Source organism: Carex rostrata, chromosome 10 (assembly GCF_964058835.1).
Source record: "Carex rostrata chromosome 10, lpCarRost1.2, whole genome shotgun sequence".
Taxonomy (NCBI): Eukaryota; Viridiplantae; Streptophyta; class Magnoliopsida; order Poales; family Cyperaceae; genus Carex; species Carex rostrata.
The window spans coordinates 3,993,114-4,065,202 of NC_135927.1; the positions used below are offsets into that span (position 1 = coordinate 3,993,114).

Sequence of the window (72,089 nt, forward strand, 5' to 3'; positions counted from 1 at the left end):
AAACGTTTGAATCTCGGTTTTACGGGGAGGTACCACAATGCTTTTGCAGGAGGTCCTTTATTCGGTTTACAATCATCACTTTTATCACTGGCAATCTGCTTTGGTTTGTAACGTGATGCACCACATTTTGGACACTCGTGAAGGTCTTCATACTCATTTCGATATAATATACAATCATTTGGGCACGCGTGTATTCTTTGAACTCCCAAATCAACTGGGCACAATATTTTCTTCGCTTCGTAAATATTGGGTGGTATCTCGTTTCCTTCCGGAAGCATTTCTTTTAAAGTTTGTAATAGCTCAGTAAAACTTCTATCACTCCAACCGTTAGATGCTTTAAGGTTATACAATTTTAATACACCTTTCAATTTTGAAAATTTAGAACAACCAGGATACAATTCCTTATTAGAATCTTCGTACAAATTCTCAAACAAACAATACTGCTTATCATTATCAAAATCCTCTTCTATATCACGTAACATTTGATCAAAATTATCACATTTATCTACCACTATATCATCATTTTCTTCGGTATGATACTCCTGTTGCTCAGTACGAGTACCTACGTCGGTTTCCAATCCCCGTAAGTCATTCCCCTCATCCCCAACGGTATGGTATTCCTGATGCTCAGTACCAGTACCTATGTCGGTTGGAAAACTCTCACCATGCCATATCCAACACTTATATCCTTGCTTGAATCCACGACGGATTAAATGGCTCCTCACTTGGTTCGAGTTGGAAAATTTTTTACCATTGTTACAATCACGACAAGGACACGACATCATTGTACTCCCCTTATTCGCCATATCTTCCATAGCAACTCTGATAAATTCCTCGACACTTGTCGTATATTCATCCGATAGACGTGATGCTTCGTACATCCAACTGCGGTCCATCTGCAATTATAGTAGAACACAATTAATTTAGAACAAGCTTGGGGTACTAAATTATATTCACAGTAAGGCTTACATGGGGCCTGGTTACCATCCTATCCCACTCTTTGAATACTTCGTCTCAGTAGTGACCACTTGGTAGTCGTGTTTTAGTATTTAAGAAAATTTCGGCAGCATTTCCCCTTAGTTCCCCGAGTATTCGGGGAACTAATAAGGAGAAATGCTGCCGAAATTTTCTTAAATACTAAAACACGACTAACAAGTGGTCACATCCTAATTGAGACAAAGTATTCAAAGAGCAGTCCCAAAACGGGGACTATTCAAAATTAATCCCTAATGGATTAATTTTGAACGGGTATCATGACTTAAAGGCATTAATCATGCGGTTTTGGCTCTCAAGACAATACTGTAGCTACATACTTACTACAAATCTATTTAGTCTAGCTATCGAAATACACATTTATGCACAAAACTAATTAAACATGAGTTTTATGTGGTACTTACAACTTTTTTAGATGCCGTACCGAGTGAGATGAAGATCGCTGCACCAAATCTCTCAATAATAGCCAAACTACAAAATTAAACCATCGGAACCTAAATAAGAGATGTATATATATATAACATGGACTTAACTACGATGCTATATATGGGTTGCATAGAGGCCTCCCGTGCTACGGCTCAATATATGAGTTTTCAAAATACTCACGGTCGATCCGAACCGTTTATCTTGTTCTCCGTATTAATATGTGTTTGGAGACCAAATTTTACATTTTTTGGAAATTTTTAACTATTTTTTTAGATTTATTGAAAATCGTTGTTTTTCATACAAATCTGGACCATAAAAAAATAGTAAACAATTTCCAAAAAATGTCAAATTTGGTCTCCAAACACATATTAATACGGAGAACAAGATAAACGGTTCGGATCGACCGTGAGTATTTTGAAAACTCAAATATTGAGCCGTAGCACGGGAGGCCTCTATGCAACCCATAGCATATTAGCCAAATACTATATAACATATATATGATGCATGCTAGGGTATATATTGGTATATATCAAAAGCTCAAATATAGCATGCATGTGCAAATATAGTTATATCAAAAATTCATATATATCATGAATTTGCTCATCTTCACATATAAAGAAAAGCTTAAAATATAAAAATGTATTAAAACCTAAAAGATAGATTAGGGTTTATAAAATGGGCCGAATTAGAACCTAAATTGTGCTAGATCTAACATCAAACTTGAGAAAAGAGATGATTAATCAATTAATGAACCTGAGAACGAAGAGTGAGATAGCTGATCAATGCCCAGTAAGATAGCTGCTGCGCCAAGCAATGGAGGAAGAAGAAAGAAAAATGATTCTGTGAAGAATCAGACTTCGGGATAAAGCTAAATATGAACTATCAGCATCGGTTCTAAGCTTAGAACCGATGCTGATACTTTACAATCAGAATCGGTTCTAATATTAAAACCGATGCTGATACTTTATAATCAGAATCGGTTCTAAACTTAGAACCGATGCTGATAGTATCAGCATCGGTTTTAATATTAGAACCGATGCTGATAGTGCATGTGCTGTGCTTTTATTAGCTTTTAGTATCGGTTTTAGTGATAGAACCGATTCAGGTAAGTATTAGTATCGGTTGGTTAGTACACCCGATCCAGATAAGCCGATCCTGATTCCTGTTTTTCCACTAGTGGCTGGTTATAAAATTAGATAGTTGGATTGGAAATCAAGACTAAAGATTCTCATCAAAGATTCTATGAGAGTTCCTTCATCCGATTTTACAAATATTAATTTTGCTGAGAGACAGATAAGCACGAGGGAGGGAGAATGGGCGGGGCTGAGAGAGACACAGGAAGGGAGGAAGAAACAATTAAAATGGACACCTCCATTTACAGTTCAAGGGCATATTGGTCAGTTTAGAATTAAAAATATTCAAATAAAAAGCTTAATAATTAGAAGGGGATAGAAATAAGAATGTTAAATTTTAATGGGGATATTGCACTAGTACAAAAAACCTCTTTACTGACTGTTAAAAAAACCCTTTACTGACTGTTATTGAGGCGTCAGTGATGGCGCCACCAGTATAGATACTCAACACTGACGGGTAAAAAACAGTCAGTATAAATAGCCTACACTGACGGTTTAAAAAACAGTCAGTGTAGGGTGCCTACAGTGACTGTTTTTTTTTAAAAACAGTCAGTGTTGGGTGCCTACAGTGACTGTTTTTTTTTTTAAAAACGGTCAGTGTTGGGTGCCTACAGTGACTGTTTTTTTTAAAAAACGGTCAGTGTAGGGTGCCTACAGTGACTGTTTTTTTTTTAAAAACGGTCAGTGTTGGATGCCTACAGTGACTGTTTTTTTTAAAAACAGTCAGTGTTGGGGGTGCCTACAGTGACTGTTTTTTTTTTAAAAAAATAGTCACTGATGGTTAAAAAATAGTCAGTGTTAGCGTAAAAATTTTGGCATGGTTCTGCCTATATCGGGGCTAGCCTCCATATTTTTGCTAGCCATATATATTACTATATTCATTGACTGTTAAATAAAAGATCATGCAAATAATGTACACAACATAAACAAAAGACAACACAATTTAATAACATAACATATTCATTCAGAAAAAAACCACACTATAGTAAAATTTACATAGCACATAGTAACTAAATATACATTTGAAATTAACAACATTGCATTTGTTATAACTAGTTTAGAAGTTGTCCAAGAAAAGTGCACACCATTGTCGTGTTATTGCATGAAGTTGCGTTGCTGTATATTTTTCTGTTAGTAAATCACACTACATGAATACAGATTAAGAAGTTAATTTTATCCAAGTTATATGAAAAATGAATCAAGTTCAATCATAAAATACATACATTAGGAAAAACGTCAAATTGCGTAGTTACTAGGTCTTGCATGTGTTTCATGACAGAAAATCCACACGCCTTGCCACCTTTTTGCCTAGGGCTCTGAAATGTTCAATGCAAGTAAAAATAACAATTATATCTCATCTCATGTCCCACAATAGTACCACAAAACTCAAAATTTTAAGTTAAGTAAAATGAATAAGCAAAATCGCAAGCACCAGACAGTAACCAGACCCATATCAGGACAAAACAAGGAACAAGAAAAAGGGCAGAGGCAACACAATCGGACTTGGAACAAAGAAAAAGGGCTAGGTAGCTCAGCCAACACAAAAGCAACACAGCAGGACTGGTACCAGCACAGGTACCAGTACAACTAGCACAAAGAAACAACAAGGATGGTACCAGCACAGAACCAGTTGAATTGATGTTCTTCTTCTTGGATAAACCTTTGACATCGCATGAGAGAGTGAGAATCCCAAATTGTTTCATCCTCTCCGTATTCGAGTTGATCCTCTCTTCCCTGGCCTTTTCGATGCCCAATGGAATTTTTCCCATTTTGACCTATTGATCTTTTCAGATTTGTCAAAACAGTTCAAATCAACTCAATTTACTTACATGTATGTGCATAGTTACTAATAAGATCTTATGAAATATAATAGACATATTAGTCCAAGAACAGACTATTGTCATTTTTCTAACCTCCATCCCCGTGTCTCATATCAAAACTGAAAATTTGTATGCATAAAAATGAAAATAAAAATAAAACGTCATAATTGAAGACAAACCTTGAAAAAATGATACCAGAGTCAGAGTGGTACGCCCTAGTACCACAACCCTTCACATGCTCCTTCCAATCAGACTGCACTGCATACCACTTCTTTTCACCGTGCTTTCTCAAGTAGTATCTTATAACATGATGTTGATATGGTTTACATAAAACAAGACTCGGTAGTCGGTACATATCATGCATTTCATCGAACACCTTTAATGCATTAATGTATTCAATAAAATCATCTAAAAAATCCAAGCTTTTCATCAAACACCTTTAATGCATTAATGTATTCAATAAAATCATCTAAAAAATCCAAGTTTTTCAAGTGCATGGACTACTAAACCGAATTAAATGATGAAATGGATTACTTACGGTATTTGTGCTCAGTGCTCGGTTTATGCTCAGAGAGAGCGAGAGAGCAAGGCGGAGGTGTGCTTGTGGAGAGAGACAGCAAGGCGGAGGTGGAGGTGTGCTCGTCGAGAGTCAGCGGGATTTGCAAGATAGCAGGGAAATGAAATTTTGGTCTCTTTGAGAGATTTGGAAGACAGCGGGGTTTGTCTCTCCTAGAAGAGGGAAATGAAATTTTTTTAGCGGCTGATCGAAAGGAATAAGATCTTTTGAAAATTTTGGCGAGTGAGAGTGAAAGGGTAGGGTTATGAAATTATGATTTCGGCGAGTTGAGAGCGAAATTTTTATTTTGGAGGGAAACAAAATTCTGAAGCTAGATTTGGACTCATGTGTACAGTCAGAGAGGGAAATGAAAATTTTAGAGGAGGGAGACGGAAGGACTTAGTTTTGAAAATTTCAATAGGTAAAATGACTAACACTGACGGTTCAATACTATTAGACAGTCAGTGTATAAAATGACTAACACTGGCGGTTCCGAAATAAAAACAGTTAGTATAGGATATCAACACCGACGGTTTCGAAATAAAAACAGTCAGTATACGACTTCAACACTGATGGTTTCTAAATAAAAACAGTCAGTATTATATATCAACACTGACGGTTTTGAAATAAAAACAGTCAGTAAAGTTATTAACACTGACGGTTCCGAAATAAAAACAGTCAGTGAATGAAAAATTACAAAAAAAATTGACAATAAAATAAACATGAAAGGAAGTATGGAATCAGACCGTTCATTTTCAAGCAGAAAATCAACGGTCGATTTGCAGTAAAATCATTCCAAATCTGTTTTAAAATGATCGAGAGAGAACATTGAACATAACCAACATAAAAGTTTGGAAGTTTTATTGTGTATGAGTTTCGATCTAACACGAAGTGTTTATGGCCATAGGATACTTCAATTTTCGGTTAACTAGATGGATGGGTTAATAAGAACAAATTTTGATCAAACTTGGATATAAGACAATGAATGCAGTGCTCTTTAATTTAAACGATTCCGATCGACCCACAGATGATATATTCTCGTGCGTCTTCATTAACTCACGAAACAAGAGTTTATGTTTCATGTTCATGCATAGAAAGATGTGAGTCATATATTCAACATGGATGTAATACTATATAATTTAATTTGTCAAAATCATTTAGTTAAGCAATAAACATGTTATAATATTAATTATTGAATAAATATTACTAATATAAATTCCATTAAAAAATATTTTTTTAAATAGAATATGTTAAATTTTACTAATCACGTAGAGTATACTATCAACACTGACCCTTTTTTAAAAAAAAACAGTCACTGTAGGGTTAGGCAACACTGACCCTTTTATTAAAAAAACAGTCACTGTAGAGTATACTATCAACACTGACCCTTTTATTAAAAAACAGTCACTATAGGGTTAGGCAACACTGACCCTTTTATTAGAAAAATAGTCACTGTAAAGTATACTATCAACACTGACCCTTTTATTAAAAAAACAGTCATTGTAGGGTGAGGCAACACTGACCCTTCCTTTAACACAACAGTCAGTGTTGGTGTACAGCTCAACACCGACGGTTTTTTTGAAAAAACAGTCACTGTAGGGTGAGGCAACATTGACGCTTCCCTTAATACAACAGTCAGTGTTGGTGTACAGCTCAACACTGACTGTTTTTTAATAAAAGGGTCTGTGTAGGTGGTGATCAACACTGACGGTTAACAAAAAAAACAGTCAGTGTTGATTCACTGACGGTTGTTTACAATTGAACAGTCAGTGTTGAAATTCTTCTTATTTACGATTTTGCCACGCAGTCTCTACACTGACTGTTACACGTTAAAACAGTCGGTGATTGAGGGTCAGTGAAAGGGTTTTTTGTACTAGTGTTGGATATTATGGTGTTTTAATGGGGATATTGGCTATTTCAAAAGTTTGCATAGGTATACTGGAAATTTTCCCTTTAAAGAAAATGATAAAAATAGAAATTAGAAATCTCTAGATAAGTTTTGTCATGGTTATAAAATATACTTAGAAATATCATAAATAGAGATAACATGTTGAGATGTAACCAACAACCCAATAAGACAACAAAATTTAAGAACAATAATTTTTGGTATGAACTTCACATATACTTGTCACGTCCCAACTATAGGACCGACAACCCGCCGCGCTTATCCACGCAAGGAGATTTAAATTATATTACACAGCCATATATACATACATTACCAATGATAAAAATAAAAGCCAAAATAAATGAAAGAACTTTCTTTAAGTTCATTCATGTAACCAACAAATCGAAAATAAACCTATTATGGTACAATAATATACAAATGAAATACCATAGCAAATTTATTTGAAGTAAACAAATAACCTTCTATATGGCAAGTCCCGCAAATCTTGAAGTTCTACAAGTCGTTTTCATTTCTTGTTCTTTGTACCTCGAACCCACAAAGTGGAACGGTGAGAGATTGAAAATCTCCCAGTGCGGTATTTAGTTCCAGTCGAGTTATCCTCAGATCCGACCAACTAAAACTGAAATAGCACCGAGCGCCAAAACAATATAGACTACAACATATAATCTAGTAATTACATAACTAGTGACAACTTAATCAGACAATTAAGCAACAGAAATCAAAGTTTACTTTAAAAAAATCATGTACCTCAAGAGAAATCAGCAAGCTAGAGCAGTACCACAAAATAAAGTAAACAATCTTAAAAACAAGCAAAAGAAACAACTTATCAACTGAAACAATTAAACATAAAAATAAGTCCATAATATGCCATGCTCACGTCAATAGACTTAAAAGTTCAATCCAATTTAATTAGTTATGCATATAATCATGCTTTATTAACAAACAATGATATTAAATGCAATACAGTTCACAATTACAAAGGTAAGGGTAATACCATAGTATGATGGGGCAATTCACACAGAGCGCTTTATGCCTCGATCATGCGCTACACATAACAACGCCTACATGATCCGATCACACGCTACACATAACAGCACCTACGCGATCGACTGAAACTCATTTTTGGTTTTAAGTCATGCGCTACACATAACAGCACCTACATGACCTCAATCACGTGCTACACATAACAGCGCCTACGTGATCGGCATATTTCAGAATTGAGTTCAAGCATGCACTACACATAACAGCGCCTACATGCTTAAAGAATTGCCCACCATACTAACCGTTTTGGCCTATATTTTATGAATGCAGCATTATATCAAAATTCATTTGGTTCAGACATAGTTCATTTATAACAACACAATCACGTGCTACACATAACAGCGCCTACATGACTTCGATCACGCGCTACACATAACAGCGCCTACGTGATCATTCCACTCTAGAATTCAGCTTCAAGCATGCGCTACACATAACAGCGCCTACATGCTTGAAGGTTATTCATTACATGTAACCATTTCGATCTACAATCAATCAATACTTAAAAAGTCATCAATTTCAACAAGTTCTTTAAATTCTAGCACAATTATTTACAAAGTCTCATGTACATCAATTTTACTTTTAAAATCATAATGCATAAGACAAACCTCATTTAATTTCAAAGATAGTTATAGGATAATATAGTCATGGCATCATAGGATATATATATATATATATATATATATATATATTTTTTTTTTTCTTAAAAATTAAAGTCATATCCAGTAGTTAATCTTAACCATAACTAAGCATCCAATCAAGCAAAATACATTTCGTCCAAATAAATATTTCAAACAAAGTCCATAAGGTCATGTCATGCTGCTATAAAATATTATTTTTAAGAGTTATAACACATAACTTAATTACGACTTCATATTTCGAAACCTCGTGCTGAAAACAACGTCATATTTTATTTCCAGAAAATATGAATTTAACTATCAATTAGTTATCAACCAACCAAACGAAGCAATAAACATGAAGTCCATATATTTATATAAATTTTTATTAGTTATACCATTGTCAGGTTTGGATCTAAAACTAAACTCTAATAATTCCCAAAGCATTCTACTATCTCATATTCCAAACTAAACTCTTCAAGTAACACAACAATTCTAAAAATACGTATATGCTCCTTATGACAACTCATGCCTTCATGCCATGCAATTCAGTAGCACAATCAATAACTTAATTATAACTAATTATCAACTGATCAAACAAGCAAGTAACAACAATAATAAAATAAGTTAGACGAATCTGAGAATAACTCGAAACCCGCACCTTAGTAACAACAATAATTCATCCTTATGCCAAATTATTGAAACTGAATCATCAATTTAATGTTTGTCTTTATTTAGTTTATTAACTACAACCCTCATAACTTGTGAAATTCCTAAAACAAGTCCATGTTAATAATAACTGTTCACCACACAAGAAACATGGGCATTGACCGGAGTTAGAACACAATGATGTATAGGGGTGTCAATGGGTACGGAACGGGTTGGGTGGAGACATTTTCATACCCATACCCATTAAAATTGACCTTATCCATACCCTACCCATACCCATTAAAAATGTATCTTACCCTACCCTACCCTTACCCGTTAATATTATCGGGTAACGAAACGGTAGCGGGTGAATAACGGATAATACTAGTATAATAATTAGTTTTATTATATTTTACAAATTAAACATCAAAAACTCATTCATTTTAACACATATATAATTGCATTTCTAATAAAAAATAAAATAAATGTGCAATCAATTCCAACTAAATTATTTTTTATAAAGAATAAAAATTCAAAAACACAAATATACATTTAAGTGGATTGAAAATTGAATTGAATATATATTTGGATTTTATAATTACCCTATAGGGTAACGGGTACGAAATAGTCATTACCCATACCCTTACCCATTTATTTAACGAAAAAAAATTATTACCCATACCCAATAAGCTAACGAAAAAAAAACCTTACCCATACCCGCCTTATCGAATACGATACGGGTCGGGTAAATGGCTAAAAAGGTACCATTGACACCCCTAATGATGTACAAAGAGATATTGAACTAGGCTTAGTCAACAAAATATACCAACTGATATTTGTCATAGAAGAAAATCTAAACTAGTAATAACCTACTAATGCATAGTTCAAATATCATACATGACCGAGAGTTTGGTCAAGACTAATATGTTGGCCTAAGTTCAGTTAGCACAACCTAACAACAGAAGAAAACCAATCTACGTATCAGGAGGCAAGATAAATATTTTGGTTCTTTAATTAATATAACAACTCAAGATAGAACAAGGTATCGATTCGGTTTATGATCATCTCAATAGTTAATCACCACTAATGTTATTGCCTTCAACCATAATTTTAATCAAGACCTACGCAACACACTGGACTTGACAGAAAAATGAGAGCACAAAAAGAAAGAGAGTTTAATTTACTACCAAGAATCGAACAAGTGATTACGGAAGAATTCGTTAGGCTTGAAGAGGTCGACGTGTTGCAAGCGTCTCCGCCTCATTCATCTATTGTTGTAATTATCGGCATCACCACCTATCTTCCCTTCTTCCGTGCTTTGGTTGCACTTGAGCCGCGTCCTTCTAACAAATTACTTCCAATTTTAATCCCCAGTACACCAAGGGAAATGAGATATAATGGAAGTGAGATTGTGTGTGGCGGAGATCGAGAAGGAAAGTATTGTGCGGACTCAACAAGAAGAAGAAAAATGCTCATTGGGGAGAATAAAGAAAAATAGGAAATATATTATAGCATTATGGAGAAAAGGTAAAACAAAGTAATAACATGTGGAGTGAAGAGAGGGTGACACGTAAGTGGAAATGAGGTTGGGTTAGTGGTGACAAAAATGAAAAATTTGATAATAGAAAAGTAGAGACCGTGCCATCTGTCCCTAAATAAAATTCTTGAACTAAAAATATATATATATATTCTATTACATATTGTTCTCAACTAAATGATTAGTAGGATTTACAATTAGCTCCTTTGCATTTTTGAAAATTACTTGAACTTCATAATTACCAAGATTTTAAGTTTTTAACTAACACCATATTACAATGAAAATATCTAAGGCTAGAGTAAAACTTTTCAAATTATTGTAATACGATTTATAATTATCCTTTATAATTCAGATTTCTATTTTTAAAAAGATTTTATTTGAAGTCAAATAAAATTTTCCAATATACAAAAATTGGTATGTTACAATACTATCTACGACTAAGTCCACCAACCAAATTAACATAATTAGCATTATATATACCCACCATAAAATATACCTCACATTCTTGTTAGCATCTCAAAATTTCACACAATTTCTCTCAAAATAATTAGAACGGTATTGTTGGTCAACATACAAGAGCGGGACATATTACATAATAAATCGGGTAATTTATATTGACTTAAGAGTTATGTCACATATTTTAGGAGCAATTGGACTGGTTAATTAGCACATGAGTATGTCGACCAATTCTAATAAAGAAGTTCAATGTGAAGAGCATCTTTGAATAAAAAATCTAATTAACTGCATTAATTTTCTAATTTTTGAACAGATATAGGCCACCAATTTGGAGTAGCGATTCCCTTCCACTCAATTGATACCAATTGTTCTGGAAATTACCAGTAATTATTTTAGTAATTTTGATATCAATTAGTAATTTAGAAATTACAACTGATTCAATAGGCAGAGATGCAATTTGGTAGGCGGGCAGGGAAAAAAGATAATTATGGAAGCGATCCAAATCCGAACCCATTAAAAAAAACCCAAATCCAATTTCTACCTACTCTGACTCAAATTCTGACTACACCACTTACTGTAAACCCACAGACATCCTTTCCTTGTCATATATACAAGGCATCAAGTCCATACTCAACATAATTCCTTACTTAATTTGCTTGAAGCCAGAACCAACACTCTCAGTCCACAAAAGTGACTTCTCCAAGTATGTTGGATTGAACAAGAACCGGGAAACCAAAAAAATAAAAATAAATAAACAAATGATGAGCATAAAAGGTAGCCTTAAAAATAAATTATGTGATCACGTTGTGTTTTTATTTTATATTAGTATGTGACATTCAAGTATATTTCTGATATTTCACGAAGCAAATAGATGAGAGGATATTTCATTAAGCAAGGAAGGCATGCAGTGCTGTTGTAACAAAAACAAATTAAAATTTTTACAACTCTCGCACACCAGTCGATGTTATTATATTTGTTTGTGATATTTGTGTGTGTTTTTTTTATACATAGTTATCAGGTAGAGTATATGCGGGCCACATACAGGATAACCATAACTTCGGAGGATTCCATGCTGGAGAGCTTTGCCGGTGGCAATGTTCACAGTTGCGAAGACCGGATTTGCGAAGAACCACATGTTGTACTTGTTCGTCCATGTGATAACCAATCAGTGTCCTAATGGTGCTCATCACATATTTGTAATAATCATGAATTGTTGTTGTTCAGATTCATTTCATTACTGAAATACAACACGAGTTCTTCTCGTGTGCATATAAGAAAACAGTGAAGCCACCACCGTCAACTTCCTTCTTGATCCAGTGCTAATTAATTTCACAATACAAATTTAAATAATTAAAAAATAAATAGAACATCAGATCCTTCGAATAAACATTTTTCATTGCTAGTAGGAAGTAGATAATTAAAAGTTTATCTGGAAGGGATCATTGGGATTTGAAAGAGCGATAACAACCATTCCATTGCAAATAGAGAGGGAGTAATCCTCGCTTAATTGGCAGAATACCCTCACCGTCGGTTTCAAATCCATGATAAATGATAACTTAATGCTTTATTGATTTTTCACTCTTTTTTACAACTTCTAATCTTTATAGATTTACAAGGCGAAAGACTCAAGAGCCTTCAGTTAATTGCCTAATGCACCCCTTCCCAATATGTGAAGCACGCATGAGAGAGAGAGAGAGATTAATTTCTTTATTTCTCATCAACTCTCTTGTTAGCTGCGGATATATTATTATATTATTATACTGAATAATTATTGATTTACATGGATACCTTATTTAGCATTAATGACTCAGTTAAAATTTCCTGAAGTATGGAGTGCATGATGTGCACTCATTCCCGTTGACAGAACAGAAGATGAGGTAGTGCCTCTGATCAAATTTTCTTTCTATATCTTTAATTAGCTAGATACTATAGTTTTTTGTATTATTTTGCATAGGGGACTCAAAAAAATTTCCCTTAAAAATGATATTTGTCGTACCTTTTAACATGTTTGGTTCATACAATATATGATTAAAATTTTAACTATTATTTTGTAAGTTGTATAGTCTAAATATTTAACAAAATATATAAAGAAAATTCTAAAGAAATAACTTTTGTTGATACTTAATTTGTGTTGACAACAATGACAATCAATTCAGTGATTGCTAAAATAAAATGTTCACAATATTTTAGGTAGGTTGTCTTTATAATTTAATTCAATTTAAAAAACATTCATCATCTATCAAAGTGATGTAGAAAATTTATACTAATTTTAATCTACTTCTTATGCGGACTGGATTCTTAATTGCAAATATGTGTGTGTGTGTTTGTTGAGGAATCTTATTATTGAGCGCAGCACAGATGTAAAAACTACACTCTTGAAACGGATTTGAAATATAAGTTAGACATCCTCGGCCAATATATGCTCAGTACTCTTTTTAAAACTTCATATACCTCTTTCATATTTCAACGTGTTTAGAGTTACAGTGGTATATATATAGATAATCATCAAAAATGATACAACCTGGTAATTCTCCCCCAATTATAATATATCTCCCTCTCGACAAAACAACCATGTGTTATCTCGGCCACGAATGCGTACGTGCTTATTAGTTCTTCTTCATAAAGCCAGAAACATAGGGAATATTCCTCTGAGCCACCCATGAATTAGCACCGACGAACCTTCCTGGCGTGAACTGAAGTGCCTGTTTCCAGCCGATGACATGGAACCCGGGCCACTTCACCCTGTTAGCTGTGGATGAACGAGGGCCCGTGTTGCCATATTCGGCATAGTATAAGGTATCTAGTGCAAAGTTGCCATTCCACTCTATCCACCCCCTAGAATTGATTACGGTGTCAATGAAGGACTCCATGACCACAGCACGGGATTTATACTTCCATGGTCGGCCAAGATAGCTCTGCGTCTTCATGACATCAAGATCTCTGGATGCCTTGATCCGACAGTTTTGAAGCACTATTCCTCCGGGCATGTACTTATCTGTGCGCCCTGTTGAAAAAAGAAAGATCATTCAACTATGTAATCTTTGCTTTGGCACCAAACATTTCACTAACTATAAATACCCTCCAACAATAAATAATATTTGTTTCAGATTGCAACAGAGAGTACCTTCAGCCTTCAACAATTTTAATATATTATTTTCTAATATATTATGATGCTATCTATTAAAACCATCATTTATTGTTATTCATTTCCCCCATTTGATGATTTGATATGAACTTGTGGGATCACCTCTCCTCTTTTAAAATAAGAAAGGATGGAAATAATTATGATCATCAATTTTGACTAGTGCTTTTGCAAGTAGTTAACAATGGATTGATTTTATATCAATACTGAATGATTATTCATCCTAAAATACACAAAACAAACTTTAATTTGTTGACTTTAGCTCTTACCACTTGCCGTGACTGTATTATATTGACCGTCCTTTGGACGATTAACATAGATGTCGCAGTTCTGGAAAACTACTGCAGAATTTCCAAAGATGAAATCGATTGTGCCAGTAATGGTGCAGTCTCGGATAAATTGACGCCACATGTGCAGATAGAGGGTGTCTTGGTATCCATCAAAACGACAGTTGAAGAATGCACCCATGTCCCCTCTAATTCGGACGGCCACAGCCTGGTTTCCATTGGGCCCTGCAGCGTTTATAAATCCTATATCCTTGGCAGTGAAGTTTGCTGCTTCAACCGCTGCACACGTATATTTGTCAGATGTTGTTTTCGTAGTTATAGAAGGATCATTAAAAAAAATTATGGAAAGCTTGCATATTCTGATTATTATTGTTATATATTGGAGGAGAAACATTTGACGAAAACTATGCAAACTTGATAAAATTTGGTCAAACTTGATAAAATTTGGTGATACTTGAGCAATCAATTCAACAAATATATAATTTTTCTTCTGGTATAATTTTACAATGAAAAAAATAATCTGTACATGTCTTTTGGACTGACAAATATGCAAAATAGTATAATCATGCCAGTTTCAACGTAATCCAAACCACAAGTAAACTGACAAAGAGAAGGCAACTTACCAAATGTCGCCGAAGCGTCTGTTTTTTGGCCACTATGATTGGAATGCTGCCCGGTAATTATAGTTCTCAAAGGCCCATCACCATACATGAACAAGTTATCCTTGTGCTTTGGGACCAAGATATACTCGTGGTACACTCCCGCCTTGATATAAATAACATATCTGCCTGCCTTTACTGGCATGTTTGCAATCGCATCATTTATTCTTCTATAGTTACCACTACCATCCTGTGCCACCACTACATTCGGCTTCACCCTGTTCCAAAAATTCAAAATCATAGTCGTATGTAATCAGTTTCCCTCGCATTTAGTAACTTTTTTCATAGTTAAGTATGGTTTGAATTCCCCCCCTAAACCACATTATTTGATTTCATTTGAGTTAGCAGATTGGAAATGTGGATTTACTCTGCCAACATTGATATATTGATCCTTTTTTTTTTTTTTGGATTACATGGGTGATTATCCATCTCTTCATTTTGGTTAACCTAAATTTGATGGGTCAACATATATGGGAGTTCATATGGAAAAACTAAACATCATGCATCATTGTCTCATGTGATCTCTTTCACCCGATTTATTAATCATGAGGTACTAACTAATTAACAAACCCATTATTGCAAACTAATATCAGTCAATTTATTAATTATGAGTCATCTTAATTAATCTGAGTAGGGTAAAGATGCCCCCATTGTTTTCATTCCCTAATCATGTGTCACATTCCTATCTCTGTTTCCAAAGTCCAAACAGTTAATCTAAACTGCTTCACATTATCTCCAGATTAAAATGTGATAAAGACAAAATTTGAAGATAGGTACAAATCATTGCTTTTTCCAAGATTTTAGACCATCCAAAAACAGTTATTTTGTACCTATCTAAAAAATAATAAAACATATTCCAATAAAAATCAAATTTTAGTCCCCAAGTACTTATTAATATGGAGATCATGTTGAGTGGTTCAGATTAACTGTTTAAACTTTAAAAACAGAGATAATAATGTGAGGTGTGATTGGGGCAAAAAATAATGGGGCATTTTAACCGTACTACTCAATTAACCTGATTAGAATACTAAGATTTTTACTGGAATACCTTTCAGCTTGCAACAGCTTCCTGTCTCCAGCAGAAAACCACATGGGATAACCTTCTTCATCCAAGTCATACCCCATCAGCCGTCTATTCGCTCCCTTTGCTGGGAGATTACTGATGTCAGATTCAAGCTCCTCCTTAACCGAAGAAATGCTAGCAATTACTGACAAAGCATTGCTGCCCATCACAGTCGCATTGTTCAAAACGCTATCCATTTGTGAGTTCAATGTAGGATCGTCAAAACTGTCCACGCAGGTGTACAAAAGTGTCATGGAGGCTGATATCGCGTGTTTGATGGTGTCGGAATCGTCAACCAAAGATTGAACATCTTTTCCCTCAAGCGAAACGTGTAAATCTTGCAAGTACTCTAGACCATCGTTTAAGAATTTTTGACAGAGTGGCACTGCAGTCGTGTCACTTCCAAGATTCTTGCCTTTGGTAACATCAGGCGAGCGGCCAATAGCAGATTCAAACTCTTTAATAGCTACTTCAACAAAAGTTTTGAATACATCAGACGGTGTTACAGAATCATTGATTGGAATCTGAGATAATGTGCGTTCGCATGAATCTTGATACGTGGCCGCCACACACAGTTTGCTAATGTTAGAGGCAGTGCCTAGGGAGGGAGAACCAGGATCAGAAGGGATATTAGATCTAGCTTTTGATGAGTGCACTAGTGCGATAATTGCACCAGCACACACAACTAATACTAATATCGACGCAAGAAGGGTAACCACCACCTTTTTCCCCATTCACCTTCTTCCTTCTTGCGAAGAGATATGTAGCTAGACTGTAAAGGATAAAGAGATCAGGAACTTGATTTTACTCAAGCTCCTCAACCTCAAACTTCTTGAGGAAATTAGAGGGAGGACATGGGTTATATATATGTGTGAAGATCTAACTGATTGACTTAATTTAAGACATCACAAGCTGGACCTGGTGACCGGTTCCGAATGCCCCTGATAATTGCAAGATTAGTAAAGTGTATTTTTTTTCTTTATTAGGCATGTCCTTGGTGGATACATATATAATCATCTCATCTGACAGATAATATTTTGCTAATTATGTAGGCAATCAGATTTTAAGGCTATATACGACTATATGCACATGGCTATGCAACAATAAATGTATGTTCAATTTAGAAAATGATGTATGACATGCATGAGATCAAATAATACTTGCTGTTCCTCTGAGGGACAGATAATTAACAATATGTACTCAGATGAGCCATTTTACAGTAAACATAATTTGTGATTATTATCATTTGTTTCATACACCTTAATTTCATGTGCCATGGCCGGTGCATCTAGTATTGTCCATAGATAGTGGTAAACAATAGCATGGCGACGGTAACGATTTTGATCTGTGCTGACCGCTGCGGTCAGCAATGAAAATTTCTGACTGGCACCCAGATCAAAATTATGTGACCACCGCGGTCAATAATTGTAGCATTACTGACCGGCGCCCTCTTATGTCTGACCAGAATTCATGCTGACTGGTGAGAATTGAAATAACTTATTTGTCTTGTGGTGATTATAACATATGTTGATGCCAAAGCAGGAACACACAAGTTTCTAAAATTCGTACTGATATGCTCTAGTGAACCAATTGTAGTAGCAAAACGTTGGAAATAGTAAACTTAATTAATTGGTCAATTAGTCAAATTGTTAGGATGAATGTATTTGAGTTTTCTAGATAGATTAAATATTTAGGTTTTCTAGAGATATATTGGTTGTGCAATTGATGTCTTTGGTGTTTTTGTTATTTTTAATGACATTTATGTTCTAGGGTATTAAAAGGCATCATATAACCTATAAATTGAGATGTTGTTATTTGTAGTTTGTAAGAGAATATTGATAATAGAAGTTAAATTTTTGCTATAAAGTATTCTTTTTTTCACTATTAAATATATTAAGTTCACATCAAATACTAACAAATTCGGTATCAGAGCCTAGTGAGACAGAGGAGGGTCATACCATGGCGACAAAGAAAAAAAAAAGAGAGAGAGAAAAGGATATGCAAAGTGGGGTTTCCAGATGGTAATCATGGAAAAAGAGAAAGAAGCACAAATTGCTTGAAGAAGAGTTGCAAGAAAAGGCAACATTAATTAAAAGAAGAGAAACCAGGCAGCGGTAATCGAGGTCGAGGTGAAGGTCATAGCTGTCATGAAGGTCGCAGTTATGGTCACGATAGAGGTCGCTGTGAATCAAGGTCATTGTTGGTGCTCATGGCTTGGGGAAAATTGTCGAGAACAGGGTTAAAGAACCTGAATATGATTGGGAACTCATGGTAGGCGAGCTAAATGTTCAAGAAGTTTGCTAATGAGATGAGTTCTAAGAAAACATGAGAAATTCTTAGAAATGCAGTGGATGTAGTTTATAAAGTGAAGAATGTACGGTTTCAAACTCTAAGGGTTGAGTTTGAGTCGATTGTGATGAAGGAGAATGAATTCGTTGGAGACTATTTTATTAGTGTTGGTCATGGAAGATGTGAAGAGGTCGACGTGACGTTCAAGGTGAGGCCAGGTGCACAATTGGAAATATGATCGTAGGTGTAACTCAATAAGTGACAAATTATGATTTTATCACAGGAGCCCAAGGTGCAACAACACATGGTTGCGGATGTAGCGAATGATGTGATCAATGTTCAAGTGGGAGTTATGTGATGGTGTTAGGGCTCATGGCCGGAGCAAGTAGCGCGGAGAAGTGGCTATGAAGATATTTAATTGGAGATCAAGTATGATGATGAGCGGAAGACTCATTGGTGTAACCCCATGGTGATAACCGAGTTTGAGGAAGATGCCTCTGAAAGAAGAATTGTATGGTTTTCTACCATATATTGGAGAAGATGAAAATAAATTGAGGGATGTTGAAAATAGTAAACTTAATTGATTGGTTAATTAGTCAAATGGTTAGGATGAATGTATTTAGATTTTCTAGATAGATTAAATGTTTAGTATTTCTAGAGTTATGTTCAACTCATGTCTTTGGTATTTGTGTCATGTTTAATGATATTAATGTTAATTCTACGGTATCTAAGGGCACATATAGCCTATAAATTGAGATGTTATTATTTGTAATTTGAAAGAGAGCAAGAGAATATTGATAATGAAAATTAAATTTATATCATAGAGTGTTTTCTCTTCCACTATTAAATAAAGTAAGTTCATATCAAATACTAATTTAATAGCAAACATAACAAATTAGACAAATTTGATTGATACACAGCTTTAGTTCATCTACTGCAAACTATAAGCTTTATAATTAGACTCTGTTTTTTAGATAAAAATAGGATCATGCCATCATTTTAATTAAATAGGAGTCATGCCGTCATTTTAATTAATCTTTGGAGTTTACAGAAAAAAATACATAAAAATATATTATAATTAGATAAATAGGTATAGATCTCTTGCAATGCATCAGAATAACTCAACAGACTTTTCTTGGTCATGCATGAGTAGTATCAGTAATATAAGTATCAGTATCACTTAGCAGGAGCAGTTAACCTTGACAGAAAAAGGCAATGCTCAAGTAAATAAAGAAGAAAAAGGCATGACAAATACAAATTAATGCACAACAGCATCATCCTATGAAGCACAGCCTATCAAGGGTAAAAGGTGTATATTCTCATTAACCATATTTGTGTTACTGCATATATGTGCTCTTAAATGTTGATTAATTATATAGAATGAGTTGAAGAAATTAAATATCAGATCTTATTGTTCTCCTGTACCTTGCATAAATTAACATTAACTATTAACTTGACCGCACGGAGGATCATTTATTTAACAGTTAACTCACCAAGGAAAATAACATTCAAATTATATAATTCCGAATTACACAGAGAGACTGTGCTAAAAAAAATTTAATAGCCCAGTTAAAATTTAATAATAAGTATACACGTATATCTCAAAACTTGTTATATACCAATAAAAATTTACAACAGGGCAGACATGCCTAATCTCCCGCATATATATTTAATTAATTGATTAGTTAGCTCATAAGCCCCGCAGTACTGGGAATTCCCGTTGTTTCCAACCACTTATTGTCATTGATGAAGGATGCTACAGTGTACTTTGCTGCATCGCCTTTGCCAAGTACTTTGAATCCAGGCCACTTCACCCTCTTTGTGGTAGCAGCACCGGGTCCCTTGTTGCCGTATTCCCCGTAGGACAAGGTATTTTTCCCAACAGTGGAGTTATGCCAAGCCAACCACCCCTCTTCATGGATTAGGTCACCGATTGTGGACTCAATGATCATGGTTACGGCGTACTCCTTCCATGGTCGGCCAAGATAGTTTGCAGTCGATAAGCGGTTTGCCTGGAAATCCTTGGAAGCAAGAATCTCACAGTTCTGTAATACAATTCCCGTTTTCATATTCGGGTCAGTACGCCCTGTTTAAACAAGTACAATAACCAGCAAGTGAAACTAATATTTCAATTATACATGCTGAATTTTTGTGGGAGCACAAAATGTTTTGACATCTATTCTTACCATTAGCGGTGATGATATTTTGTGCGCCGAGATGTGGAGTGTTGATAATGATTTTACAGTTTTGGAAAACCACGGCGGAGTTTCCGAAGATGAAGTCAATGGTACCAGAAATTGTGCAATCACGGAAGAACTGTCGGCCAGTGTGGGTATAGAGGGTATCTTGGAAACCATCAATTTTGCAATTATAGAAAGTAATGTATTCTGCACTAGTGCGAACTGCCACGGCCGGGAACCCAATTGCCCCCGCAGTGTTACTAAATCCCATATCCTTGGCTATGAAGCTTTCCCCTTCTATAGCTGCAGAGTGAGACATACCGAATGGATATTTTATGAAAATGTAGATGAAATCATCATTGTAGAATTGAAAAACAAAGACACATGCAATATATGTGATTGTGATCACAATCGATTTGGGTGCACAAATGTACAAAAACAATGTTTACAATTAGATGTAGACTAATATAAGAGCTATAGACAGAGAGAGAGAATTACCGAATACGGATTCGAGCTTGGTTGCTGAACCTTGGTCGCTCATTTTCCCAGTAACAACAGTTTTGTCCATCCCATCACCATACATTGTCACCTTTGGCTTGTCCGACGGCACCAGAACCTTCTCCTCATAGACCCCAGCCTTGACATAAATCACGTATCGGTCGTTTGGGTAAGTGGCCGGGATGCTCTTAATTGCATCAGTTATGGTCTTAAAGTCACCGCTTCCATCCTTTGCCACTGTTACATCCGGCTTTGAACTATAACAAAAATTGTAATATTATATTTAATCAGTTACCTTTCTTTGAAAAAATCGTATAATTAGGATAGTGGCTGAACCACACTTTTAAGCTATGAGGTCAAACACACATTGGGTCACATATAAAATTTTCATGCCGAGCAAGGGGATTAATTTTACTGTACCATAGTATTTTACTCTAAATTTTATAGAAAATTATATATAAGCATAGAATCGGTTGGTTAGAAAATACCTTGCAGCTTGCAACAACTTCCTGTCTCCAGCAGAAAGCCACGTAGGATAACCATGTCGATCCAAGTTATAACCCAATAGCTTCCTGCTTGTTCCGACGTGAGATTTGGTCTTGGTGACGAATGACGAAATTCCATTGATCACCCCCAAAGCGTTGCTACTTGTCACGGTAGCATTGTTCAAAATCTGATCCATCTCTGAGTTTAGCTTCTTGTTCTCACAGCCATCCACACATGTGTACATATATGTCATTGATGCCGTCAACATGTGCACGATGTTATCGGCCTCAGCAGTCAAACTTTCAATATCTTTGTCTCCCAAAAGATTAACCGCAGCTTTTGCATAACGTAAAGCATCGGTGAGGAGCTTCTTACAATCGGCCATTGCTGCAGCTGATTTACCAACCATTTTGTTGTTAGTAACATCATCAGAGCGGTTGACAGCAATTGTCAACTCTTTTAGCGTGGCTTCGATGAAACTTTTAAGAACTTCGGTCTGTGCTGACGAGCTTTGAGCCAATGAGGACTCGAATCTACTGTCCCGTGATGCCGAGGATTTACGTGATAGTTGAGACAACATGACTTCGCATGATTCTTTGTGAAGCGCTGTTGAGCAGAAAGAGTTGCTTGGCCCGGAGGCGCGGATGTCAGATTTTGCTTCACCGGCACATACTATGATCATCACCAACAGTGATTTAAGAAGGCTAGCAACAGCTTGTTTAGCCATTTTGCGTGTTTTTTTCGATCATGCGAGATGTAGCTAGATCAATAGGATCGCAGGAGATTGAGCAGCTGAGGAGCTTGATCCTATTCAAGCTCCCCCAAAATCAACTTTTCTGATATGGTGAAGATCAAGGAAGGATTAAGAAGTTATATATACATTGAGATGTTAATTAACTAATTAACTAAAAAAAGAACTGTCATTGGAACCTCTCATGTAGGGTGATAAAATCGATAGCCTTATTTGCATGAGCAATAGTGTTTTATATTTTCCATTTTTAGAGATGTTTTGGGTTGAGTTATTTAGATCTATTAAGTTAATTAGTTAATGTTATAAGGACCTATTTGTAAGGACTTATTTGTAAGAGTGTATTAATATAAAAGTGGGACCTCAAGGTTAACCCTAATTTTATTCAAATAACTTCATGGTATCAGAGCTGTTAGAGGCGGCTGTATGAAATTCCTCTGATAATGAATCTGGCGACTCCGCTCCGCTTCAGTTTCGTTCGATCTATTAACGAATATGCCGTATTCCCTGACTAGAGATGAGGGCCGCGATCTCTCTGACGCAACTCTTCTGGCCGCGTTTTTTTTTTTTTCCTTTTTTTGGCACTGGCTATCTAGAGTCACTAGCGACTCTCCACATTAAATGTGACAAATGTTCTTCTCCACTGATTTCTCATTCGCTGGTGACTTACAAGATTTTTTGTTTATTTATTTTTGCTTCTGGTGACTTCCGTTTCTTTTTTGTTATATAAAAAAAAGGGGGGGAAAGGAAAAGAAAAAGGCATTAGATTTTCTTTTAGATGTGTATGAACTTGGTGTTTTACAAATAGATGGAGAAAGCCGTGAACGCGTGTAGGCGTACGGCTTGTGATTGAGTTGTGTTTGATCTCGTTCTTTTATTGGGTTTGGGCAGTCAATTGGGAAGATGGGAACACCTGTGACTAGTCAAGAATTGAAGGAGATCCTGGAGGGGGTAGCCAGGGTATTTCAGACCAAACTAGAGGAGAATTCTAGTAGGACAGTCGTGGCCGCACCGGAGTCGGCACAGGTAATGCAAAGAATAGAGTTGCTGCCTAATGACATCAGGCTTGAGGGAACGAGAAACTATCTGAGTTGGTCTAGGAGGGCATTGTTGAACCTTCGGATCAAAGGACTTGAAACGTATGTGAAGGAGGAGTGCACTGAGCCAGAGAAAAAGGCGACTGCTGAGTGGAACACATGGAGTAATACTAATTCTCTGGTGGTTTCTTGGTTGTTGACTTCTATGCCTTCAACCATAGCTGGGATGGTTGAGTCTATCTCAAGTGCAGTTGATGTCTGGAAGACATTGGAGGGGATGTACTCTGGAGCTGGGTGATGTGATTATTACAATACAAGTAATAAATCCTAGTTGATACTCAATTCGGTTGCAAGTGTACAACCTTGTCAAGTAGTACTTAGGGATCATCTCCACAGGGATAAGTTGGAATATTAGCTCTAACCTAACAATTTAATTTAGTAAAAGAAAGTAAAAAGGTTTTGTGTTTGTTCAAGTGGTTTGGTTTCGATTAAAATGAATTAAACTAAAGTCTTTAAAGCAAAATCTGATTTTTAACAAGTATGAGAAATTAGGGTTTCTTAGGGTTCCTATCCACTAGTGTTACGACTAATTGGTTTGTAAATTTTGTTCTTATATTTATGAAGGCACAGTTGGGTGTTGTAGGTACAAAGTGATATCTCTATATTAATACCATCTTTCAATTAGAATAAACGTCACCTCTCGGTACTTGGCTACTCTAATCTAAAGTCATTAAGTTCTTACTGTCCCAATTGATCTAGAAAACTATCTTTCACCTCTCGGTACTTGACACAATTTTCTAAACTATTAGGTGAAGCCCGTATAAGACAAATGTCACCTCTCGGTACTTAGCCTATCAAATACTCTATTCCTTATGGTCTGGACCTAATATTCAATTTCTCAATTGCAAATACCAAATCCTAGGGTTTCATGTGATTTCGATTAAGTCCTCACAATCAATTAAAATAAAGAATATATCATAACAAAGAACAAGAATATATAAAATAAAATCAACTAAATCATAACAAAAGTTTCAAGTACAACCCTAATCAACCCTAGAAAAGCCCTTAGCCAGTCATGGCTAAGACACAAATGAAATCAAAAAGAGTAAAAGAGTTTCAAAGGAAAGAAAATAATAAAACCGATTGATCAATGATCTCTTCTTCCTTCTTCTCTCTTCTTGCTTTTCCTTGCTTTTCCTTGTTTAATAACCAGAAATTCTCTCTAAAAAATCGTCCTTAATCTGTTCTACAGATCCCCTTTTATAACCCCTTGTAAAACCTAGAAATAACTAACTAAAAATAGCAAATTCGGGCTCTGAACCGCTGATATCTCCATATTATACCTTAATTACGGCCCTGATTTATACTAAAACCTGTGTTTTAAAGCCTATAAGTGTGGACTTTTACTTATATTTCGATGAAATGTGGTACTGCTATGCTTTGTTTGGTATTTTGTAGGAAAAAGGGCGAAAAACTAGATCTGACAATTTTTCATACGGCCCGTATGACATTCCCTACGGGCCGTACAAGATCTTCCCAACCACACAGAAGGTTTCCACAACAGAGGCACAAAGTCTCCAAGACAAAGCATAGCCCTACGGGCCGTACAGGCTCCCCTACGGCCCGTAGGACGCTAATTCGGAAAATCCAGCTGGAATCTGAAATGAGCATAATTTAAGGAGGCCGAAAAGGAAGCCTTTTGGGGTGTGATCTGGAGCATTAATTGAGATATTTCTTCACCAAAAAAGGGGGATTCACCACTGAAACTTGGACAAGCTTTCTTGGAGCAAAAGACAAGAGGAGGAGAAGAGGAAGAGAAGTGAAAAACGCGAGTTTGCAACGGATCTTCGGATTTCTCCACTGTTTTGTCATGAACTCTTTTATTTTCTGTTATTTGTGTTATCTTATGAACATGAGTAGCTAATTTACTTTGTTTCTAGGGCTAAGATGTAGTTTCTAGTTTGGTTTTGTTTGCATGCTACTTGGATTTTGTGTTGAATGCTTTGTTTTTACTTTGTTGAGTAGTATTTTGATTGCTTTATTTGTGCTTGCTTGAATTGATTAGTCATCCCGTTAGATGAATGCGCACATCTAAGTGTTAGGAGCCAAGTCTATGACATTTAATCCAACCGAATAAAGTATATGAAGTAGGGTTAAACCAAGGAGTACCCGAAAGGTGAAACTTTCCTTGAGGCGAAAGTCCTTGGATACTTTTAGTAAACCAACAAGTAACTTAGATAAATTAGGCCAAAATGCGAAAGTTGAGGTTTAACGCATCTAAGAGGGAAGTATTTGAGTCCGGTAATCGGGTACTAGGCCAAAATGCGAAAGTTGAGGTTAGGTATCTAGATCTGGTCGATAGAAACCCTAAACATTAGTATCAACACAGAAAACAGTAGCTGCAGCATTAACTCGGGGTCCCCTACGGGTCGTATGGGAAGCCATACGGGCCGTATGCCTCGGGGCTGAACAGAAATGAAATCTGAACCCTGGAAACGCCTTTTTATTAATTGAAAACAACTTTAATTCTTTTTATTGCTTTTTAAACTTGTCATAAATCATTAGAATTGTTAGAACTAAACCAAATCAATTTTTCTCACTTCTAGAATTTTAAGTAACTTTAGGATAAGTCCGGTTATTTTCTTCCGTCCCTGTGGATCGATACCTGAGCATACTCATCGATAGGATAGTACACTTGCTATCTGATTTGACAGAGTGTAACAAAGGTTTAAAAGGTATAGCTTGCTATACTAAAACTTTGTAGCATATATTCTGTGCGAACAAGTTTTTGGCGCCGTTGCCGGGGACGACAATGAAAATTCTAGACTTTTTCTTATTTTTGCTTGATTCTAGATTTTAATTTTAATTTTTCTTTTTCTATCTTGACAGGAACATACTGGAAGGGTCACTGCCTAAGAACCACTATCAACTCAGGAGCAAAGGGGAAACTTCCAACACATTCGTTCCAGCACCACCACATCTGTCACCTCTCCGTACGGCCCGTACAAGATTCATACGGCCTGTACCAGCCGACAACAGAGGCCAGAGAGACCTAGAACAAGGCGCAATGAATAACGGCGGAGCTAATCCACCCGTCACTGATCCACCCATCAATGCAGCACCCGTCCAGGACCCTCCCGTCCAAGACCAATTCTCTAATGATGAAGGAGCAGACTATGCGCCAAGGACATTGCGAGAGTTCAATGTCCCGAGAGCTGGAGATGTTAGAGGAGCAATCCGACTGCCAAGGGTTGCCGGCAACCAACCCAACTTCAATCCGGGCGTTGTCAACATCGTCCAGCAAAACACATTCCATGGCATGGATCATGAGGATCCGCATGCCCATGTTCAGACCTTTCTTGAGTGTTGTGCCACCATTAAAATCAATGGCGCAACAGCTGATTACATTAGACTTGCTTTATTTCCTTTCACTCTTAGGGATAAAGCCAAGAAATGGTTAGGGTCATTACCAAGGGATTCAATTACCACTTGGAGGGAATTGTCCAAACTGTTTTTGACCAGATTTTTCCCCCATAAAAGAACTGCCGAGGTTAGGACCCAACTGACCAGTTTCAGACAAAGGTTTAATGAACCACTGAATGAGGCCTGGGAAAGGTTTAGGGAATTGCAATACTCTTGTCCACATCATGGTATTCCCGAATGGTTACTTGTTCAGTCTTTTTATGCTGGTTTAACTGATACCACTCGTACTTCTGTTGATGCAGTTGCAGGTGGAGCTCTCATGGATCGAGGGGCTACCGAGGCAATGAACTTAATCGACAATATGGCAACCAACCAACAGTGGTCCGGCCGAGAGAGCACTCGAGCAACTGGAGGAGGCCGACTTGAGGTCGATCAGATCACCGCTCTCAACGCCAAGATGGATGTCATGCAGAAGGCTTTTGACAAGATGAGTGTCAAAGCGCTTGGGAACCATCTAACACAGCCACCGTCCTGTTGCATGTGTGGAGAAGGGCACTCTTACGAACAATGCCCACTAGCCCAAAGGGATGAGGAACCTGCACAAGTCAACTACCTCAACAATGAACCATCATATTTTCAGAGACCACAGTTCAACAACCTTTCGAGCAGCAACAACAACCGGAACTTCTTCCAGAATGCTTCTTTTCCCAGCTCGAACAACCGATCATTTCAATCCGGTCCTCCCGAGCCGTATATCGCTCCCGCTGTGAGTGATTTCATGCATGAGCAAGGGAAAATGAACCAAATGATCTTGGAGCAATTGCAGACTCTCAATGCCCAACTGGCCAGTTCAGCTGCTCAGAACAAAAGGAATGAACAAATGGGTCACCAAGCTGCCTCTACACAACCACCTCCTGGAAGACTACCCAGTCAACCAGAAATCAACCCCAGATGGGAAGTAAAATCCATAACCTTGCGAAGTGGGACACAGTACCAAGGACCAGCCATGCATGTCGAGCCAGAAGCCAACCATACGGCCCGTACAAATCCCATACGGTCCGTATTGACACCCCCTGTGATTTCCGAGCAGTCAGAACCTGATCCGATTGAAATTGTGAATGAGAAGACAGACCATACGGTCCGTACCAATCCCGTACGGCCCGTACAGAACGAAGCTGACAGACAGAAAAAGAAGGTGACTGAGAAACCACCACCTTACCGGCTATCTGTTCCTTTTCCTCAGAGGCTAGTTGAGTGCAGACCCGACAGTCAATTCGCCAAGTTCTTTCAAATGCTCAAGCAACTACACATCACCATTCCATTCACCGATGCCTTGACCCAAATACCAACATATGGCAAGTTTCTCAAGGACATCCTCACGAACAAGCGAAGCTTGGAGGGGCGTGAGACAGTGAAACTCACAGAGCAGTGCAGCGCAATCTTGAGTAACGAGCTCCCACCCAAACTGGAAGATCCTGGCAAATTCTCCATTCCTTGCGAAATTGGGAAGGCTACCATCAAGCGAGCACTATGTGACTTAGGGGCCAGCGTGAGTCTCATGCCACGCACCATCTTAGGGGCCAGCGTGAGTCTCAAATCCACGCGCATGAATCTGCAGCTTGCTGATTCTTCTGTCAGGGTACCACTTGGCATAGTGAAGGATGTGCCGGTTCTGGTCGGTAAGTTCTATGTACCCGTTGATTTTGTGGTGATGGAGATGGAGGAGGACAAGGAAATCCCAATCATTCTGGGACGACCATTTTTAAAGACAGCTCGAACACTCATTGATGTGGAGAATGGGACTCTGACTCTGTGGATTGGCGATGAGAAAGTGGAGTTCAACCTCAACCGAGCTATGAAGTACCCATCTGAACCATCTGAACCGGAGACATGCTACGCCATCGACGTCGTTGATCAATTGGTCAAGGAACAAAGCCGTGAGGATTATGGTAAATCTTTTAAAAATTACTCTGATTATTTGGCTGAATTGCAGGAGAAGAAAGCGGCTCAGGAGAAGGCATGTGCGGCAGAAGCAAAACCCGACACTCTGGAAGACCTGACACACGGCCCGCATACATCTCACACGGACCGTATACCACAGTCAGGAAAGCTGGAGATAGCATCACACGGACCGAACACATCTCACACGGACCGTGCACAAGCCCAGACAGAGCAACAAACTCTTGAACTCAAGCTTCTCCCAGCTAACCTCACATTCTTCGAGAATTTGAAAGCTCTGCAAATGGTGATTCAAGGTATTATAATGAGAGCTCAGCACACTGTGATCGGGAACTTGATCGAGAAGGTGACAGGCACAAAACCAGCCGCATGCGAGCTCAGGATTTTACCAGCAGACTATCATACGGGCCGTGTAGATCAGCACACGGTCTGTGCACCTCAGAGGTGGGCACTCCGCCCATACCCACCCGACTCACCTCCCACCAATCGGTGAGGCGCCCTGCCTCACCCCTCACTCCATGTCTGGTTAGTTTCCATATTTTCTTCTATTTTCTTTCTCTTGTGTGAATTCAAGCATTGAGGACAATGCTTCATTCAAGCTTGGGGGGGGGGGGGTGGAATAGAAGAAAACTGTATCTGCATTTAGGTCATGTTTATTTTTCAAAAATTTGTATTTTTAGGTGATAAATTTGTGTGAATTGCGAGAATTAGGGTCCAATTTGAGAAATTTTGGTTGTGACATGGTTGAATTTGTGAAATTGGAAATAACCACACATTTGGTTAGAAGAACTGTATACGATAGTTTGTTTTGGGACTTTGTAGAATTGAGAATTGAATTGTACCAAGAAAGCATTTGAAACCGAACTGTGCCTTGTAAAAATAGAGAAATGAGATTTGAAAACAATAGAAAGGTTGGGATATCCATTGGTATGAGAGAATACCATTGGATATGTGTATTCATGATATGTGCAAACAAATAAAAAGATGGAGAAAATAAGAGTACTGGCTATAAGTCCATTAGGGCGCCTTTGAGCTCGTCTCCCAAAAATAAAAATAAAAATAATAAAAAAAGAGAAGAACTTTTTGCACATATCAACACATGTAGTCCGCGACTTTCTGACCTAAGCTTGTTCCAAGCTTGGGGGAGCATAAAAGAAAAACAAATCACCACAAATGGGGGCATAAACTTGGTAGAAAAATGAACTATTGATGCGTTTGATTGCTTAGTTCTTACAAATAGCAATTCATTCTTGAATATAGAGTTTAATCGATTGAATTGTGGGGTGAATCAAAGTTGACCAAAGGAAACCAAATCAGTATCCAAAATGACTCTAATAGGTTTCTAACGAACGCAAGATCAAGCAATTTTTCCTCTTAGTAGATTAACTTGCATTTAGGTAAGTCCAACAACCATACCTAAGTTAGAATTTTTGCTTGAGGACAAGCAAAGTTCAAGCGCCTTATTGCGGGCCGCAATACATTCATTGCGGGCCGCAATGAATGGAGGCAGTTAACAGACTGCGCAGAAAAATCTGGAGAGGTCATTGCGGGCCGCAATAAAGGTCCTTGCGGGCCGCAATAAAAGTTCAGAAAATGCTGTCTGGAAGCTGGCTCTGTCTGATAATGTTGCGGCCCGCAATAACTTCATTTCGGTCCGCAATAAATGTGAAAGATGCTCCAAATTTCGTGTTGACTTGCTACAGATCACCCGTTTTGCTCCGTTAAGCTCCAAGCACTTTATTACCTGCAAAATAAACATAACTAGGGAAGTAACTTTAACTTTTGGACATTTCTAACCTAATCAAACCTAATTTAATCAAAACTTGGCTTAATTTACATAACAAACCCTAGGTTTCAGTAGATACAATTTTGGCTTATCACTGGGAGTGTGATGATGATGATGGAAGTGGAGGAGAAGATTGATGCTACCACACAGGGGGAGAAAAAAGTTCACCAGTATGCAGCAGAGCTACATCATTTATGGGCAGATTTGGACCATTATGATCCGCTATCACTGCAAACCTCGACAGATGTTCTTCTTGGGAGGCAGTATCTTGAGCGCAGACGTGTGGCTCGTTTTCTCAAGGGCCTGAATCCAAAGTTTGAGGGAAGAATGGCAGCAATGTATCACATGTCATCTCTCCCCTCCTTGGATGAGGCTATTGCATCCATGGAACAAGAGGAGATTAGACAAAAGGTGATGACAGGCGAGGCCTCACCTGCTGTCCGCTCGGCATTGGTGGTTCCCGGTGCTCACATCAGGGATGATAGAGAGTGCTACAATTGCGGAAAGAAAGGGCATCTCAGCTACAATTGCCCTCAACCCTGCAATATTGGTGGTAGCCGAGGGGGCAGAGGACAGAGAGGTGGTCGTGCAGGTCGAGGAGGCCGAGGAGTTGCTCACCTAGCTGTGGCAGAGGAGTCCCACACTGCTGATGGGATGATTGGAGCTGAAATGACAGAGCTGGAGGAACTACGTCAGTTCAAGCTTCAGGCTGAGAGCTCGAAGGGCAAGGGACAAGTCACTCAGGATCTGGATAACACTACCTGCTTTGGTAACTTTGTTGGTTATGCTCATGCGAACAAAGGTACACAGGTTCAGGCACTTGCATCCACTAAAACTCATGTTGATTGGATCATAGACTCAGGTGCATCTAGGCATGTCACAGGAGCATCTAGTGAGTTTGCATTATATTATCCAAGTAAGCATATGCATCCTGAGACAGTTCAGACCGCTGATGGGACATCCCAACCCATCAGGGGTACTGGTTCGGTCCATTGCACTTCATATGTTACCTTGTCATTTGTATTGCATGTTCCTTCATTTCCAGTTAACTTACTCTCTGTTAGTGTCACACCCCGAGACAACCCGCCACGTATTTATACGTAAGGCGTATACACATCACATACATTATCAATAACATCCACAAATGCCACATTAAATATACAACCAATAGTCTTACAATAATAAATAAAGTGGTTCAACAGCGGTCACGACATACATGGTTATGAATACGGTAACAACCATGCGTGTTCAAGTGTACCAATTTAATGAAAATTAAACAAATAAAATAAAATAAAACATAAGTGGCATTTAATCATAACCATGGATTCTTCTGCTTGCTTTTACTCACAACCTTGTTCTGGCGCCTCTTCTTCATTACCTGGAACCCACATAACAGTGGAACGGGTGAGAGATTCGAACATTCTCTCAGTGCGGGATTCAGTTCCAGTCCCGGATTTTATAAAATTAACTTAATTCTCAAAAGCATGAAAATGAAATAAATAATAAATACTCATGCGTTTCTAATGCCATGGAATCCTACGATCATAACCACTTTTATTTTCTTACAAGTTTTCTGTTAGTCCATTTATCTTGTCATTCTAATGGGAAGTCCAACCAACATTAGAATGTCGCCAACCCATTGGGAAGTCCAACCAACAATGGAAGGCTGCCAACTCACTGGGAAGTCCAACCAACAATGAGAGTTTGTCTCACTAGACGGGGAGTCCACCCTACGCTAGATCTTGACCCGTGACGGGAAGTCCAACCGACGCCACGTTAACGAGGGGTCCAGTCGAACACCAGACCCGATGTATACATCCCGATATGCGAACACATCGGCCCCTGTTCACTTTTCTTATCCGTTCACATCACATATATTAACTCAACACAACACATCTTATAAGTCTGTTGAGGAAACGAATAATCATATCCTAATATTCTCTAAACAAAGCCAAAAGGATTGTTCGAATTCAACATGCATAACTCAACTATATAAAAATAAATGCACACAAAACGATAAGTAATAATTTTACAAAGTCTAGGAAACCCGCACCTGATATTTGAGTAATTCCTTGATCGTCTCTTACGTCGTTATTTTACTTAAAGGTCAAACCTAAAACATCAGCAAGCATTTAATTAATAATGTTTGAATTCACGATTTCTTGTTTCCTAAAATCCTTAATACTATACGTTATTAATCCTAACTTTTGAATTTTAATTAGTATACAATTAATTCGGCTTAAAATCTCATTTTGGATTCCTCTCTGTTTAGTATTAAGAAACAAAATAATAAAAATAGTATATCATATATATCAAAAATTAATTAGATGAAATAAATTATATATACGATTATATGATCCCAATTGAATACATGGTTATATAAAAAGACTAATTTCGGTTTTAAAATAACAAAAGAGGTTATTATAAATAAACCAAAAATTTCAGATTGAAATATATATAAATATACTTTAAGTATAATATTTGTTGGATCTTCGAATATATATATATATATATATATATATATATATATATATATAGTAAATAAAATCAACAAGATAAATATTAATGATCGGAAAGTATTTTATAGATTATATATATACTTTAACAAAATTTCAGAAATTAATATATCCAATTATATGATCTCAAATAAATACCAAACTCGATAAAGTAAAGTTTTCAGATTTAAATATAATTACATAACTTATTAATAATAAACAAATTTTAGATTTTAGTATAATTAAAGAAATTCTTACCAATAATCTAAGTTTTCATATTTTAATTAAAATAAATACTTATTCATGAATCTATACAATTGAAGAACAAAATTGATTCTAACCAAAAAGATCTAGTATAACAAAATAATAGAAATTTTAAAGTACCTTGATGAAGAATTTTCGAAACAAAAGTGGAGAATTGGGGAACTTTGTTGGTGGCTGTGAAGAAATGAGAAGAGAGAGTATCGTGTGGCAGGAATTGAAAAGTTCTCTTTGATTTTTATCATGCTATCATTGTTTAATATATTTTCAATTAAACCATAGAGAAGTGGAACGGTTTGAGACAAAATCAAAGAAGAGAAATGATTTACAGTATTTAATACACAAAGAGGATCGTGGGTTCAATTAAGGCGGCATTTAAAATGTTTGGAGCGTTGGTTTTAGAAGAGGGAGACGCCTAGTGGACAGGACTCAAATTGAAAGGGTGCGGTTTCAAAGCAGAGAGTTACAGTTTTCGACAAGAGATAAAAAAATAATTATGGACTCCTATATTTCAATTGGGTTGAGGCCTTTTTTTTTATATGAAAATCAATTCCATTTATATCATGACTTACTAATCAAATTAATTAACACTGAAATTTAAATTGGATCGTTTCTTAAGTTCGTTTTCTCAATCTACGTGGCGTTACAGTTAGCTCACTCATTGATCAATTGAATTGCACTGTGTTATTTGATCGGGATATGTGTGTCTTCCAGGAGAAGGAAACGAGGAGGAAGATTGGGACTGGCATCAGGCGTGATGGCCTTTGGTATTTGGACAGGGAGACTGCAATGATTGCTGCTGCTGTTAGCGGAGGGCCAGAGGCAGAAGCAATGCTTCAACATTGCCGATTAGGGCATTTATCTTTTGATAGTTTAAATATGTTAGAACCTGAGATAATGAAGAAAGTGGATAGAAAAGAGTTATTTTGTAATGCTTGTGAACTTGGAAAAACATACTCGTTCTACTTATAAAATGATTGGTCTTCGAAGTTTTGAGCCATTTGCACTTGTTCATTCTGATGTTTGGGGACCATGTCCTATTACCTCTATTAGTGGTTTTAGATGGTTTGTTACTTTCATTGATTGTTATTCACGTATGACCTGGATATACATGATGAAGCAAAAATCTGAGGTTTACAAATGTTTTCAAGATTTTTCGGCTTATGTGAAGACTCAGTTTGAAGTGCAGGTGAAAATTCTTCGAACAGATAATGGGACTGAGTATGTCAACAAAGAGTTTGCGGCCCTCATCTCTAGTCAGGAAATTCTTCATCAAACCACCTGCCCAGACACTCCTGCTCAAAATGGGGTGGCTGAACGCAAGAATAGGCATCTATTAGAAGTGGCACGCTCATTGATGTTGACAATGAACGTGCCTAAGTTTTTGTGGAGTGAGGCTGTTATGACAGCAGCTTATTTGATTAACAGGATGCCATCAAGAGTATTAGGGATGAAGACACCATGTGAGGTCCTCTTGGGCTCGAATGTTTTTGTTGTTCCACCACGAGTGTTTGGATGCAAATGTTATGTGAGAGATCACAAATTAATGGTGAGTAAACTGGATCCGCAAGCAGTTAAATGAATCTTTGTTGGCTACTCATCAAGTCAGAAAGGATACAAGTGTTGGTGTCCCACTGAAAGAAGGTTGTTTGTCAGTATGGATGTGACTTTTCGAGAGTTTGAACCTTTTTATGGGGAGAAGACGGAGTTGATCTCCTTGTTTGGAGATGGCTTTACTGATGCTAGTAGAGAGGGGGAGAATGAGAATGAGAATGGCATTGTGGTCGGGATGATTCCATGTCCTCTTGAGTCACTAAATAGTGATGGTGCATCGTCGAGCAGTGGTGGTGACTCAGAAGTTGGCAGTCAAGGTCAGGGGGAGTTGAGAGTATATACGAGAAGACAGAAGCAGCAGCATGAGCTACCTCCTTTTCCCGTGCCAGTACCCATAAATGCTGATGTTCCAACTTCCTCCTCACCAATGCCTTCTTCACCTTCTCCACCTGAGTCGAGAGGTAACGATTCCTTTCCTGATACTTCTAATGATCCTGTCTTGCCCCGTAGAACCCCTAGAGTCAATGCTGGAATACCTACAACTAAGTTTGGTATTTGGGAGACTGACATTGCGAATTACATATCATATGCATCCATTCCACCTGCATATAAGTCATTCATTGCATCATTGCATTCAGTGCCTGTACCTAACAACTGGCAGGTAGCTAAGCAAGATCCTAAGTGGTTGAATGCCATGCAAGAGGAACTTCAGGCCTTGAAGAAGAATGACACTTGGGAGCTAGTACCTTTGCCAGCTGGAAAGCGTGTTGTTGGATGTAAGTGGGTGTATACTATTAAGCAAACTCCGGAGGGCAAGATCGACAGATACAAGGCCAAATTGGTTGCTAAAGGCTACAGTCAAACGTATGGCATCGACTATGATGAGACATTTGCTCCAGTAGCAAAGATGAGCACGGTTAGAATGTTGGTGTCATGTGCTGCCAACTTCAATTGGCCACTACATCAGCTAGATGTCAAGAATGCATTTTTGCATGGAGATCTCCAGGAGGAGGTGTATATGGAGATTCCACCAGGCTTCGCTACTTCTCAAGCAGCTGGGAAGGTATGCAAGTTGAAGAAATCTCTGTATGGGTTAAAGCAGTCTCCGAGGGCATGGTTTGATAGATTCAGGTTGGCAGTTTGTGGTATGGGATACAAGCAGTGCAATGGAGATCATACAGTGTTTTACAGGCACTCCAAAACTCGTATCACTATCCTGGCGGTCTATGTTGATGATATTGTAATCACTGGAGATGATGCTGAGGAGATGCTACGGTTGAAGAAGAAGCTGGGAGAGGCATTTGAAGTTAAAGATCTGGGGCAGTTGAAGTACTTCATTGGGATTGAAATTGCAAGGTCGCGAAAGGGTATAGTGCTTTCTCAGCGAAAGTATGCTTTGGATCTTCTCTCAGAGACAGGGATGTTGGGTTGCAAAGTTGCATCTACTCCTATCGAGCATAATCATAAGATGTGTGCCGAGGGTGGTGACCCAGTATGTAAAGAGCAGTATCAAAGACTAGTTGGACTGCTTATATATCTGTGTCATACAAGACCTGATATTACTCATGCAGTGAGTGTGGTGAGTAGATATATGCATGATCCCAGATAACAACATATGGAGGCAGATCGTAGAATTCTCAAGTATATTAAAGGAAGCCCAGGAAAGGGGTTATGGTTCAGGAGTTCTGGACATTTGAGAATTGAAGGCTATTGTGATGCTGATTGGGCGAGTTGTATGGATGATCGTAGGTCCACTACAGGCTACTGTGTATTTGTTGGAGGCAATCTCGTATCCTGGCGTAGCAAGAAGCAAGATGTGGTGGCTAGGTCTACAGCTGAGGCTGAGTACAGGGCTATGGCAGTTAGCCTATGCGAGTTAATGTGGGTGAGAAACATGCTATATGAATTGCTCTTGTTTAGAGGAGACTCCCTACAACTTTGGTGTGACAACAAATCAGCAATTAATATTGCAAACAATCCAGTTTAGCATGATCGCACCAAACATGTGGAGATTGATTGGTTCTTTATCAAGGAGCAACTGAATAGAGGAGTTCTGACTTTGAGCTATGTGAAATCACTAGAGCAGTTAGCTGATTGTTTAACAAAAGGATTAGGTTCTAAAGAGTATAATATCTTTTGTAACAAGATGGGGATGATTGATATCTATCGCCCATCTTGAGGGGGAGTGTTGAGTTATTTAGATCTATTAAGTTAATTAGTTAATGTTATAAGGACCTATTTGTAAGGACTTATTTGTAAGAGTGTATTAATATAAAAGTGGGATCTCTCCATGAGAGAATGTTAACCCTAATTTTATTCAAATAACTTCATTTTGCTGGAGATATCTAGACATATAGCAAGACTAATTTCAGTGTTCTTTAAATTAAATGAATGTGATGCCGATTTTACAGCCCGTCTGATCGCATTTTACATACATTTTTGTGTCATATTAGCCATTCATTCATGCTATGTTTGCATCTTTCCATCATGGTTTACTGTTTAGTGATAACAATGCATAATTACATGTAAATATAATCAAATTATCAATTGATTATTTATTGAACGACTGAGGCTATGGTACATTGCGATGCGTGGATCGGTCGGTGCTTTAGATTTATAATTCCGTTTTCAAAGTCCAAATGATTAATTCTTTATTTTTAGATTTTTTTTAACTATTTTTTAGGTAGGTTGAAAATCACTGCTGTCCAATAATCCAGAATTTTAGATCAAGTGATTTTCTAATTATCTAAAAAAAAGTAAAAAAAATTCATAAAAATATCAAATTTGATCTTCAAATATATTTTCATACAATAATAATGTTGAATGGTTCGAACTGATTATTTGAATTTGAAAAATGGATATATAAAGCACGGACCGATCTGCGCATCGCAATGTACCATAGCCTCACTCTTTATTGGACATTATAAAAAGTTAACAATTTGGTCTTACCTGCATTTAGTTGGTGGCTTGACACCAAATTTAAGATGTAATATCTAATTAAATATATTGAACATAATTATAATTTTTTGTCTTTGATTAATTTTGTCAATTATAGCGATTGTCATGTAAATATCACTTTGTAGTTTGTAGTATGTCTAAGTTTTACTTCACCTACTAGTGTCTAATAAGAAGAGCACGACATCTCACAAGGTATACAAGTTCTTCGTAAATTAGATCATATAGCACATTTGGGTAAAAAGTAAATATGTTCTAGATATACAAGTTAGAGAGATCAGGGTTAAAAAAAAAAAAAAAATCAAAATATGTTTCTTTTGTCATGTTTTTTTCAGAAAAAAAAAAAATTTATAAAAACATACTTATGTTTAGAATAATCATATTTCCTGACTTTGCCTCCAAATATAATAAGCATAAAACAAAGATGACTTTGCCTATCATATTTCCTGACTTTACTTTCTTTGCATTATAACCAAAATACATATAAAATCAGAACTAGACCAACTAAGGTAGAGCCCTATTGGAGCTGTCACCAGTAAAGGATAAGGAACTCACAAACAAAAATGAAAAGGAAAATAAATTAACTCTATATGCAAATGTGCTAATAATAAAAAAATTAAAAAAAAAAAAACTAGACAATACCCCAAAAAAGCACATGCAACATGGCACTCTATTCTACATTAGAAAGAAAACTTGAATAACATGTCATGCCGGTAAACCTGACCAGGGCTAATGATCTGAGAAGGGAAGTTGGGATGGTTAACTGCATCAGGAAACCCTTGTGTCTCTAAACAGAGACCGTTGTGTGGGCCATAGTCATGGCCGTTTTTGCCTCTTACGTTATTTAAGTAGTTACCCGAGTAGAACTGCACGCCTGGTTGGTTGGCCCACAGTTGTAGGGCCCGTCCTGACTGGGGGTCCCGTACTGCTGCCACCTTCCTCATCCCATGTGCATCCGGCGCTGAACTGAGCACATAGTTGATGTCATACCTGTTTTGCATTTGAATGTATGATTTACTAGGTGCTGTACTGATAGGTACTTGGTCTATACCAACTTATGAAATTATTTTCTTAGTTTTACATGTTGGAATTTACACCGCATTTCAATATAAACCTGTTCAAGGACTTCCATTCATTTGGTTTATTTTGTACCATTCTGTACCAGTATTGCTAATTGAGCTAGTACCTTTAAGTACCAGTACCGGTATAGATCTGATCTAATTCTTGAGTGATGGAAAATCATTATGACAATACTGATATCCAAAGCGCTCCTCTATGCTGTAGAAGTGGTACAGCTTAACCTGTAGTTATACTGGTACAAGCACCTGTCCTTTCAAGAAACTTCTTCAGGTACTAAAGACAGTACCAATTCACTGATCATAGGTCATATTACATACCTGTACTTATACTGGTAAACGCACCTGTGCTTTCAAGAAACTTATTCGGGTACTAAAGACAGTACCAGTACACTCATAGGTCATATTACTTAACCTGTACTTATACTGGTACATGCACCCATGCTTTCACAAAACTTTTTCTGGTACTAATGACAGTACTGGTACACTTATGAATCATAAAGAATTAACAACGGGAACAAAAAAATATCACTTACCCTCCCGAAATTTGATTGATTCGACTCCCAACAGACGCTGGCTTCCTAAAATCATAAGGTGTACCAGTAACCTTCTGGAAGCTTCCGGTAGGTATTAAGTTCTCATCAACTGGTGTAATTTCTGAGGCAAAGATCTGAACCATGTGGGACAGGATGGTACCGCTGTCGTGGCCGCCTAGGTTCCAGTAGCTGTGCTGAGCAAGGTTGACAGGTGTCGCTTTGTTGGTTACAGTTCCATTCATGCGAACTGTCAACTCATATGGCCCCGAGATTTTGTATGTCACATATACATCCAGGTCCCCAGGAAAACCTACACTAGGGTTTTGAAGAGAAATAAGAAAGCTCTGCACTAAAATCTTATAAGAAGTGCATATTTACACTAATAATGCTAAATGTACTGGTAAAAAAAATATAAAAAAATAATAAGTACCTTCTTCCCCATCAAAACTATGGTAGTACAAGGTGATATATGGGAAATCACCGCCTCCTTTCTCTTTTACTGTCCAGATCACCTTACTAAATCCCCTATCGCCACCTATGTTATATCCATAAATACTCATCAAATATTCACCGAATGTTAGATATATAGTACAAAATTTGGTTTTGGAAAAGAAACAAGCATACCATGAAGGGTATTTTTGTCACTATTTACAGGCAATTTGTAAACTTTCCGATTTAATAAAAAGTGTCCGCCTGCTATTCTGTTAGCCACTCGTCCCACCACAGCCCCAAAATATGCGGTATCATTCTGGTAAATTAAGAATACTATTAGCACTGATTTGTTAGTGTTACTCATTGAAATAAATCAGTAAAAAAGTATACAAAAAAATAATAAAATGTCAATAATTACTTTAAAAATGACAATAAACCTAAGGCATATGTTTGCAGAACATAGTTGTTTACTGTAATCAGTTTGAATGTTATGAAAATCTTAATCAATCTACAAAAAAGGAAACTGTTTGCACACTCGTACTAGTACCAGACGTGACCTACGTCAACCTAAGGTATATGTTTGTAGAACATAGTTGTTTACTGTAATTAGTTTAAAATGTTATGAAAATCTTAATCAATCTACAAAAATCAGTACCAGTACATAACAGGAAAGCTCCTTTTGTCTTTTCCATGCCAATTTAGAAATTTCCAAATTTGGAGATTATAGGGATGTTATAATAGAAACAGACAGTTTATATGAAAATTGGCTTATGTATATAAAATTAATTAAATTATATCATCCACCTTATGTATAATTTTTGGAAAATGAAAATAGAGAAAGAATTCAACTTACAATATAATGACCAATTCCATCATAACCAAGCACTACATCAGCCACATTCCCTATAAATGAAAAAAAAATAATGCATATTTTATAATATATTTATACATAGTCAAACCTAGAAAGGACCATCCAAGATTAAAAAGACGAAAGAGAAAGTAAACCAACCAACCAACAAAAAAGGAAAAATTAAATTCTACAAGACACAAAAAAAGGTCTACATATCTTAACAGAGCCGTTTTGGCTTCATGCAGCTCACGGACTATAGAATCAAAACAGCGCTGCATATGGTCTCTTCATGAAGCCAAAACTTCTCTGTTAAAACCTTTACCAAAAAAACCGGTAATTAAATTCTACAAGACAAAAAAAAGGGTAGAGATTTTAACAGAGCAGTTTCGGCTTCATGCAGAGCACGCAGTATAGAATCTAAACAGCTTTGCACATGGTTCGTGCTCTGCATGAGCGAAAACAGCTCTGTTAAAATTACGAAATGGGGTATAACTTGATGGATACCTGTGGAATCGGGGAGGAGAAGAGAGACAACAGTGGCGCCCCAATTGGTGATTTTGAGAGAGAAATCTCCCTTTCTGAGAGCATAGATCCCGACAGTTTTCCTTGGAACAGCACCAATGGTGGAAGCACGAAAGAACCCAAGACTCTGGAAGAAGAAGAACGCAAAGGCTAAGAGGAGACAGAGAGCAAGCAGTAATGGTGGCCTTGACATCTCATCTGAGAGAGAGAGGAAGGAAAGAAAAGACTTTTTTGCCTTTTGGGAAACAGTTCAACAGTTCAGTTGAGAAATGGTGCGAATTGAGAGAGAGAAAGAGGAATTCATATCTCCTGAGGTAACCGAAATTTTGTCTTCAGATCAGGACCGTTTGATCTGATTTCACACGAATATTAAAGATCCATAAGCATTCCACCTCAGATCAGACGATTGGAATCTAATCATAACTAATCTTTTATCTTAGAGGAAGCGGACCGAACAAAGAAGACTTCATATCTACTGAGGTAACAGAGATTTTGTGCTTAGATCAGGACCGTTCGATCTGCTTTGGCACGAATATGGAAGGTCCTAAGGCATTAAACCTCAGATCAGACGGTCCGTATCTAAACATAAATATTCTGTTACCTTATTTCTGAATCAATGAAAATTCGATATCAGATCGAAAGCGGTACCGGACCGTGTAGAATGTGATCTGTGTCGTGTGCCTTATTCTAACACGAATCTCAAAGTAAAGATGGGGTATTCTGCACAGTATTGTACTGCAGAGGTAGTTTGAATAGACAGAGTCCGGCTTAACTATCAGATCTGAAGTGGAATATTATGAATTCATATCTTCTGCATTAACTCAAATTTTGAGTTAAAATGTGGACCGTCCGATTGAGATCTGTACAAATATTAAAGGGCCCCGTGCATTATAGGCTTGGGCCGGATTGGCCCGAATTCTGATCGTACGGTTCAGAAATTAACTAAAACGGTACGTTAATGCAGAGGATACGTGTCTGAATATTATATATGGAATTGGCTAGCGTGCTATCGGTAGCTAATGTGCATATATGCTACGGTATTTTCCTTCGTTGGATTGCTTTAAAATTCGTGCACGAAAGGAACGCTGATTCTTAAGTTAACGGAGATGGAAAATTTTGAAATCGCTCCATCTCTGTTATCCAAACCGTCTACTTCCTGACCAAACCATTTCCCCAACTCTCGCTAGGGTTTATTCCCGGCCTCCTCTCCGCCCTCCCATTGCACCCTCCTCCCCGCCCACTCTCCTCTACTATAGCCGCGCCCTCTTTTCCTCCTCTCGCTCATTGCCCTCTCTCCGATGGTGTTGTACACCTCTCACTCACTGCCCTCTCTCCGCTGCCAGATCTCTCTGAGAAAAAAAAAAACTTAGCATATCAGCGAAGACCCCCTTCGCCCTCTCTCTATTAAGGTTTAGTTGGCAGTGCCGTAGCGGCTCCCTCTCTCTCACCCTTTCCCTCTATTCGGAACGATGCTCGACCCGATAGAGCCTCATCATCTTCTGCGTTTCGATCTGGTAATTCCTATCTCTATTTAACTATTAGTCTCTTCTTTCTATTTCTCACTCACTCTCTTACTCTATCGCTGAAAACCATAAATTTAGGGAAAAGTTTGATTTTTCAACAACAAAAAAATATATTTGAACTGAAAATCCTAGATCATATTTATATTTCGTTTCAGTTTTTGTACCTTCAGTTCTTCCTTAAAACTTATTTAATTATTTCCCTGTATTTTCTATTTTTTTAATCTAAATTTAAATTTTGCCAAATTCACAGGAGCAATTGGATTCATAGCCACTGAATTTTTGGTCTTACCAGTAAAAAAAAGGAGATGAAATAACTACTTTTTTATGAGAAAGTAGTCAAAGCTCTACTGGTAAGGGCTCTGTTTAATTACTGTGAGAAAACATGAAGTATATATTATAGGGAAAATTTCCTCCATGCCACCTCAAAACTTGGAAAATACCAAATTGCCACCCCAAAACTCAAAATTTCCTATTTGCCACTCTAAAATCATCAAATTTACTCTATTGCCACATTTTTACATCTGATATACGTTTTTCCTTAAAATTATACTGAAAAGTGTTGTATAAAAAGCGTATTTTCATATTTCCCATTTTACCCTTCAATTCAACAAAGAAAATTATGAAATTGATTCTCCAGTCCAACAGATCCCTTCACCTCTATCTCTCTTGTTCTTCCGCCTCTCTATCTCATTCCTCCGCCTCTCTTTCACTGCGTCGCGGCAACCAGTCTAGGGTGCATCAACCCCATCAAAAGTACTCCAAATCCTAGCGCATTGCTCCTCTTGCATGCATCCTCGCCCCTATCTTCGTCTGTTCTGCTCCTCTCCGATACTGCATCAGACTTGAATCGCTCCTTTTTGTTTGCTCTGCGCTGTGTCAATTCCCTGGACTTGGTTGTCAACGTTCCCTTGAAACCCAGATGGGATGCCTGAGTCGCCTTCTATCGATTAAGTACTGAAATTAGGAAACTTGTGAAATCAGAATCAAGAAATTTATAAAATCGATTTTTTGAAATTTGAGTAATTTATCTTGGAAGGCATCTAAACTACTCGATATGTTGGAAATTACCAGGTTATTGCACTGCTTATTGGGAATTACCAGTAAAAAGTTTCATGGTTTAGAAGTAATTACAGTAGTATATAATTAGTAAAAGATTATCAATTAGTAATTCATGGTTTAGAAGTATATGAATCTGGTTACTCTCAACCATCAATTAGTAAAAGGTTATCACTTGTCTATGTTCTTAATTGGATAGCTGAAGATTTATAGGAGTAAACAGGGATGAGCTGACATCTATAATCCCACATTGGTACTTTTTTAATTTATTTTTTTGTTTGTGTGGCAAAATGAGATACATTTGAAGTATAAGTGTTCTGTGTTGATGCTTATAGTAGGTTTATTTTTTTTTTTATATTTGATAAAGCCAACAGAGGTACTGTTTTTCAATTTCAGGTTAAGAAGTTGTTGTTAAAACTGCGAGAAGTACAAGCATAAGAGGAACAGAAAATGCATAGCATAACTAGAATTGTACTATCGGACAGCTATACTTGGTTACTGGTAAAAGTGAATGAGTTTTGAAGGCTCAAGATTATACATAGCACAGCCCATGAGTGTGCTATGGTTTTTTTTTTTTGCTGTAACTATTTTTTTTTTTGTAATTTAATTCCTTTTTTACATCCTTTTCATTCTAATTTTGTGTTATTATAGATGTTAATTGTAACTAGGTAGGAAACTACGAATGGAGATGTAACCATGTTTAGTGGTAATTGTTGTGCTTTGTTTATTTGAGTGTGATGTATTTTTTTTTTTAATTTGAACATGTTTATTAATGAAATGTTGTTATGGAAATGTCATTTATTTGAATGAATGTGATGTATGTACTTTGTTTATCAATGTGATTTATGTACTTTTTTCATGAATGGGTATTCTTTTCACTTTTTTTTAATGTGATGAGGCTTATTGATGTCTGGCAACTATCTAGATTTGTTCACACATGTACCTATTTACATTAAAGTCCCTCACTTTTGCAAAAAGCTTGATACCTATTTACAACTATCACACATAATCTTGGTACCTATTTACACACATCACATAGATACTTGGTACCTATTACACATCACACATGGATTCAATATACTAAATAGTCTAAAATGGCTACATTGATGGGGAAACAAAGAAATAAAGTAACTGAACCTAACTTGAATTGGTACCATGATTTTTTTACTTATCTGATCAACTGATACCATTTTCAATATGAGAATAAAAAAAATGAAAATAAAAACAAAAAAGTCAAATTTGATCAATAATATTTTATTTGCAAGTGGCAATACAACACCATTACATAGTACTTGATCATTCAAAATTAAGGCAACAGACAGAACCAGAAATCAAGTTCCAAAATCAAGGCAAAAGTTACAAATAAAAGAAAAAATAAACAAAAGCAAAAATTGAACCAGGAACCACAGTTTTTATTGCTGTAAAAATTGACAGGTATTCCCCTTCAAGATCACTGGAAGAAACATCACTGGCATACCAACGCGCACCAATGATTTCATTGCTGCAGTTGCTGGCACCAATGATTTTATTGTGAGAACATCAGACTAATCAAGGTGGTAGATAGAAGCGTTTTAATATTTACAAGATTCTAGTAAAACACTTTGTTTCGATTCGCCGGAGTTTGGCTCACGAGCTTGATCACTTTGTGGCCACAGTTGGGGCACGGCACCATTGGAGAGGAGTGGCTTGGCTGGGCCGAAGTTGTGGAGATCTCTGAAGACGTCGTGTGATTCTCCACCAGTGGCCAATGGCGATGCATGGTGGAAGACTGGTCTGAAAAATAAACATTGAACTCAGGTCTAAGCTTATCAAACATTGAACTCAGAAATTAAACCTTGAAAAATTAGTCGATTTCTCCTCTTTTGAAGAGATAAATAAGAATTTGAAGAACTTTTTTAGGATACAAGAGAATTAGTCCTTATTTAATGTAGAAAAGTATTGCTTTGTCTACAAATCAGGTCTACACTACATGTAAGCATACTGTTACCAGCAATTTTATCAGTGCCGAATAAAATTTTATCAGGTCTACACTACATGTAAGCATACTGACCATTTCAGATGTAAGGGATGCACTTCCAGTACCAGAACCTTTGTAGATCGATCAGATGATGACCAATTTCAGGGACTAGGGATTCATGAAAGAGTCTAAGCTTTTCAACCAACCAAACGGAAAAAGGAGACAAACATGATTGAAAGAGGTATTTACCTTAAGAGAGGAGACAGCGGAGAGCGACAGAGAGAAAGAGAGGCGGATCGGTGGTCTGGGTCCGGGGCGTGCGTCAGTGGAGAGCAGGGTGTTGGCGTAGGAAGGGTTTTGGTGGACGGAGTAAGAGTGAAAGAGAGAGAGGCGAAAGGTAGAAGGTAGAAGGCGACTCAGGCATCCCATCTGGGTTTCAAGGGAACGTTGACAACCAAGTCCAGGGAATTGACACAGCGCAGAGCAAACAAAAAGGAGCGATTCAAGTCTGATGCAGTATCGGAGAGGAGCAGAACAGACGAAGATAGGGGCGAGGATGCATGCAAGAGGAGCAATGCGCTAGGATTTGGAGTACTTTTGATGGGGTTGATGCACCCTAGACTGGTTGCCGCGACGCAGTGAAAGAGAGGCGGAGGAATGAGATAGAGAGGCGGAAGAACAAGAGAGATAGAGGTGAAGGGATCTGTTGGACTGGAGAATCAATTTCATAATTTTCTTTGTTGAATTGAAGGGTAAAATGGGAAATATGAAAATACGCTTTTTATATAACACTTTTCAGTATAATTTTAAGGAAAAACGTATATCAGATGTAAAAATATGGCAATAGGGTAAATTTGATGATTTTAGGGTGGCAAATAGGAAATTTTGAGTTTTGGGGTGGCAATTTGGTATTTTTCAAGTTTTGGAGTGGCATGGAGGAAATTTTCCCATTATTATAATGAGGTATACTTAATTAGGTCATAATTGCAATTGTTAAACCTGAACAGCAGTACTGGTTCTTCCAAGTATGATTGCAAAAGTTATTCACATAGTAATAATTGGTATTATCTTTTTTTCTAATCTCATGAAATGGAGCATAATGATACATATATTGTAAATATGGGGTGAATACAACTCAAATCTTTAGAGTTTTTCTTTTTTTTGTTCTTTTTACTGCTTGATGTTGTGACTTGCTTGTATTATTGTTATGTTAATCTATATAGTTGACAATCTCATTTTGTGTTTGTAGCGCAAACAAGAGCAAGCTAACAGAAAGAGAAAACGAGATGAAGATGGTGATATCAATGACGATTGTGTTATTTAAGAAGAGTTACACCAGGAATATTTTTTCTATTTGTAGCACCTTGTTTTTGTTTTTTATTTTATTTTGTTGAGATGGATGTAACATTGTATCGTCAGTTGACTCTTATTATTCTGAAATGGCTAATGGATGGTTGCTAGTAGCTTGAATGACTTGTGTTTATTTTGTTGAGACGGATGTAACTCATATTGTAGCACTCTTATTGTTAATTTTCTGGCATGATTCGAGTGTTCTATTCTTGCTTGGTTTCCATGAAAATACAAATATGCATAATAGAAGCATAACAAAATTGACAATAACAGCTTGATAACCATTAAAATGCTTGCTTGGTTTCAATATAATAGGATAAGAAAGGTTCAATTTACATAGTTATTCTAAATTTCATACAACATGAAGGACAATGTTGTCATTCAAATAATAATGCCATTACATCAACACAGATTAACACAATGTCATTACATCAACACAGGGCAACACAAATTAAAGTAATAATCCCATTACATCAACACAATATCAAAAACTACAGTACATTCAATTTGAACAACAAAGCTACAATTTAGTTCATCATCTCTTGCAAAGAGAGCAAGGGAGATCCCAAGCAACTTGCGAGAACGATGATTGGCACCTTGAACTCTGGAGTTTCGTTCATCACCATCTTTCTCCACATGACCTAAAGCTACAGTTTGCATGTATGAAATATAATGTATGCATTAGAAGAAATTTAGATATTTCTAAAAATTGCCTTGGGTCTCACCTCAAAAGTGCAAACAACCCACTAAAAAAAAAAAAAAAGTGCCTATGATTGTTTTGGTTACATCAGAAGTCAAAATGTAAAAATTATTGGGTCTCACCTCTAAATAATCAGGAATTGGAAGCAGTTTGGACAATTGTTTACACAGCACAGTGTTCTTTTCGATTTTTCCGTGGTTTTCATTTGCAAAGAAAACAAGACGCAACACATAAATCCTTCACAAAAGAAGAATTGATAGTAATCGTCAAAACATACCTAGAGGAGACTGGACGCCATGAGGACAATAAACGTCATGTAATTCTTCCTCTCCACACAGTTGTTAAGCCACTGTCATGGAATAATATAAACAGAGAGGAATTAAAACGAGAATTTCTGGTTTATCCTTGTCAAAATATAGTACATATCAGTCATATTTGTAGAAACAATTACAACTTTTGCAGCCATCAGAGATGTACTATTTCAAATTTCTTAGCTTTGATGATTATCTTGGTATGTTCTCAAGCTTTGCAAGGATAAAGTTGAATTTTTTTAAACAATAAAATAAAATGAAATACTATAGTAAATACCCGGCAATGGTGGTCAAATCTATCCACACATTTATCACACCTTCGGCAATGTTTGATGTACTTCTGCACCTAAAAAGGACAGAAAATATGTTGGAACAAGTCTTTGTACATTCCTATAGACTGTTATTAGCTTGAAACAGTCAGGACGCATCATGCCCAAGCCTAATCTCAAATCAAAGATTAAAAACCAAGCAATCCAATTTTGGCTTCCATATTAACATAGTAGCAATCATCTCCAGATGTATAATAACAGTAAGCAATTATATATAAAAACATTAAAAGGAATATACTATGATATCCAATCAAGGTTGACCTTCACAGTACAGAAATTTCAGCAGATATTGACATGTAATGACACTGGACAGGCAAGAAATTACCAGCTGACAGTTAACACGGTAGAAACTTAAACAACATAGTGCAACTAAACAAGCAACTGAATGAACAAAATTGATGTACATGGCAACAATATATATTATATTATTATGAGACTGAACCCAACAGTAAGTTTTCAAAACGGCCATATGTTAAATTGACTTATTACATTTCAACTGTATATTATGCATAAATATTTAAATAGAAAAAATAAACAATGCTTAATGTGGTGAGAGAGATGGAGAGAGACCTGATTTTAAAGGGGAACTGGCAAAGAGGAGATCTGGCAGCGGAGAGAGAACAGCAAGCGAGAGGAGTATAACACCATCGGAGAGAGGGAGGGCAGCGCGCGAGAGGAGGAAAAGAGGGCGTGGTGATTGTAGAGGAGTGCGGCGGGGAGGAGGGGTGCGACAGAGAGGAGCCTAGAAAAACCCTAGCGAGGATTGGGGAATTAGTTTGGTTAGTAGAGGAGAAGGTTGGATACGAAAACTTCAACAGAGAGATGGAGCAGTTTCAAAATTTTCCATCTCCGTTAACTTAAGAATCAGCGTTCCTTTCATGCACTAATTTTAAAGCGATCCAACGAAGGAAAATACCGTAGCATAAATGCACATTAGCTACCGATAGCATGCTAGCCATTTCCATTATATATACCTAGTCTACCACTCAAGGAAATAAATTTGCTGTGGAACCTGTTATTCCGATCACAACCGTTCAAATTTTTTCATGAGCGAATCTCAAGAAAGAAATTTTTTGTACACGGATCTCATTGAAGATCAACAGTTGGAATCTAAATAACAGGTTCCTATTATTCCTTTGAAATAACAGCAGATTTATTTCCACCACTCAAAGGCTCATGCTATGAATTGAAAAAGAATTAATAAGTAATAGATAAATATAATTTCATAATGATTAAATATGTATTATGTTATTATTAAATGTATAATTTATGATAAGGTACACATTCCATAATAATTAAATGACCATTTTACAATAATCAAGTGTGTTATTTTTTTAATAGATTTCAATAATTAATTTGCAAATTCAAGGTATCAGTTAATTAATGTCAAAATGAGTTTTCATTTGATTAAAACGCATAATAGTTATCAATAATTGTGTTTAAAGTGATGAATTAATTTGAAGTGATAATTAATTTATCGTATTGAGTTGTTATTTTGTTTTTTTAATTTAACTAAGTATAAACATATTTCAGTTATGCAGAAATTAATATTTTAAAAAAAAGTACACTACAATATATTATAACAATATTTTTTTTTTTACAAATCATTAGAAGTTACATTAAATTTTAAATCTAATCAGAAATTCAATTGATATAACAAATCTTTGAATATGACAATTGATTATAAATTTATTGTATTAACTTGTTATTATAATTTTAAATTTCCTTAAAAGGATTATTTTGGTTTCAATTAAAAAGGAAAATTCATAACTGTCTAAATAGAAATTTTCAACTCAATTTTTCAAACTTCATATAATTTTATTTTATTTTTGTCCGAAAATGGCCATTACAGGCTATGGCAGATTTCTGTTGCAAATCTCCTTATTCTATCACAAAAGGTTCGGCCATTTTTATTAATAACCCAAAAAAAAAATGTTTTTACCAAAATAATCTCAAATGTTGAGTTTTTTCAAATCTAACCAGACCGCCGGGATCACTGGCGGTCCACTTCCATAGCAGACCGCCAGGGACCTGGACGGTCCACTATGGACCAAACCGCCAGTATCCCTGGCGGTCCACTATACATTAATCCCCCCCCGAACCGACCCCCCCCCTTTGTCCTCTGTCCTCTGTCTCTGTTTAGCGCACCAGACCCCAGACCTAAAAAAAAAAAAAAAATCGCCGATCCGCCCAGCGCCGCGCCAGCTCCGCCCAGGTGTGCCTCTCTCTCTCCCTCTCTCTCTCTTCTTCCTCTCTCTCTCCCTCTCTCTCTCTTCTTCCTCTCTCTCTCTCTCCCTCTCTCTCTCTATAAGCCATTTTGACTCTTTTTGTCCCTCTCTCTCTCGTAGTGGTGTCTTCGTGGTGCATTGACCGTGATTTGGTGATTTCGGGAAGATTTGGAGGCGAAGCGAAGGATCTCGAAACCGACCGCAACCCGCTGACTCGTTGTGTATTCAAGTTATCTCAGGTAATTATCTAAATCAAAACTTGTTATGAATTGGTTGTTCCGAATTGCTTGTGACCTTGCCGGGTTGTTGATTTTCCCGGAAGGCGACCCGATTAGGGTTTTGGGTTAGGGTTAATTGGTTAAATTTGTAAATGAATTGTGTTAATTGGTTGGATTTGTAAATTAATCGGTTGAATCTGTAAATTAATTGGTACCCCGGGTTGTCATAACAGGGACTGTGGTACCCCTGGCTGTCATGAAGGGAGTGGTGGTACCCCTGGCTGTCATGAGGAGAGTGGTGGTACCCCTAGCTGTCATGAGGGGAGTGGTGGTACCCCTGGCTGTCATAAGTCGAATTGTCATAACCTGAAGGTATTGTGTTAATTGGTTGGATTTGTAAATTAATCGGTTGAATCTGTAAATTAATTGGTACCCCGGGTTGTCATAACAGGGACTGTGGTACCCCTGGTTGTCATGAAGGGAGTGGTCGTACCCCTGGCTGTCATGAGGGGAGTGGTGGTACCCCTGGCTGTCATAAGTCGAATTGTCATAACCTGAAGGTCCAGCAGGGGGAGCCCTAGAAGGTCCAGCCCCAGCCGCACTAAAAGGTCTAGCCCCGGCCTGGGGAACCCTCCTGGAATATAACTCTATCATTGCGACCCCCCTAGACTCAAATTGTTGGTACACAGCCTTCCACAACTCCTCATCTGTTATAGGAAAACTCACAAAGTAAGGTCTACCCGCCCCAGCCCGTTGTGTGTCAATTCGAGTAGCCAATTCTAAGTCATACCGGTTGGGATTTACACCAGTCTTTTCGTATACTAGTTGCTTAAGTTCAATAAATGTGGTTCTTTCATTAACCTGCAAGCCGAATGAGGCATCTTTCGAGTAATACACGCCCTCTACACCCTTAATTAGCTTACCGCCCATGTACAGTGCAACCAGCATTTTTTCCTTAACAAACTACATTTAAAAAAAAAATTCATAAGAATTACAGTATAATAGATTCATTATTTTTTACAATTTAAAAGTTAATTATAATATTAATTAAAGACTAATTTATAGTATTTACAGACTGCGGGTATAATAATTATTAATTAAAAATTAAACAGAAAATAATTAAATAAAAAATAAAATACCTGTAGCAATCGCCTAAAATCGCTTCAAAATCGCCAAAATCGCTCTCTCTTTCTTCTCTGTGGTTTAACAAATGAAATGATACTGTGTGCTGGAGAGAGAGAGACAGAATACTGGACCGCCAGGGATACTGGCGGTTTGGTCCCTACTGGACCGCCCAGGTTGCTGGCGGTCTGGTATGGAACTGGACTGCCAGTGATCTTGGCGGTTGATCGGCGTAAAAGCGCAACGCAAGTTTCGGTACGCTTGGGGGCGTACCTTTTAAAACCGCGGTTACACCTTCCGATTAGGGTTGCAAGTGTACAACCCTATCGAGGAGTATAATCGGGTATCGATCCACAGGGACGGTTCCTTTATCTAGATATTTACTTATCTCGACTAAAGACTAGAAGTGAGAAAAAGGGGTTTTGGTGTTTAATTTTCCTAAGGAATCAACTCAAGCAATCACACAATGATATAGAATAGTAAATGTGCAAGAAAAGGTATAAACTGTGTTTTGATTTGGGATAAAAGGTGTTTCAAGGGTTTCAGACTTCATCTCTGATTTGCCTCTAGTGGTACGGGCCTTACCAAGTTGGTACGGCCAGGCCGCACCAACCTGGTATGACCAAGCCGTATGGGGCTTGGTACGGGTAGGCCGCACCACTCTTGTAAGGGCCGTACTGGTTTACCAGAACAGAGCTTACAAGTTCGAGTTGATGCATTTCTTGCTGGTACCTCGTATTAAACTCTTGATAAAGGTTCAATTGACCATACCTAAGGTTCCTAAACCTCAACTCTCGTTTGTTGGTTCAAGATCTAAGTTTTGGATTCAATTCTTCACCTTCTAGGGTTTCTAAACCTCAACTCTCGTGTTTTGGTCCAGATCCTCTAGTTGATTGATTGGATATCTAAGGTAACCTCTAATCTGTCGATTAGAGGAGAATTCAACCTTTCGGCTTCAATTCGATCAAGTCTACCTAAAGGGATTGGTTTGGTTGAGAGAAGGCAATGGTCACATGACCTTGTTAGGGTTGATCTACCACTATAGGCACACCACATGCAATCACAGAAACACAAAGCAATCAAGACAAGCAAATTCACAATCAAATCAATCACAAGAGTTCATACAAGATCTAAATCAAGAAAAGCAACACAAATCAAGAAAATCCATCTACAAACCCTAGAAACAAAAGTCTACTACTCACAAGTCATGGATCTGTCCAGATATACAAGAAAAGAGATAGAGAAAGTCATGAAAGAACTAGATTGAAGATCGGGAATGGAGAAGGTGTAGATCCGTCGATTCTCGCCTCTTCCTCTTCCTTGATCTTCTCTTCTTGCTCCTTTGCTCTCTTTCTCTCTTTCACTGAGCTCTCAATCTGGAATGAAGTGGAATCCCCGAAAATGGAGAGATCCCCCGCTATATATAGCCTCTGCCAAGATTTGAATTCTGTCAGGCGGCACCTATGTACGGCCCGTACCAATTTGGTACGGCCAGGCCGTACAAGGTGGGAAGAAGGCTGAAACGGCCAAGTTTGGTACAGGCCGTACCAAGTTTGGTAAGGGCCGTACCAAGGTGTCCAAAAACGCCGTTTCTTCGTGTATTTTGCTCCAATCCTGCAGAAAACAAACAAACTCTCAGCAGTACCAAATTCTAAGAATATATCAATGAAATGCACATGGTTTTGACAATTTGGAACATGGATTTGGTATGAAATCAAGTCAAATATAGGCTAAATATGCGAGGTATCAAATTCCCCCAAGCTAAACCTTTGCTTGTCCTCAAGCAAAAAGATTCAAACTTGGATTCGAAGCTAGACAACTAAATCTAAATGCTGTTGCAAATCTAATTGTGAAAACTTACGTGAATCTGCTATGGTTAAGAATTTCTAGAATCATTTTAGTTGTAGTTTGGACATTTCTTTATAAACCGTAATTCACTCCACCAATTGGTCGATTGAACTTCTTATTTTGAGATGCTTTTAATGATTGTAAAGGTTTCATGATTAGGTTTGATCGAAACAATTTTATTCTTTTACCAAATCTATGCTTTTATTCATGGTTATTTTAATTTTCCCCCAAGCTTGAAACAAACTTGGGTAAGAAAATTTCAAACATGTGTTGGTACAAGCAAAATCATACATTTATTTATATATATTTTTTTTATTCATTCATTTTTTTATTTCCTAGGTTGGGAGGCGAGCTCAAAGGCGTCTAATTCATTTTGAATCAGACTTATTGCCAGTACTCGCTTATTGCTCCTCTTTTCATCATTTTTTTTATTTTGGGAGACGAGCTCAAAGGCGCCCAATAGGACTTATTGCCAGTACTCTTATTTTCTCCATCTTTTATTATATTATTATTTGTTTTATATTCTTTTGCTCATACCAACGGATACTCCAATAGAAAATCTCCATTCCTAAAGGTATAGTTCAGTGTATTCAAATAATTTCGTTCGATACAATCCTAAATTTTTCATCTTTTTCAATCATTAAAAACATCTCAACTTAAGCAGTTCAATCAACTAATCATGGGTTAGTTCTAATTCATTCAGGGCTGTCCTAAATACGACTAGAAATGTTTCAAAGTTACTCTTAATTCTAACAGTTCACGCAAATTTTCACCTAATAATGCAAGAAAATACGAAAAAGTACAAGTAAAAATAACGATAAAGTAAACACGACCTACATGCAAATGTCTCCCCCCCAAGCTTGTCCTGAGCATTGTCCTCAATGCTTCAAGACATAAAGATAAAGAATATGTAAAAGCTCGGGTAAAGGAAAGCGAACCTGAGAAGTCTTGGAGAATGAAGCGTGTCCCCCGTATGATGAGGAATGGCAGTGCTCGAGAATGGAGCGCGTCTCGTCGTATGGCACACAACGTCTGTAGATGCCATCAACGCCAGTTTTGAATAGGAAGGGGTCATCCCAGAAGTAAAACTTGGCATCCGATCGAAGCTTCTTCTTCTGCTGGTAGGACATGGTAGGAGGGAGTACTCCTGAAGCTAGATAGTTCGCAATGTCCGCATACCAGGGCACAGATTTGGTGTTTACTTGGTCCGCGGCGTGGAATGTCCGATCTTGCACAGCATGGGTCGTGTGCATCGATGTACCGACCGAGTTTATCTCCTCCATGGCAGAGATCGAATGGAATTGATCATCAGGGAATGAGTCATTGATTGGCAGGTTAGCAGAGTCCTCATCTTTCCAGCGAAGCCGGGATAGATGGTCAGCCACAGTGTTGTCGACTCCCTTTTTGTCCCTGATTTCAATATCAAACTCTTGCAGGAGGAGGATCCACCTGATCAGGCGAGGTTTGGCATCCTGCTTGCTCACCAGATACCTGAGCGCGGCATGGTCTGTGTAGATCACTATCTTGGAACCAACCAAGTAGGATCTGAACTTGTCGAGAGCGAACACAACAGCCAGAAGTTCTTTCTCGGTCGTCGTGTAGTTCATCTGGGCAGGATCTAGCACCTTGCTAGCATAGTAGATAGCACATGGCTTGTTCTCCTTTCTCTGCCCGAGAACTGCTCCCACAGCATAATCGCTCGCGTCACACATCAGCTCGAATGGCAAGGACCAGTCTGGTGGCTGCAAGATGGGTGCTGAGACAAGGGCTCCTTTCAATCGATGAAACGAGTCGACACAATCCTCTGAGAAGACAAAATCAGAGTCCTTGATGAGCAAATTGGTCAACGGTTTTGCGATCTTTGAGAAGTCCTTGATGAATCGGCGGTAGAAGCCAGCGTGTCCCAGAAAGCTTCGGACTGCTTTGACATTTGTTGGGATCTCCAGCTTCTCGATCACCTCCACCTTGGCTTTATCAACCTCAATTCCTTTGGATGTCACCACATGTCCAAGGACAACTCCTTCTTGGACCATGAAGTGACATTTCTCCCAGTTTAGGATCAGGTTGACCTCTTCACACTTCTCCAGGATTTTGCAGAGGTTGGTTAGACATGAGTCAAAGCTGGCTCCATAGACAGAGAAGTCGTCCATGAAGACCTCAACCTCATTCTCGATGAAATCCGAGAAGATAGCCATCATGGCTCTCTGGAAGGTGGCAGGTGCATTGCACAGACCGAATGGCATCCTACGGTACGCGAACGTACCGTAGGGGCATGTGAAAGTGGTCTTGTCTTGGTCGTTCGGGTGAATGGGGATCTGGAAGAATCCTGAGTACCCGTCAAGATAGCAAAAATGAGAATGATTGGCCAGCCTCTCAAGAAGTTGGTCGACAAATGGCAGTGGGAAATGATCTTTGCGCGTGGCAGCATTGAGCTTCCTGTAGTCGATACACATGCGGTACCCAGATACCACACGAGTCTGGACCAGCTCGTTCTTCTCATTTCTCACCACTGTTGTGCCACCCTTCTTGGGCACCACATGGATGGGACTCACCCACTTGCTATCAGAGATGGGGTAGATGATGCCTGCATCTAGGAGCTTGAGGATCTCCTTTTTCACCACCTCCTTTAGATTGGGGTTGAGTCGCCGCTGGTGCTCCACAGACGGCTTGTGATCATCCTCGAGCAGGATCCGGTGTGAGCAGATTGCTGGGTTGATCCCTTTCAAGTCCTTGATTGAGTACCCGATGGCGCCCTTGTGAAGCTTCAGCTTCTCCAGAAGTCTGGCAGTTTGATCGGGGTTTAAACTCGCGTTGACAATCACAGGACAAGCTTTATCTGGGTCGAGGAACTCGTATCTGAGATTAGCTGGGAGAGGTTTGAGTTCGGGTGTTGGGCGCTTAGGCTGATCGTTGACACAAGCCGTGTCGGGGTGATCTGACTCATGCAACGTCAAGACGTCATCCTTGTCAAGCTCTGCTCCGCCATTCATCTCAGGGTGTGTCGTACGGTCCTCGTGTGATCCATCCAACTTGCATCGGAGATCCTCCAGATCTTCAGGAATCACATCTGCTGCACAGATTGACTCGCTTGCTTCGCTTGGCAGCTGGGATAAGAATTCAGAGTGATGGCGCAGCGAGTTGTTGACTTGGTCAAGAAAGTAGTCCTCAGCTAGATCAGCTAAGAGCTCTTCTATCCCATCAACCCGGAAACATGTCTCAGATTGTGACGGATACTTCATGGCACGTTCAATTTGAAATTTCACCTTCTCCCCGCCAAAGTTCAGAGTCAGGGTTCCTTGTCTCACGTCGATTATCGCGCCAGCTGTTCTTAGGAAAGGTCGTCCCAGAATGATGGGGACTTCCTTGTCTTCTTCCATCTCCATGACTACGAAATCGACGGGTACAAAATACTTCCCGACTTGGACTGGCAGATCCTCCACTATGCCAAGTGGGAGTCGCACTGAAGAGTCCGCCAATTGCAACGTCATCCTTGTGGGCTTGAGCTCCCCCACTCCAATGCGCTCATAGATGGTGCGTGGCATGAGACTCACGCTCGCTCCAAGATCACATAGAGCTTTCTTGATTTTGGCCTTCCCAATGGTGCATGGAATGGAGAACTTTCCAGGGTCGTCCAGTTTGGGGGGTAGCTCGCTCTTCAGAATTGCGCTGCACTGCTCCGTCAGCTTGACCGTCTCGTGCCCCTCTAAGCTTCGCTTGTTGGATAAAATGTCTTTCAAAAACTTGGCGTAGGTGGGCATTTGAGTCAGAGCGTCGGTGAAAGGAATGGTGATGTGCAGCTGCTTGATGACGTTTGCAAAGTTGGCGAATTGTTCGTTCAATCTGGTCTCGGCTAATCTCTGGGGGAAAGGAACGGGTGGCCGGTACGGGGGTGGTTTCTCGTTTCCTTTCTTCTTCTGACTTCCTGACGCTTCAGATGAAGGTTGCACAGGCTCCGCTGAGCTGGTACAATCCGTACTCGCTTGAGGTGGAATGGGATCAGTTCGTCTTGGATTTACCTCGCTTGCCGGAGTATGCACGGGGGTCAGGGTCGCGTCAGGTGCCGGATCAGCCGCGATGTCACTTGGCAGTGGTGGTTCATCGTAGTGGGTTCCACTTCTCAGAGTAATCGCCTTAGCCTCTCCTCTCGGGTTGGGTTCTGGTTGAGCTGGAAGCTTCCCAGGTTGAGGTTGGCTTGAGGTGACCATCTGGCTCAGCTGCTCCAACAACTTGCTTTGGGCAGCCATCTGAGTCGTCATGCTTTGCATCTGCTCCCACATCATTTGATTCATCTTGCCCTGCTCATGGGTGAAATCATTCACTCCGGTAGGCGCATGTGATTTTGGGGGATCAGATGGAGCTGCTCGGTTGCCTTGATTGGAAAAGGAAGCGTTCTGGTAGAAGTTCCTGTTGCCGTTGTTGTTGCTGTTGCTCGAAGATGGGTTGCCCCAGTTATTGTTGTTGGGAGGGGGGTTGTTCCAGTTGTTGTTCGCTCGATTGTTCCATGTGTTGTTGTTGAAGGATGGTCTCTGAAAGTTGTTGAAGGGCGGTCTGGAAGAAGAGTTGTTGAACGGTGCAGGGTTGTTCTGGTTCGACCTCCAATGCTGCTGCTCAACCGGATCTTTGGAATAAGACCGGCTGAAAGGAGGTCTCGGGAAGAAAGAAGGTTCGCTGTTGAGAGAGTTGACCTGCTCGCTTTCCTCGTCTTGTTGCGCCAGCGGGCATTGCTCGTAAGCGTGCCTCTCATCTCCGCACATGACGCAGGCTTGAGGTTGCTGTTCGACTGCCTTGACGCTGAGCTTGTCCATCGCTCTCTGCATGGCGTCCATCTTGGTGGTGAGAGCAGTGATGTGATCCACCTCGTACTTGCCACCTCCTTGGTTACCTCCTTGGCCTCCTCTTCGTCGTGAGTTTTCGCGGCCGGACCACTGCTGGTTCTGCGCCATGCTGTCTATCAAGTTCATAGCCTCTAAAGGCTCCCTTGACATCAGCGCGCCTCCCGCAACAGCGTCGACGTAAGCACGAGTGCTCTCGTTCAAGCCGTCGTAAAACGTTTGGATCAAGAGCCAGTCTGGTATACCGTGGTGTGGACAAGAGTATTGCAATTCTCTAAACCTTTCCCATGCCTCATTCAGGGGTTCATCAAAAATTTGGTTAAAGCTGGTCAGGTCATGTCTTACCTTGGCAGTTCGTTTATGAGGGAAAAATCTGGTCAAAAACAATTTGGACAGTTCCCTCCAAGTCAAAACCGAGTCCCTGGGTAAAGATCCCAACCATTTCTTTGCTTTGTCCCTAAGAGTGAAAGGAAATAGAGCAAGCTTGGTGTAATCAGAATTCTCACCGTTGGTCTTGATGGTCGTGATGCACTCGAGGAAAGTCTGGAGATGGGAGTGCGGGTCCTCGTGATCGAGTCCATGGAAGGTGTTCTGCTGCACCATGTTGACAACCCCTGGATTGAAGTTAGGTTGTTGTCCTGGAATGCGCGGCAGCCGGATTGCACCTCTCACATCTTCAGCCCTTGGCACATTGAACTCTCTCAAGGTTCGGGGCATGAAATCATCCATCTCGTGGTCAGACTGATCGGTCAGCTCTGCTTCTCTGTCTTTGTCCTCCTCTCGCTCACGCCTGTCCTCTCTGCTCGGATGTTCGGACATCTTTTCTTCAATGCGGGTTGCGTCTGATGTGACTCGAGTCGCGTCGAGAGAGGTCTGGGCAGGGACAGTGTCGTCTGGAGGAGTGTCGTCAAAGAGTGGCCCTCTGCTCCTCAGTTGGTATTTCAATCTGAACTTTCCTGCAGGAGGTTGTTCGAGAGCCAGTTTTTTTTTTAGTAATAAGAAAGAGTAGCGTAAAGGAAAAGATACAAGTTAAAATCTAGATTAGCTAAGATAAGCAAAAAAAATCCAGAGAATGATAGCCGTCCCCGGCAACGGCGCCAAAAACTTGATCGGCGTAAAAGCGCAACGCAAGTTTCGGTACGCTTGGGGGCGTACCTTTTAAAACCGCGGTTACACCTTCCGATTAGGGTTGCAAGTGTACAACCCTATCGAGGAGTATAATCGGGTATCGATCCACAGGGACGGTTCCTTTATCTAGATATTTACTTATCTCGACTAAAGACTAGAAGTGAGAAAAAGGGGTTTTGGTGTTTAATTTTCCTAAGGAATCAACTCAAGCAATCACACAATGATATAGAATAGTAAATGTGCAAGAAAAGGTATAAACTGTGTTTTGATTTGGGATAAAAGGTGTTTCAAGGGTTTCAGACTTCATCTCTGATTTGCCTCTAGTGGTACGGGCCTTACCAAGTTGGTACGGCCAGGCCGCACCAACCTGGTATGACCAAGCCGTATGGGGCTTGGTACGGGTAGGCCGCACCACTCTTGTAAGGGCCGTACTGGTTTACCAGAACAGAGCTTACAAGTTCGAGTTGATGCATTTCTTGCTGGTACCTCGTATTAAACTCTTGATAAAGGTTCAATTGACCATACCTAAGGTTCCTAAACCTCAACTCTCGTTTGTTGGTTCAAGATCTAAGTTTTGGATTCAATTCTTCACCTTCTAGGGTTTCTAAACCTCAACTCTCGTGTTTTGGTCCAGATCCTCTAGTTGATTGATTGGATATCTAAGGTAACCTCTAATCTGTCGATTAGAGGAGAATTCAACCTTTCGGCTTCAATTCGATCAAGTCTACCTAAAGGGATTGGTTTGGTTGAGAGAAGGCAATGGTCACATGACCTTGTTAGGGTTGATCTACCACTATAGGCACACCACATGCAATCACAGAAACACAAAGCAATCAAGACAAGCAAATTCACAATCAAATCAATCACAAGAGTTCATACAAGATCTAAATCAAGAAAAGCAACACAAATCAAGAAAATCCATCTACAAACCCTAGAAACAAAAGTCTACTACTCACAAGTCATGGATCTGTCCAGATATACAAGAAAAGAGATAGAGAAAGTCATGAAAGAACTAGATTGAAGATCGGGAATGGAGAAGGTGTAGATCCGTCGATTCTCGCCTCTTCCTCTTCCTTGATCTTCTCTTCTTGCTCCTTTGCTCTCTTTCTCTCTTTCACTGAGCTCTCAATCTGGAATGAAGTGGAATCCCCGAAAATGGAGAGATCCCCCGCTATATATAGCCTCTGCCAAGATTTGAATTCTGTCAGGCGGCACCTATGTACGGCCCGTACCAATTTGGTACGGCCAGGCTGTACAAGGTGGGAAGAAGGCTGAAACGGCCAAGTTTGGTACAGGCCGTACCAAGTTTGGTAAGGGCCGTACCAAGGTGTCCAAAAACGCCGTTTCTTCGTGTATTTTGCTCCAATCCTGCAGAAAACAAACAAACTCTCAGCAGTACCAAATTCTAAGAATATATCAATGAAATGCACATGGTTTTGACAATTTGGAACATGGATTTGGTATGAAATCAAGTCAAATATAGGCTAAATATGCGAGGTATCAGCGGTCTGGTTAGATTTGAAAAAACTCAAAATTTGAGGTTATTTTGGTAAAAACGTTTTTTTTTGGGTTATTTTCAACAAAATGGCCGCAAAAGGTTGAAGTTAGCACACCTCAGAAAATTAGTTACTGATTAGTAATGGAGTCACATTGAATTAGAGACTGGCAGCTGTCTATTTCTAAATTTTGAAAATCAAGTATATGTCTATGTATAATCAATTTGTTGCTTACTTCTGAAAAAAAAATTGTTTTCCCCGTAGACAATCCGCATACTGAGTTGGTTAATTCACGGCAATCTGCAACCCGCTAATCGTATCAGTAAAAATTTTACCTCCCTAATATAAATCCTAACTATGCCTCTGTTACAAATTCGTTATAACCAGGTTTTCAATGTGATGCCACATATTGTGTAGAAGAATATGCAACAAACAAATGAACTAAAAATGATGTGTATATGATGTTATGAGTGGGGCTATGGTAATTTGCAAGGTGTGGATCGATTTGTACTATAGATTCATATTTTCATTTTTAAAATTTAGATAGTTAATCTGAATCGCTCAATATAACCTCATTGAGAAACTTACTAGGAGATCAAATTTTATATTATCTAGATTCATTTTACTATTTTTAGATAGTTAGGAAATCACTGTTTTTTTATGGTCAACAATCTTTAAATCAGATGATTTTCTACTTATCTAAAAAATAAAATATATTCTAAAAATGTAAACAGGACACAAAGTCAAGAGCGGAACTAGATAATTGAGAAGAAAGGAGGGTTGAATAAGTTATTGTAGTGTACTTTTATTTTATAAGGAGAACTAAAATTATAAGTACTTGTAATAATTGCAAATTTGGAGAACTAGTCTTTGATCTTCTGACAGAGGTAATGCCCTATGTGTAAGAGGTCACAGGTTCGAAACCCAGATAAATAAATCATTTATATATAGACAAATGCTTCTATTGGGTGGCTTGACTTCAAACCTAGACTAAAAAAAAGTTACAGATTAAAAAGACAAAAATGTAAAATTTTAATTTATAGGAGTGGCTAAATCATCCCTTAGCAATGCTTATGTCTGCCCATAATCAAAGCATAGGCAGACAAAGAGATAATAAATATATGCGAAACAAGTTAAGGAGCCTGAATCGGTGAGTTACACCATGTGAAGAATAGAAAGGAATAGAATGAAGCAGAAAGAAAGATTAACATATTTAATATCTTTGTATTTGAATGATTAATGAGGAAAAAATAAATTTAACTTTTCTTTTTGTCTTATTTTTTTATTTGGTTGATTAAAATTTAGAAGGTTAATGAGAAATTTAGTGACTGCTGTAGGATTGTGACAAAAAACTTATATGAGAATTATATAAGTAAGATATAGAGTTGGGTGTTTGTGTTATTTTTTCTAAAAATATTTGCAACAAAATTTCTTTCTATCCGTTACACCTCAAATTAGGAGGGAAACCGATTCTATTGATTACAATAATATAAGGTTAAGCCTTTCACATTCGACATAATTTTGTCAACTAAACATGATTCGACAGATAAAAAAATTTCTTTTCATTCTCTCCCTTCCTCTACTGTCCATCCAAACAAGATGTTAAGCTCCACCTCCATAAATTGATTCTTATATCTTATTCCTCCTTACTTATTCTTAAGTGAGGAGTAAAAGATCTTATTCTACTACTTGTGATGCAACCAAAAAAAGGTAGACAAGTGGGGTCTCAAATGAATTGTCATAACGTGGAGATAACATAAGTGGTGTCAATTTTATAATTTCGGAACTGTGTTAGCGAAAATCCGAGAATGAGGCAATTTTTTCTCTCTTCACACTTTCAAATAGTAGCTATTCCAACATTTATAAGGAATAGAGAATAACAGCTATTCTAACTATTCCGAATAGCAAAAATATTGTTTAGATGCACATTGCTATTCCGAATAGTCCATATTCTAGAATAGTCCTCTATTGTAGCTAATCTCATTTCATCCAAACATACCCTAAGGTGTTATTGATTATTTACTCTGTTTTACATTTATTTCAAGTCTCATGCAACATATTGTAAAATAAAATTTGATATTAAAACAAAAAACTAATATTTTTCAAGATAAAAAAGGATTACATTAACAAGTGATATGTTAGTAAACAGGACTGTAGTCAGCATTTTTATCAAGAGTAGATAATTTTTTTTATTGATACAACTAGTGAGCTATGGACTGCCGTGAATTAAACAATTCAGACTTTGGACTGTCTAGGAATAGACAAAATTTTATCCAGAGTAGGTAATTTACATAGACATGATGGGTCAAAATCAGAGCTAATAGTATTTATGAACTCTAATTGTCTACTTTTACAACTAATTCACAAGCGCACAAACTAATCGCTTAACTACGAATTAACCGTATAGTATAGATCGGGGTGTTGATCCACATGAATGGTGTATTAAGAGATCTAATTGCTATGCCAAGTCTAGGTTATCGGTTCTTTTAGGTTTTGGTTTCGTTGTTTGTTTGATCAATTGAGTTATGTTGTGTTGTGTTGTAAGGTTCAGTTACAACAAATTGGAGGTTGATTGATTAGTAGATTGGAGATGAGGCTTCTAGGGATCAGACATTCTATCATTCAAATGAGTTTAATCTAATTTTGGTTAAGTACACAATTGCATGCGGTTCTGTCACCATCCGCATTATACTGCATAAACCTGCAAAAGTAAAGTTAGTTATTCGCATGTGGTTCATCATAATCTGCATGCTACTGGACAAACCGTATAGTTCTGGCTATAACCTCCAGTCGGAATCGCACACGATTTGATCATAACCGTACACGCCCGATATTGATACCAAATGCAATTTGAGAGTTGCTAATCCTGTCCTAGTATTAATAATTGGAATGTTAGGTATGTTAGGTAACAGGCCGTATGCTGAATTTGGGCTCAACTAGGCTCGTCCTGTTACCCGGATCCATCTTCATCTTCTTCAGCCCTGAACTGCTTCTGCGCATTCCTGCTCGACCGGCATCTTTTCCTGCATCCATCCAGCGCTTGGATCGTTAACATCCACGGGCCATTGAAAGACGCCCTTCCAAGGACAAGCAATGCTGCAGGGGTCGGCACTGAAGAAATGCTCCAAGGGTTTCACCACCTGCCCTAAGGGGTTTCGCATCTTGTCTTTCTTCTTGTCCCAAGTGAACCCGGGAAGAGTACAGGCGTAGCTATCTTCTTTCTTTATATGCACAAAACCACAACGGCGGGGATCGAAGGGGTAAATCTTGCTCAACCTTTTCAATTCTTTGTAAATGGCCGATTTCGTCAGATTGGCTGTAGCAGCCCTAGCAGCATCAGTGAAGGCTCTACTACTTAGAAACTCATCCAATGTTTTCTGGGATATCTCTTCCTCCCGACGTGCGGCGCTTTCCTTCATCTTACCCAACTCTCCATCACGGATAGCCACCTCCCTCTCTAATTCGGCTATCTTGGAGCAGGCCTTCGCGACCTCTTCCTCCTTCTGGGTCAGCGCGGCTTGCTGCTTCTGGAGGGTCCCTTTAAAGTTTTCAATTTCCCTCTTGTAGGAGCGAATCTCCTCCAACCTGATGTTGGCCAGGCGGTTCCGGCTGAGCAGTTGCTCCTTGTAAAAATCCCTTTCGATAACAGCCGAGATAGAATGAGGAACACCAGGCTTTGGGGCCTCGAGCTGAAGGGCCTCCTTCTCGAATTTATCCCACAAACACCCATTGATAACCCCGGCATGATGGTTATAATACATTGCCATGCCGAGAGCGGCCCGAGGATCTAGCTCGACCAGTCGCCGCTCTTCCAAAGAGGAGGTCACTCGAAAAGCTTCCCGCGCGAACCTCGCGCGCTCTTCATCAGTAAGGGTTAGGTTCCACTGCATATCGGTGTACCCCGGAAAATAAACTCCCAGACTATCGGGATACCCCTTGGGAAGGTGAGTCTTCCACACCGTTCCCTTCCCCTTCTCGGTGTCAGGGATGATCGCTTGGAGTTGCTTGCGAAACTCTTCCCCGAGTTCCTCAGGCAGCTCCGCAAGGTAATCTTCAGGAGAGAGAGAAGACGCGGGGAGTCGACCCGCCCCGATGGGAGCCGAAATAGGGCTCTTCCCCGGAGTACCCTGGGTTAAGGTCAAAGTAGTTGGGAGACGCTTCGGCAAAGACCTCTTGGTGGTGGGATCCTCAGAGGATTTCCTCTTCTTGGAGGATTCGGTGGCAGCCCCCTTTTCCTTCTCCGCTGCACTATGTTTTGGGACAGGAGCCCGGGGAGACGAACCTCGCCCGTCCTTTGGCTCTGAAGCGGCAGCACTCGGGGTCGATGACGAAGCTTTGGGAGCCGTCCGAGAAGAATCCTTCACAGCTCCGGCAAACAACTTGTTCGCTGGGTCAAGTGGTAGTGGGAGCGGGGATTTGAATTGGTACGCAGGGCGCATACTTCCAAACACTGCAAACATAAACAAAGAGGAAAGAGGGAGGATAAATGATAAGAGCATGATGAGATGATAACAGTAAATGATATGCAAATACCTACAGACTTGGTACGAAACGAAGGGGGCACTAACATTTAACAAAGGCAGTAACGAGGTCCATTCGGACCTTGTCGGCAGGAGAGAGAGAGAACACCGACTCCATTGCCTCTTTCTTAGCTTTTTTGGAGAGTCGAAGAGGCTTCTCCAAAGGTCTCCATTCCGTCCGCACACCCCGCCAGCTGTCCAACTCATTCGGGTTATCCAGGTACACCCACGCGTGATTCCAGTCGTCAAACTTGTTCCATTTCGCAGCCCTCGCAGTGTCAAACAGACAAGGGCTGGGATTTCGCTTCCTTATCCCGACATAACAACCGTTCATCCACATTTGGTTGAAGAAAGTCCAGAATACGGGGACAGTCGGTCTGTGATTTCCAAGTTCAGAAGGGAATTGCTTGAACATTTCTTCGAAGCTAGCGATGTAACACCAAACCGCGGCCGGGATTTGTGCCTGAGCGACATCGAGGTTGGCTAGCAGCCTCCTGACAAATGGTGACAACGGTAATTTGAAGCCGCAGTGGGGCATTTTCCAGTAGATAGCGACCCCTTTCTCAGAGTCATGAGCCCGATCATTTGGGCCGGGGACAGTAAAACGAACCTTGTCCCGAGGGAATTCTGCCCTCTGCTCCTCGGGGACGAGGGCTTTGTAAAAATCATCCAAGTACCTCTCCGCCCTTACCTCCGCCTTAGAACTAATCTTGGCCGATTCAGGAAAAACGAGGTCATTGGAGTGCCCTGGGCGAGCAACAAAATCCAGATCCTTCTTTTTCGAGGCCTTGCTAGAAGAGGCCTCAGCGGATAACTTAACCTTCTTACGATGGGGTTCCGACTCTTCCGGTTCTCCCCCTTCCCCGCCATGATGTTCCTCAAATTCCGGACTTATGTCCTCGTCTCCTTCCGAAGAATTTGAGCTACCCGAAGTGGTTGCTTCGCTATCCTCCTCGGAACTCGTACCACTACGAGCTTCCCTCACCTAACCTCGCAAGGGGTGAGGAGGAGGTATCATTGGACCTTTCCCGCCGCCATAACGGGGGCGAGGTCACTCTGGGTTTACGCCCCGCTTAGGGTCGACTTCCATGGTCGGCCGAGGTGGGGAGGCTTCTTGAGAAAAGACCCAGGGTGTTACGTTACGAAATTTTTACAATTAAATTGAAATGATTTAAAAGGAAGAACCGATAAATTGTGTTAATAAAATGGAAGTTTAAACCTTAATTAAGGTTCCCCTAAATAAGTAAGTTAATTGTGAATTGAAACCGCGTCGAAATTTCGAGATTTCGGAATTTTATAGCCCCAGTGCGGATTAGGTTGACCGCAGTGCGGGTGGAAGCCATCCGCAGTGGCTCAGGCTTTTTCTGGAATTTTGCCAAAAAAATGACTAAGTAGTGAGTGCGGGTGAGGGATCCGCAGTGCGGATGAGTTTAGCCGCACTCATGAATTTCTGTATTGCACTGAATTTTCCTGAAATCGGCTAAGTAGTGAGTGCGGATGAGGTTGAACCGCAGTGCGGATCAGGTTCATCCGCAGTAGGCTCGGACTTTTCCTGGATTCGGCTGACAACCGACTAAGTCTCGAGTGCGGATTAGGTAACCCGCAGTGCGGATTGGCTAATCCGCATTCAGGGTAATTTTAACCCTAAAACCCAAATTAAACCTTCTCTCTCTCTCACTTCACCATTATCCCCATTTCTAAGTTATTTTCGGTTAAGAGAGAAGGAAAAGATCCCGTGAGTTTCCGTTTCTTCCAGACTCCCGATTGTTGCGAGAAATCGAGTTTGGAACCGAGAAAGCAGCCGAGGATCTCTCAGAACCCTTCTATTTGGTATTTCTTTCTCTCCTTTTTACTTTCGAAACCTCGAATTTTCTCGATTTCTCGGATTCTCGTTTTAAACCCGAGATTTGTGCTCGAATTGCTCGAGGACTAGTTCCTCTACACTTCTTACTAGTTTGTTTGTCATTCTTTTTCCCGATTTCTTCCGATTTATGAAATCTGATTTCTAGGGTTTCGTGCCAAAATTGAAAGTTGGCCTAATCGTGATTTGATTTGCTTAACCCGACCAATTAGACTTGTAATCGGTAGGGTTGCCTCCTGATCGTGAATTTTTAGAACATTTAACAGCCGATTTGAGGTTTTGACCAAATTAGGGTTAACCAAACGGTAAATTGAAATGAACCGAGAACCAAGGTAGTGAACCGGTGATTGATGGTCACCAAATGGAGAGTTGTATGGTCCCGAGGACCTAGAGGATCTTGGTAAGAAATGATGAACCGAACGAATTGATACCAAAAACATAGAAATTGAATAGGGAAGGTATAAGCCCTAGCACCACTCGATTAAACTCCTCGATCCTGAACCAATGTTAAACCTAGTATACGTATAATATAGGTGTAGGCTCGGTCGAGCAAGAACTTGCGAGACCATACGAGACGTCCGATCCTTAGCTTAAGCGGTACGCTCGTCATAATAAGGTGCGGGATTCTTGGACTTGTTTGATACTTTATTTTCAGGAATTAAACTGTTTATTCGTTTGTCATGTTGAATGCTTAATTGTTGCATATTTTGGAATTCATGCTGCATATTGATTCTTGCATAAATGAGAATGATTGAATTGTTTGGTTGAGGTTAATTGGCATGTTGGTATGGTTATTATTTGATTAGTTCTATTAATTGTTCTTGATGTGAATGAATCTGCCAGGCCGACCTGTTTAGGTGGCTGGATAAGGTGACGGTGACCTATCCGTTGACCTGTGTTTATGAATTTGCCAGACCGACCTGTTTAGGTGGCTGGATTCAGGTGACGCTGCTGACTTATGCGTCGATCTGTAGAATTTGCCAGACCGACCTGTTTAGGTGGCTGGATTCAGGTGACGCTGCTGACTTATGCGTTGATCTGTTAGAATTTGCCAGACCGACCTGTTTAGGTGGCTGGATTAAGGTGACGCTGCTGACTTATGCGTTGACCTGTTATGATTTTGCGAGACTGACCTATATGTGTGGCTTTGATAGATATATTTGTTGAGATTAAGCAAAGTTGACCTGTATAGGTAACTTTGATTTCCGTGTGTTGCATTGTGTCAAGTTGACCTGTATTGGTGACTTGTAACCGGACCTTAGGAAATGGTTAAGCCAAACAGCAATTTCAGATGGGTGTCTGATAAAGGGTCCAGCGGTTGGCCATCTGTAGGCGCTTGTAACCCTACAGATGTGGGTTTGATAACGGTTCAGCTCGAGAGAACATCTGTAATTGCTACAAGCCCTAATGAACTGCGTTAGGAATCGAGTTAAGCCAAAGTACATGTTGTGTGTTGAAATCCATATTGAAATTCCGTAAACTGTGTTTCAGGTTGATTAACTGTTGTCGAGTAGTGGCATTCTGTTATTTATGTTTCTTATATAACTGTTGCATTGTTTATTGTTTGGGTTTCATTTTTTTTGAATATAGAGTTTGATTGCAAGTCCAATAATTCATATGTGGCAAATTCGCACTGAGAATTTTATTCTCACCCCCACCCTCCCGGTTATTTTACAGGTACAGGTACGATTGATTCCGGAGAGGCACGCGAGTAGTGGGCCATAGTAGCTGACCATCTCAGGACCCTAGATATTTTGGTTGTATAGATATAGGGTAGGCCTCATGGTTGGTATCCGGATGCGATACTTTCGTTGTATTATTACTATCCAGACTGTGTACTCTGATTTTATATTAGAAACTTGTTTTGAATTGCGTGTTGTTTGGTTTAAATTGTGATTAGCCTTGTAAGCATACACGGCGTTGTATGCTTACGGCGGGGGACTGTTACTACCCGTGGCCGCGGGGTGTGACAGCTCTCTTTGGTGGTATCAGAGCTCAAGGTTTAAACCCTAACCAGACTGATAGGATACGTGAGTGGGGTACGTTATACTTGGGGTCGTCACGGCTAACGACTTGTTCGTTCTATGAGATAGGTATATGCAAATCTAATGACTATTTTCTTCTTATTTAAGAGCTATGGAAGGACGCCGAGGTAGGGGACGACCTAGAACTAGGAACCCACTGAACGAACCGATCGTTCATGCGAGCGAGGCCGGATCTGCAGGGCCGGAGGTCCAGAGAGTTGATCTTGGACCTGTAGGTGCGCAGAACCGGGACCGAGATCTAGACGATAGATTGATTGCGGCTTACGAGAGAGGCCGCCAAGCAGAGAGACATGAGGTGGCACCGGAGGCTCCCCGAGGAGGTCCGGAAGATTTTAGGAGGTTGTACGACTCCTTCATGCGCCTTAATCCACCTCGGTTTAATGGCACTGGTGAGTATGCCGCTGCGGAAGAATGGCTCGCGAGCATGAGTGCCAAGCTAGTTCTGTGTAGAGCGCCAGAACAGGATATGGTGGAGCTGGCCGAGCAGCAGTTAGAGGAGGGTGCGAGGTTCTGGTGGGATGGAGCCCGACGTAGTTATGTCGGGGAGGAGGCCAAGATTCCGTGGGAATGGTTTGAACAACAATTCACTCGACGATTTCTGAGTAACATACAGCGAGAGGCGCTGCGGAGGAAATTCCTGGATTTGAAGCAGGATGGGCGAACGGTGGCAGATTATAACAACGAGTTCCTCGCCCTATCCAGGTATGCAATTGATGTGCAAACTGATGTGGTGAGATACCATAGGCAGTACCTGGATGGACTTGACGGGGGGATCTCTATGATTGTGGATACCCCGATGGCTACTGAGCTGCAGGTCATGATGGATCATGCTGAGCAAGTGGAGTTGCACGGCAAGAGGAGAAGGCTGCAAATGACGGAGAGGAGTGTGAAGCAGAGGGAGGACCAGAACAGACAATTGAGGTCGAGGGGAAGACCATCGACAGCTAGACCACCCTTGAGACAGTTTGTGGCACCTAGACCCCCTCCGAGGCAGATGGCAGCACCGGTACTCCGGCCGGGTTTTGTTTCAGTGTGGTGCCGTTCATGCGACCAGGAACACTCGGAGATCGAGTGCAGACGCCGCAACCAAGCCTGTTACACCTGCGGCAGTATGGAGCATTGGGCAAGAGAGTGCCCGAATGCAGCACTAGGGTTCCAGAGGAATAGCGGTGGCAGAGGGCCCATGGGACATGGAACTGGTAGACCACCATTCCGTGGTCGAGGTGCTTCCCAAACCAGCGGAGGCAGGATTGGAGGTCGAGTGGCTGCCCATGCACTCGGTATAGCAGAGGTTGCATATGACGCAACGAGGACTCTGGAGGAAGGAGAAGGCTCGCAACCGTCTGATTCTCGAGCTGATGTGATGACAGGTATACTTTCTATCTCGGATGAGAGTGCCTATTGTTTGATAGATACTGGGTGTAGCCATTCCATTGTATCGAAGGCTTGGGTAGAAAGGTATAACTGGCCAACCGAAACCAATAACCAAGTCCTGAGTGTCCAAACCCCTTTCGGTTCGACTGACCGAAAAATAACCATATGCCGAAACCGAAAAGTCAGAGTTGATGGAAGGGATCTCGAGATAGACCTGTTGGTTATGGAGATCACGGGTTACGACGTTCTATTGGGGATGGATTGGCTAACAAGACATGCCGCAACGATCGACTGTCCGCACCGCAGGATTTGTTTTGTGACCGCGAAAGGTGGTATGTCGTGCATGCTGAACTGTAGGAAGGTTGGAGGGTTGATACCGTGCATCTCGGCTGTGGAAGTTAGGCACCTGATCGATTCAGGGTGCACTGCATATCTGGCAGCAATAGTATACACTGATACGAAAGTTCCTGAGATGAATACGATTCCAGTGGTGTCGGAGTTCGTGGATGTGTTTCCGGAAGAAATAGTCGGATTACCACCGGAACGAGAAGTGGAGTTTGGCATAGAAGTGGTACCGGGTACGACACCAATTTCAAAGAGTCCGTATCGTATGGCTCCTGCAGAATTGAAAGAACTCAAGGCCCAATTAGAAGAGATGCTGGAAAGCGGGTTTATTAGACCGAGCACATCTCCATGGGGTGCTCCGGTGTTGTTTGTGAAGAAGAAAGATGGTACCTTGCGGTTATGCATAGATTACCGTGAATTGAACAAGGTAACCGTCAAGAATAGATACCCGTTGCCCCGAATCGATGACTTGTTTGAT

The 72,089-nt window shown here is 39.2% G+C and overlaps 3 protein-coding genes and 3 long non-coding RNA genes across 7 annotated transcripts; 2 read left to right on the forward strand and 4 right to left on the reverse strand.

Moving 5' to 3' along the window:
- Nucleotides 1–13,562: 13,562 nt before the first annotated feature.
- LOC144560892 (uncharacterized) lies at nucleotides 13,563–22,567 on the reverse strand. The gene is made up of 8 exons (XM_078310113.1): nucleotides 21,737–22,567; nucleotides 21,249–21,505; nucleotides 20,757–21,053; nucleotides 20,259–20,656; nucleotides 16,267–17,015; nucleotides 15,183–15,436; nucleotides 14,542–14,838; nucleotides 13,563–14,134 (listed from the first exon to the last, which is right to left on the reverse strand). The coding sequence occupies exons 1-8, from the start codon at nucleotides 22,459–22,461 to the stop codon at nucleotides 13,737–13,739; spliced, it is 3,375 nt and encodes a 1,124-aa protein (XP_078166239.1). The 5' UTR covers nucleotides 22,462–22,567; the 3' UTR covers nucleotides 13,563–13,736.
- A 672-nt stretch (nucleotides 22,568–23,239) lies between these two features.
- On the forward strand, nucleotides 23,240–34,849 carry LOC144560982 (uncharacterized). The gene is made up of 3 exons (XM_078310201.1): nucleotides 23,240–23,813; nucleotides 30,789–31,489; nucleotides 34,158–34,849. The coding sequence occupies exons 1-3, from the start codon at nucleotides 23,386–23,388 to the stop codon at nucleotides 34,199–34,201; spliced, it is 1,173 nt and encodes a 390-aa protein (XP_078166327.1). The 5' UTR covers nucleotides 23,240–23,385; the 3' UTR covers nucleotides 34,202–34,849.
- A 3,667-nt stretch (nucleotides 34,850–38,516) lies between these two features.
- LOC144560972 (uncharacterized) lies at nucleotides 38,517–41,649 on the reverse strand. The gene is made up of 6 exons (XM_078310194.1): nucleotides 41,351–41,649; nucleotides 40,850–40,899; nucleotides 40,189–40,312; nucleotides 39,995–40,099; nucleotides 39,565–39,874; nucleotides 38,517–38,942 (listed from the first exon to the last, which is right to left on the reverse strand). The coding sequence occupies exons 1-6, from the start codon at nucleotides 41,559–41,561 to the stop codon at nucleotides 38,633–38,635; spliced, it is 1,110 nt and encodes a 369-aa protein (XP_078166320.1). The 5' UTR covers nucleotides 41,562–41,649; the 3' UTR covers nucleotides 38,517–38,632.
- Nucleotides 41,650–42,534: 885 nt separating this feature from the next.
- Nucleotides 42,535–47,460, forward strand: LOC144560656 (uncharacterized). Of its 2 annotated transcripts, none has more exons than XR_013513437.1 (3): nucleotides 42,535–42,882; nucleotides 43,142–43,241; nucleotides 47,154–47,460. It is a non-coding gene; the product is annotated as an uncharacterized LOC144560656 (long non-coding RNA). The 2 variants fall into 2 exon arrangements; XR_013513438.1 differs by lacking the exon at nucleotides 47,154–47,460 and adding an exon at nucleotides 44,344–44,739.
- LOC144561083 (uncharacterized) lies at nucleotides 45,186–46,310 on the reverse strand. Its single transcript, XR_013513579.1, has 2 exons — nucleotides 46,154–46,310; nucleotides 45,186–45,720 (listed from the first exon to the last, which is right to left on the reverse strand). It is a non-coding gene; the product is annotated as an uncharacterized LOC144561083 (long non-coding RNA).
- Nucleotides 47,461–47,534: 74 nt separating the features above from the next.
- LOC144560655 (uncharacterized) lies at nucleotides 47,535–49,403 on the reverse strand. Its single transcript, XR_013513436.1, has 4 exons — nucleotides 49,165–49,403; nucleotides 48,543–48,611; nucleotides 48,232–48,303; nucleotides 47,535–47,901 (listed from the first exon to the last, which is right to left on the reverse strand). It is a non-coding gene; the product is annotated as an uncharacterized LOC144560655 (long non-coding RNA).
- Nucleotides 49,404–72,089: the final 22,686 nt, after the last annotated feature.

Coding starts and splice junctions, on each gene's coding strand:
- LOC144560892 (XM_078310113.1), bottom strand. CDS start 22,461: ATGGCTAAACAAGCTGTTGCTAGCCTTCTTAAATCACTGTTGGTGATG. Junction 17,016..20,258: donor GTACTGCGGGGCTTATGAGC/TAACTAATCAAT, acceptor GGAAGAAGGTGA/ATGGGGAAAAAGGTGGTGGT. Junction 14,839..15,182: donor AGACGCTTCGGCGACATTTG/GTAAGTTGCCTT, acceptor ATACGTGTGCAG/CGGTTGAAGCAGCAAACTTC.
- LOC144560982 (XM_078310201.1), top strand. CDS start 23,386: ATGGGAACACCTGTGACTAGTCAAGAATTGAAGGAGATCCTGGAGGGG. Junction 23,814..30,788: donor GGGATGTACTCTGGAGCTGG/GTGATGTGATTA, acceptor TATCACTGGGAG/TGTGATGATGATGATGGAAG. Junction 31,490..34,157: donor TTATGCTCATGCGAACAAAG/GTACACAGGTTC, acceptor TGTGTCTTCCAG/GAGAAGGAAACGAGGAGGAA.
- LOC144560972 (XM_078310194.1), bottom strand. CDS start 41,561: ATGTCAAGGCCACCATTACTGCTTGCTCTCTGTCTCCTCTTAGCCTTT. Junction 40,900..41,350: donor TCTCCTCCCCGATTCCACAG/GTATCCATCAAG, acceptor TTTCATTTATAG/GGAATGTGGCTGATGTAGTG. Junction 38,943..39,564: donor ATCAATCAAATTTCGGGAGG/GTAAGTGATATT, acceptor AATGCAAAACAG/GTATGACATCAACTATGTGC.